The sequence below is a fragment of the Macadamia integrifolia genome, chromosome 3, assembly GCF_013358625.1.
Source record: "Macadamia integrifolia cultivar HAES 741 chromosome 3, SCU_Mint_v3, whole genome shotgun sequence".
Classification (NCBI taxonomy): domain Eukaryota; kingdom Viridiplantae; phylum Streptophyta; class Magnoliopsida; order Proteales; family Proteaceae; genus Macadamia; species Macadamia integrifolia.
In genome coordinates, this window is record NC_056559.1 from 3,330,064 (window position 1) to 3,385,840 (window position 55,777).

Genomic DNA, 55,777 nt, shown 5'->3' on the forward strand with positions numbered 1-55,777 from the left:
TTAATGAAAATTTTCAAGTTCAACTTATTTATAAATATGAAAAATCTGAAAATTTGATTTTTTTTTTCCTGTTCTTTCATTAAAATATATTTTAAACGCTTTTTTCTTTCAAAATTCTTTATTTATAAACAAAAAGGGTATTTTTCTTTAAAACTTTCTAAATTAGTATGATTTTGAGTTGAATTATCTATAAGTTTTTTAGTATGATTTTGATTGCCATTGAACTTTATTAAATATAAATATATAGTTTAGTTACCTACATAATAACCTATTGGGTATATTAAAAATAAGATAATGTTTAAATGAATGAAAGCAAAAACATTGAATCATGACAAATGCAAAATTTAAAAAATAAAGAGGTCAAATTGGAAACTCATTAACTAGCTAAGCACTTGTTAACACAACTATTAGAAAAAAAGGGGCTATAACTGATTATATTAATTCTCATTAAGTCTTATTTTATTATTCTTATTGTAAAGGAAGTGTAATTAATTATCTTTTAATAGAGATCGGCAGAGATTTAAAAAAAAAAATTAAAAGAGAGTGGCCAACTGCACATACGTGCAAGGCTTGAATAATCTATAAAAGGGGACTATAAAAACTACTCGCAACAATGATGGGCAAATAGTCCCGTGCAAGGATTTAATTCATGGTATCGACACCAATATCTATTTTTGGTGATATTGATATTGATATGTATTAGCCGTATCAGACCATAGTGAGTAGATATCAGATCAAAAGGAATTTTTTTTACCAAAACTGGATGTTAGTACTATATTAGTCCATCCATATCAATTATGTATCGTTATTAACATTGGCAATGATCAATATCAATATGAATTGACCGACTAATATGAACAAACTATATCAATACCGATACCTAAAATCATAGTCTAAAGAGAGATGATGATGATAATTTAATAACTCTTAAAAGTAATGGGAGGGCGGCAATGCTCCTTCCGGGTCTAAATTAAAGAGGATTTAGACTTTAGGCTTTATTGGCTTATCCATTATCTATCTGTCCTTTCTAATAATCTATGGCAATTAAGATACTTTATCTCAATTTGGTGGACCCTATTACTTTATAAAATGAGCTACGTCAGGTATTAACTATTAAAAGTCAAGCAAATATTTTAATTGCAAAATTTTTCAAATTAGTTGCTTTAATCAATTCTCTAGTTGCAATTTAATCCAATTTCTCTTTACCAAAAAAAATAAAAAAATTTAATCCAATTTCTCATTGTTATACAAAATTTTGAAGAGACCACTTCACCTATCATGAATCCAAGTATGGACAAAGAAAAGGATAGTAAAAGAGAAAGGAAATACATGACCAAAACTAATAATGAAGTAGAACATAATTAGATGGGGTCTGTTACTTGGATCCTAACCCTCCAATCTATCTTATTCAAGGTCATATTTCGGACAATGATTAATTTATGCATGTTTTTTTTTTACTTCTTCTCCTGTAGTCATTTTTGCGGATCCCTATCTCTCTGAGACCTTTTTATTTGGAACAGATCACTCCTTGTTGGTGCATCTGATGGCCTTTGTTGAATAAGGTCATACCATCTCAAACGACTTTTTTGAAACTTATCATGAATTGAAGCAACTCCCAATTCGCTCAAATATGTTCATTACTTACCTTATCCCTCAGAGTTTTCCGTATATCAATTTTTATGTTTTCATCTCATCTACACATAGCTTATCAATATGCTGCTTTTTAACTACCCAACATTCTGCCCTGCACACGTTGGCCATACAAAACTCCAAACGCATTTTTCCATTTCATCCATTCCAATTTAATTTTATATGCTACATCATCATTTATTATCAACTTCTTTATTTATGATAAATCCCAAATGTTTAAAATATTTATCATTAGTAGCAAGACCACCAATCAATATTTTTCAAAATAATTTTTAAATAGTGGGTTAATCTTACGCTTCCAAAGAACCCTCCAAGTCAACCTTCTCGACTGGTAAGCGTGAGATAATATTTCATCACTATATTTCGATGGTTTTTATGAGATAAGTTGAGATAAGATATTGGTCAGAAAACTGAGTTACTGACGGAGTGGTCAAATTTTGGCTATGGTGGCTGTGTGCATTATAATATAGGTCTGTAAGTGATCAGGAAAGTAACGTCCCTATCAAATGAAAACCATAACTATTCACTTCCCACTACGTAGGCCACACGGCTGCGAGTTCCAAAATTAAACTAAAAAGATTGGAGAGCCAAAGGTTTTATAGCTCCTTTCTGTGGGCTGCATTCAGGCATTGTAGGATTTCAAGCATCTGGAATTGTTGAATTGATGATTTTTTTTCCCCTTATAATATATAATAGAAGTGAGAATTTCAATGAGATAGACATTATTTTAGTCATGTCACAGAAAAATGTGACAATTTTGATCGTTGAATAGATATCTTGATTTCAATTAGTCATATGCTAATTTTCAAATTTTAATTTAATTAAATATATATATTTTCTCGTGTATTTATATGCATTAATCTAGTATTTTTTTTTTTTTTTTGTCATTTATATTTGTCCATGCAAACATGACAAACACCGAGTTTGGATACCTACTTGTATGATTGGGTAGCAAAATTAAAGGACATATTACCACTTTTTGTACCTATAGCATACCAATTAGGGTAGGTGATTTGTCATGCAAGGAACATTGGTGTCTTTCCTTCCACACAATTTGAGATTCATTTGATCAACCAAATTGTAAAAGTGAATTTTGTTGTAGATTCTACATAAAAAAAAAAAGTTTGTTGTAAATTGTTTGGCGTGCAATCTTAAAAGAATACATTCTCGTAATGTAGAATGTACTTCTAGCCTCAAATGAGATTACCGTTTGAAATGGGTTTATTCTTTTTTTTTTTTTTTTTTTTTTCTGGTTATTCTATCGTACTGAGTGTTGTTGGCCAATGGTCAACCTATTTGATTATTTTTATCCACATTTTAGTGCATGATATTGGAACTGGTGTTGATTGCCGCCAATGCCAATGATGATATCAAAACAGATCAATTATATTGGATCGTATCGGACTGTTTTGCCTCCAAAATGCCGTTGAGGTTTTTTTTTTTTCCCTTTCATTTTAACCCCCTTTGTTCCTATACAACCGACACAATATCAATTATGTATCGAATGAGTTAGATAGCACCCTTTACGATGGATCATATTCTCTAACATCCATGAACAAGAATACATACCAAACATCTTTTTTTTTTTTAATCTCAAATCATGTTGTCGAGGAAGCATAACACATTTGTTGTGCCAACGACTTACGGGTTTTTTTTTTTTTTTTCGAAGCTTGAATATTATCTGGGACCCAGGAAGACCCTAGAAATATATTACTAAAAAAAAAAAAAAAAAGATATAATCTGCCTTACCCCAACTCAAGGGAGAATTCACTCTCTCACTCACAAAATCCAAAAGAAAATGCTTATAAAGAAAAATTACATTATAAAGACGAGTAAACCAGCTTTGTCATTCCACAATTAAAACACAATCAATCAAGAATATTTATACATATATATATAGTATCTTGTAATAAGCATGAGAGCGACAACTTGGTCATCATCAACCTTTTGAAGGAGGTTGATCACGCAATCCCCTAGCGTATTGTTAATATCATCAATAATTACTTTCACCTTATCCCATGTTTCCATATTGTGGAGTTCAAGCATGCCTATCGTCAAGCTAATTTTGTAGTTGATGCTTTGGCTTCTTATGGATCCAGCTCCCACTGCTCTTTTATGTGGGATCCTACCCCCCCTCCCTTTCTTTCCCCGTGTTCACTTGCCTCTAGGATTTCTTTCCCTCGCATTATAACTAGTTCTTCTTCTTTTGGTTAAAAACAAGAAAAATAAAAAAATAAAAAAAATTAGCATGAGATGAGACCCAATGAACAGTTAAGAACACAATCAATCAAGAATATTTATACACATATATAGTATCTTGTAATCTGCATGAGATGAGACCGAATGAGTGTTATTGCTTGTGATAAGGGAAACTCTGAACCTAGAAAGGTACAGACAAGGATGCACTGTCAAGTACATTACAAGACGAACATTAATAGTACTATTTAACAATACCAACCGATCAATACTTTATATATATATATATATATATATTTGTCAGATTTTTAATGTCAACGCAAGATCAAACCATTACCTACTCACAATTTGATTCTAGATTTCAGAGAACCAAACAAATTGGGACTGTACATGGTGGGGTATATGTAGAAGATAGAAGATTAAATTCCGATTCCTATTTCCAAGACCCAGAGCTGAAAGTTGATATATCTGATCTGTAAGCCCATAGATTCTTTTGGGTTGTTGAAAGCAGTGGAGAATGGAGAGATGATCAGTGACTTCAGATCTTTCTTGGGTCTTAATTATAAGTCTTCTTTAATATCTCTGCATGAACTCATCCCAACCACAATCCCACAGAGAGAGAGAGAGACAGAGGAATGGAAGAACAAGTGACAATTGTTGCAGTGGAGGTCTGAACTTAGACGACTGCTTCTTTCCGAGGTACATGCTCCCATGCATTTCTGATTTATCCCCCCCAATGCTCCAACCTCTTTCCTAAAGAATGTAATTAAAATAGGAGGAAATATCACTCTCATCTCTTGAACTATTGTCGAAATATCAACTTGACCTCATACTTTTTAAAAAATATCACTAATCTCCTCCTAAATAAAAAGATTCTATCTAACATCTTCAACTGTTTGAAATGACTGTTAAGTCAGCCATAATGCCTAAACTACCTCCTAAACATGATATATTCATTATTGGACATAGTTCAGGGGAGGCCTCCTCTTGTGTTTTCTACTACTTGGCAACCACAGCCCAATCATACATGTAATACAGTAATGGGTTGGGAGTTTAGGCCTACATCGATTACTAATTAACCTACAACCTCCACTAAAATTAGAGAGTTTTCAACGATTAGTTTGAACATTTAAGATGAAAAATTTTGCATGGTATCAAAGCCAGTTTTCATCATATCCACATGACAAGTATAGGAGTGTTGAGAGAATCCTCCACCTGCTAGTTCGAACTTTTAGGATGAAACCATTGAAGAGATATTCCTCAATTTTAAAGGGATTCCGAAACTTTACCAGCCCTAAAATTTTACTAACTTCTCTCTTAGTAAAAAAATTAATCTCTTACTAACTTCTCTCTTAGTAAAAAAAAAAAATTGTTTTGTGTACTGTTGGGTACTACCTAACATAAAATTAATCTCTCTCTCTACCTAATTGGGACACTTGTAGGTTGAGGAATTAATTATAATTTCAAAAGGAAAACCAGGGTTTTGCCTCTTAAAGAAGATAGATGAGGCCTAAACCCAGCAAAGATCCTAGGGACAGGTATGATTCACAGAATTAGTCTCTTGAAGCCACCAACAACAGAAGATACAAGCTTTTGATTATAAATGTTCTTACTTTGCCCCACAAGATTACAGGATTAGAGGAGAAGTTTTTGTTTCAGTCTTCAATGTTATTTGTGTTCTTGTGAATAAACTAATGAAGTTGCACATGGGAGTTGGAATTAAAGAGTAGAGAGCATTAATCACTACCTAAGAACACTTCCTAACTTCTTTCAATTCCCACAAAGTCTCCCATTCCAACACTAGTTCTTACCTTTTCTTATTCTATCTTTTGTCTTTCTTTAATTTTTTAGTACTTAGTTTCCTTTAAGTACACTTAAAAGAGGCCAAGAAAGGTGGTGTTCTTGAAAGAAACCCTATACCTGACTATGATATCCACCGCATATGGGATAATATAATGGAATCCACCTCCCCCTATCCTATATATGACTATAAGCTTCAATTCTCAATTCAAAGCTTTGAAACCCATTAATGGCTGTGGTGGCATTTGCCTATAAATAATAGTAATTATAAGAATATGCTTGTTAGATGCTGTACCAATCATTAGTTCATGTAATCTTCCCAACAAAATGATTGATGTCACCAATAACCAAATTGGAATCCATTTTGATTGTTAAGCTCTCTCCAATCTGCAATATAATAGGATGTTCTTGTTAAAGAATATTATATATTAAGAGTCTTTTTTTTGTGTCCATTTTGGAGTTTGGACATTTGTTTGATCTTAGCTGTGTCACAGCTGCCCTCCCAAACCCTTAGTAGCGAGAGCCTCATGAACTAAATATGATTTTTGTACATCATTTAGTTAATCGGGTCTCCTAAGTCAAGCATGGACATGTTTATATTCAGCTAGTCAATTATAGCTTTCTATTCATGCTCATGTTATTTGGGTTAATATCAATTTGTAAACAGGTTAAATGGGCTTTTTGGGCTATAAACATAGTATTCGGGCTATAAACGATCTACTTAGACTATAAACAGTCAGTTACCATTGTTGGTCAGGCATCTTTCAAGCTATAATCAAACACTGAGAATGACCTAATATCAACCATTTTATGCGTTTTACGCTTGACACTGAACCATTTACTAACCGATTGGTCAGGTCTTGGGCTTTAACCGAGCTTTCGGTTAGACCTATCGGTGCGGGCTAGTTTTTTATTCTCAACTCACAAGTGTTGAATTATTCTTATCGGAGCATCCAAATCATTAATTAGTGTGATTAAGTGTACGGAAAAGGTTGTCGGAGAAACGATAGAAACTATGCTTCTCCAACCTACTAAGTTAGGTCGTCTGAAGACTCTGGACTGCACCCTTGAAACCCAACTACTAAGTGATGGACCAGGCCTACAAACATGGCCCACATCAACTCCAGCTCGGATAAGGACCCATTGTTGAGCTGGGCTATTCAAGCTTTGGATTGGGTCTGATATAATTGATTGGGCTATCAAACCGGTTTGTGTGGTAGGGGTGTCAATCTTTGGTTCGGTTGGGCTGGGCTGGGTTCGGCCAAACCAAAGCCAACCTGGCAAGAGAAGACTCGGTTTCAATCTGGTTCGGTTCTGATATTCTTCAGTTTCCTTTTATCGGTTCTTTATCAGTACGTAATTGGGCTTGGTCAGTCCGGTCTGCCATGTAAATATATAAACAATTATGGAAAAAACTTGCTTTTCTTTGGTTTTCGGTTTTTTTTATCAGTTATGTTTCTGGTTCACGGTTCCGATCATTCCATTTGGTCTGTCCGGTTTTACCAGATTCGAAAAGCCCAGCACAGAAATGAATGGATAAGGTTTCCATTTTTTATAGATTGAACCCGTTGGTCCAACAGCTTTGGGCTGAAATTTGACACCCCTGGGTTGAGGAGAGATGGGTTGTCATCATTTCTTTCCCTTAGTTGAAGTTTATCTGGCCTCCTAAGGATATACTTAAAGTCATGTTTTAAATGTAGTAACTACGTAAGCTATATTAGATCAGTGATTGATAACATACAACACCTGGTTACCTACTTAGACCAATGTTCTTTTCATTATGTTTCAAGGGAAGTCAACTTTGTTGCAGACTTTCTTATTACGGATAGGATAGTTTGACCCAATTTCATCTGATGTCTTTTTGTTAATTCTGTTATAGATGACAGGAGTGTAATCCTTACTTATCAATAGATTTATCATTAAAAAAAAAAATTATAGTTGATCATATACAACCATTAATTTACTCTTTTAATCTTTTTAGGTAATAACCATTAATTTATATAGGTATAACCTGTAGAGAAGCCCATCTAAGCCTATTAATAGGTTTGTCTTTGCTTGATTAGTGCAAGCTTTGCAAGTATGTGAAAAGGGTAGCTAAGGGTTGAGTAGTGGACATAACCTTATCCTCTAATAAGGGATGTAATGGATCTTTTACCCTTACCTTACAAGATAGAGTAAATATTTGACCTTGCCTTTAACCTATAGGTTGTGGGTACAATTTTACATTACCCAATGCATAAGGTGGATAAAACATCATTAGTGGTACTTCAACCTATGGTTGTCAATGGTATATGGGTTAGGGGACGTGTATATATATATATATATATATTTATATTTTAGTAGATGGTGACGAATGGATAGGATGTATGTGGATTGGGCCTTAGATATATGGTGTAGGCCTAACCTATACCCTTACCTTACCCTATATGGTATATGGCATGGTTTTTTCTTTATTTTTTTTCATTGCACGTAAACGGGAAGGTGGGTAAGGTCTTACCACCAACCCCCTCCCCCCGCCCGCGGCAAAAAAAAAGTGTGTAAGACCTACAATTGTGTGGTTTTCACATAATATCTAAAATATTTAAATTCTCATTTAACATGATACACAATAAAACATTAACCTACATACACAGCCCATTACATTAATTACCAAAGAAACATGAAAAAAAAAAAATGGCATAACAATACATTCGACCACATTATTTTCCTACTAAAAACATACTAAACAATTAAACCAGAAAACGTACTTGTAACCCTGAAATAATTCATAACCGAAATGGGCTATATCTAAGGGGTTGGGCTATTTGGGTGATAAATTAGGAGGGTACTCAGCCTTATCTCAATTAAATGGGTCGGTTACATGGATTCAACAAGAGCAGCAAAAGAAAAATGACATAAAAATTACCTAAAAGGGGTCGGTTACATGGATTTTTTTTTTTTTTTTTTTGGTACAAGGTTACATGGATTATAAGCCCCTAATTGGATCTATTCGAGGCCATATTTGGGATAAGACCTAAACTATGCATGACTTCCGTCACTACTTATCCTGTAGTCATTTTAGGCATGGCCCTTTGTCATTTAGCTTCTAGTTAAAAAAATCAGAATAAAAAAACATACATAACAATATATAGTACGAATTTTAAATATATATACATTCAGATAAATTATCTATAAAAATAAAAAACATTATGTCAAATTATCATATATGTAAATCATGGACAAACACAATAATAACATATAAAATACAAATTTATCAAAATGACATAGTTGAATTGAAATAAACACAATATAAGAGTTATCTATATGGGAGAAGAAAAAGGAGTATTTGTATATAGTAACTGACTAGATTGCCACTAAAAATTGGAGTGTCTTTATCTTCTGATCCATGCCCAGTTCTATATCAAGGCATGCCACTTCATCTTCATTTTTAACCTCCTCCTCGATTTCAAAACCAATTATATCACATATGTATCTGCTAAAAGTTCAATGAATTTATCAAACCTATTTATTTCCTTTGAATTAAGTTTTATAAGGGAATCTATTCTTACATAAACTAAACTATCTAGCATCTCAAGAGGGAACTTGTTTCTCTTACTTTGGAAACACTACAATTTATTTTGCATAATTAAGAACTACAAGGTTGACCTAAAATGTTAGTAATTTTTTTGAACCTAAGAAAGAGTAAAAAATCATGCATACTCCACCATGGACTTGGATCCTTTGCGGTGCAATAAGGTGTCTAGCGTGTATTCAATGCCTAGAAACGTCTTGAACTACGTACAATCACCTTGGACTATGTACATCGACATTTTTGGCCGTTGAATGTGCACGCATATCAATCAGAGCCTAATGTTATTACTCAAATTATGAAAATGAGAGTGCATAACAAAGAGAGCCTAAAGTTTTTGAAGTACATAGAAATTACATTGTGGGGGGAGGGTTATGGTTACGATCTCTATTCTCTACCTCACTTGAATATTCTCTCTGGTCTATATTCGAAGGCTCAAGCTTCGCGGCTCCTGAAGCTGGAGCCCGAGCCCGCAGAGTCATAAGGGAATAAGAAATGCCTCATCTTCTCCTACATCAGCTATATCTACACCAACCACCACTCTTTCCACCACCATTATCATCATCTCCGACACATCTTCACCGGAGAACAAGCTGCGCCAACAACCTCTGCAACTCATGTTCAATAACAACCGGAATATCTCAAACTTTAATGACGGCGGTGAAGAACGTTTGCCTCCTTAGCCCTCCTGCGGTGAATTCCACTAAAAGCATAAGGTGCATGGCAAACCCTCGAAGGGTGAAGATGGTAGCAAAACAGATAAGGAGGGAACTATCTGACATGCTCCTCACTGATAAAGTTCTCCAGAACGCCGTTCTCCCGGAGGTCGCCCTTGGTGCCGACCGTTATTTGTCCTCCCTCACCACCATCGCCGACGTAGAAGTCTCCACTGATTTGCAGGTATGCTTGTGGTTACCTATATTCTTGTGGTTCAGATTATGGGTTGACTCTGCAGCCCTAGAATTCCTCAAATTATTGATGGAGTATTTTTTTTCTCTTCGCAATTGTGAACAGAACTTCGTGTGGTTGGTTAATCGGTTCTTTTAATCCCTTATGTGCTTTCTGAAAAGGGTTTTCGCTGAGAAGGGGCTTTCTGAGGATCACACCTATTTCATTGTTTTCTCATTTACTTATCTTTACCCATAGTGATTTTGAATGCAGAACATTTTGTTTGCTGTTGTGCCAATTTATCGTTTCGTAGCTTCCTCGTTTGTTATTGAACCAAAAGTGATGCTCGTTCTGAATCGGTGATAGCAGGATGTAGTTGGAAACCTCATTAGATTTCATTAGCATGATTTAGTGTATAAAATGGTAGGAATAATTATGTTGCCAAGAAATAGATGGGTAAAAGACTGCCATATCATTTGCAAAACAAGCATCCATAACTTGTATTGCTTGGATGGGTTCAATTACATTGCACCCTTTTAAGAAGAAGATGTTGTTTTTTTTATTTTATGGCGCTAAATTTTCTTCCCACTTAAAATCTAAACAAGATTGAAATTTGAAATTTTCTCATCTGCTTTTCACAAGAAGGGCAGAAGTTCCACCTTCCTCTACACTTGTTTCTCAGTAGCAACGTTCCTTATCGTCTCTTTGCCTGAATCTTCATACTCATTTCTCATAGATTACCTTCCTTTGAATCTTGTGAAAAACTCTCGAGTATGTTGTTCACCACTTATAGGGATAATGCCCAAGATCTTCCTTTGACTGAATGGTCAACAATCTTACTCGTCGTTGTGGCTGCATCATCTTCCATCTCACAAATTTCGGGCAAAATCTTTTGTACTCTGTAACTAGCACTGGTTCCCTCAGGCTGCTTATCTTCATCTTGCCTTATGTCTATTATATTGACTTCAGAATCAGCTTACCTTCTGATTTTTGAAACAACAGCTGGTTCCCTCAGGGGGCTTTTTCTGTTTTTGAAATATGTTGTGCAGGAAACTAGCACTTAATTTATTTTTGTTTAGTTGGAGTAGTGATAAACTGCAGATGTGTTTCAGTTGTTGTGAAGAGACTGGTTATGATGAAGCAAATTATATATTTCATGGTGCTGAATGTTACTTTTTATTCTATTTTTTTTAGGTGGTTAAAGTATATGTATCCGTCTTTGGTGATGAAAGAGGTAGAGAGGTAGCCATTGCTGGACTAAAGTCAAAGGCCAAATATGTTCGTTGTGAGTTGGGAAGGCGTATGAAGTTACGGCTGACTCCTGAGATACGTTTTATTGAAGATGAGTCGTTGGAGCGAGGAAGCAGGGTAAACTTACAGTTTTCTTTTTTCTTCCTTATGCTTTCGTATTTTTATTCAGGGAATAGGCCTTTCATCTGTTCACTTTTGTCAACAAGGTTACGGAGACTAGTTATGGTCAGAGCACTTTTCTGTTTCCATTTTCCTGTCCATTAGTCAATTACTCTTAAATTTGAGGTGGCTATTGACTGGTCTATCTAGAATTTCATGAACTGTAATTGTGATCTACAAAACAGAATATGTTACATTTATGAACAGAGGTGGCTCCAATTTGGAGCCTCCGAAGGTTCCGATCAACAAAAGTGGTTTTGGCCCTCCAATGGTGCATGATCTTGTTCTGTAATATCTCATTTGAAGAAGCAGTTAAGGTTGTAGGCCGGTGACCAGTAGCTCTTATAGCTAGGAAAAGGTGGGTAGTTTTTTGCTGCAGGTCCTCAGCATTTTAAAGAAAGAGTATAGGTTCAGCTACAGGCCTACAGATTATCAATCTATGATGGGTTCTAGGCTTCAGAAGAAAGAAAAGCTTTAAGAGAAGCTGGAATGCGGTCGACCAAGGGTGAAAGCCTAAAGCCTAATGGAATGCTTTGAGTCAAGTAGGTTTGATGTAGATAAATCACTTGGGGTTATAAATTGCTGGGTTAGTTTCTTGTAATTTACTCCTGCATTAAGTGATATCAGAGCTATGACTGAAGAAGAACCCCAAATCACTCTTAAAGATGTATGGATAGCAGTCCAAGCCTTGACTACAAGATTGGACGGATTTGACCAACAGATAGTAGAACTAATCGAGTCTACTGCTGCTTACTCCAATACTCATACTACTGCTGCCTAATCTAATGATCAACCACGTTATTTTCATGGGGAATTTCTTGAATGGATGCGTGAATTGGGGATGGAATTTGACAACTACAACTTAACAGAGACACAAAAATGCCAATATGCATGTTCCCAGATGAGTGATTGTGTTCGAATGCAATGGAGAGTTCGTGAAAGGCAACTTTTAGCTTAAGGACGTAAATCTAGAACATGGGACGAGATGCTATATGACTTGGCAGGCATGTACCTATTTGAGCATGAACGAAGGAGGTACTTCCTTCCACCAGATGTCTAAAAGCCACCCACAATTGACAAGAGCATGAAGGAATCATCGGCCTTTATTGCAAAGGGGCAATAAGAGAAGACACCTCTGATCAGTGAACTAGAGTCAAAAGTTGAGGTTAGTGTTAAAAATTTTCTAGCCATTCCTATTGTTGAGGAAGAACTAGTCATTGATGTTCCCATCAACGAGACTCAGGTGGAAGAAGTCGAAAGCAACAAGGTTGCTACAATGAACAATGAGGTTGAGACTAAGGAACTTGATACTACAACAACTGTGATAATTGTGAACAGCCAAGAGGAAGATCCTAAGGGGTTCAAGAATGAAGTTTTGTCTGAACCATCAACGGAACCGACTGAGAACCACCAGGTAGATGAACCAAAAGAGCTTTATGTTGCATTGAAGTTAGAAGAGATCAAATGTGCATATGAAGATGACCCTATGGATACATCCAAAGATGTTGAAGTTGAGCGTGTGAAGTTCGTCATCCCATTAAAGTATCTTGAAGATCGACCTCCTCACATTCTAGATTACATCTTTATTATCAAAGAGCTACCTGGATTTTTCTATGGCTTGAAGAGGGACGTGCACATGATATAATCACCCTCACACTCCACAAAATTCAAAGACGATTTTTTTCTAAGAGAGGGCGAGTTGATGTAGATAATTCACTTGGGCTTATTTTATTGCAAATATGCCTTGGGTTGTGTTATGTATGTGTTGGGCCTTTGATCCCATGGGTTTTCTTTGAAATGAACCACTTTAATGGGCCTAAAATATAGGTAGAAGGTAGAAAAACGGGATTTATATTCAGTGCTTTTATTTAAGTTGTTTTAATTCAATAAAGGCCCATGGGGCCCATCGAGTGTAATGTCCTATATGGACTATTAGTTAGTTAATCATACTTCATGTTGGAGTTGGAAGTCTAGTCCTAGTTCTATTTGAAGTCCTAGTTGTAGTAGGAGTGTTTAGTCCTATTTGGAAACTAACTCCTAGTCAAGGTATGATTGTAATTCTGTCCTCTTTAAATAGAGGAGCCTATGCACTGATATTTCTGAGATTTGAATGAAGAAGATTTTCAATCAATTGCTTAGAGCAGCCGAGATAGCTGTGGGTGAGAAGCCCGGGCCGAGATAGCCACCTCCTCTCAATTGGAGCCCTACAGACTTGGCCGCATCTTTCTCTCTCCAGCTCTATAGCAGGTCTTTCTCTCTTCTATCGGGTTGGGTTTTGGGCTGGTTTTGCTCCCGTATAGGTATTATATTGTTAGGGGTTTATTTGATGGCCTTATTTCCTTGTTTCCTAGTCTTATTTATGGTTTTGTTTCTAAAGTATCTTTGATTATAATTCCACCCATGGAGGTTGTTAATTTTTGGATTTTTTTTTTTTTGGGTCTTGTGTGGTTATTAAGTTCTGTGGGTCATAAGTTCTTGGGGTTATAACCTGCTGGGGGTAGTTTATTTCTTGTAATCTACTATTGCATTAAGGTCAGGTCTAGTTGTTTGGCAAATAGAGATGTTTAGCTTGACTGCAATTTGGGAGATAAAAGTAGTCCCTAATCAGTCAGTTTGGAAAGTTTATTTTCTCTGTATGTTAAGAAGAAGAATAGACGGTTTGGAAGGTAACATAAATTTCTATGGTCCTAGCTAAAGGGGATTGCCTGAGCCAAAAATGGATGCAGTTGGTTGATTGTAATCATCTTCTAGAGTTTTCTACCTGAAGTCCATTCTTTTGGCTAGAACTCTTTTCCTGTTTAGCTTGATTTGATGTTAAAACTATCATTCATTCACCATTTTTTTTTATTCGAAAATAAAAAGCTTAAATTAGTTAGAGGAAGTTTACAAGCTGACATTTGTCCATCATTGCCTTCTAGGCATGTAGTTTAACCTCCCCTAATTCATTCACCATTTTAATGGGCCCAAGATCAAGTAAATCCAATCTAATGTATAATAGTTATAACCAAAATTTCAGTTAGAGGTAATGGCTTGTCTTTCCCAAAGTTCTAAATTAGATTCTTAGTCTAGAAATATGTGGGCAGCTTTGTTCATTGCCTTTAATTTTTAGTTCAAGTAGGACTAGAAGTTAGGATTCTCTTATCTATAGATAAATGTGAAACATTTTCTCAAGAAAAAAAATATAAGTTTCTTCTGGACCCTCTGCATTGCGATCTTGATTTTTGTGAATACAGTAAACACACACACACACACACACACACACATATATATATATATATATATATATGCCAGAAAATATTCTATTTGAATTATTGAGTAAAGAGTGTTTTGAAAGATTTTTTCAGTGATCATGCTGTATTCTAGCTAAGTAAACCCTATATTGCTGGTCACAGGGCATCACCTTGCTTAACGATCCTATAGTGCCTTTTCGTTCCAGCTGATTTTGATTCTATTATGATGATGTCTATCTGAAATATCATTTTAATTCCAGTGAAGGTCCAAGTAAACATGTACATCTTCTGTGATTTTATTTTTAAATCTTTGTTTAGTAATATCAATCTTCGTTTTGTGATAGAATCCTTATGCTTAGATGATACATCCAGACCTTCACAAACCTTATTTCTAACTAAACAACTCTATTTCACTCTGTATCTCTCTTGCTATGTGTAACTCTACTTTTTTTGGGTTATTTTACAGCATCTTTTAGGATCCTAATATCGAAATCATCAACCATAACACCAGTTTTGCATAACCCCAGGCTTTTGCAAACCATAACCTTACCTTTTGAGGTCCATAACCTGCAACATCCAATGCTTTCAAACTTGATCTGCTTCTGGGGCACATGAGTATCTTCATTAGTCAGGCAACTCAGGCCATCATTGCTGAAAAAGAGGAAATCCGGAGAAGTTTAAATTGCACTGCTGGGCTCTGGAAGCATTCCCTCGTTTAAGAGTATCTGCACCTACTGGCTCTGAAAGGACTGTCTCGTTGGACCTTGGACTGCATGGTTCATCTGGTCTTTGCAAAAGTTTATTTTGTCATTCCATACAGCAGCTGCTGAGTGATTCCAGCTGGCTTTCTAAGATTCATATTATATTGGACCTTTCCATTGCTCTAAGATTTTTCTGGAAGCTAGAATAATTTACGCTGAAAAGAAATGTTGTTCATCAAATATTTTTTATTGGATACACTCATACACTCATACACCTTTACTTTGGTATATATTAGATACTGTTTGGCCTTTTGTAGCATCAGCAGGGTAGCCTGTGATAATGGATCAATATCCTTTTTTGAGTGATGATCTGCAACTGTATGTGTGATTTGCGGCCTGCTGGAACACTTAGCTGTTCATTATAATATCTGCAGGTGATTGCAATATTGGATAGGTTAAAGGATGAGAAAAAGGCTGTAGAAGTTCAGGATGAAGGACAATCAGAATCATCTTATCCTTCTGAAGATGACAGGGACTGGGATGCGGATGACCCCGATGAAGGCATTGTCTACATCAAATAGATGGTCTCCTGGGTGGTTGATACCATGCTTGTGTGTACAAACCTTGCAACTGAGTTATCCACTGTTTAACAGGTTAGTTTTGTCATAAACTTATCTTGAAGAAATTTGCCTCAGTCAGTGTTTGTAAAATCAAACCAGATGCCAAATGCTTATATTTAGCTGCTGTACCATTCTGATCTGGCTGTCCAATAGATGACTTCATCATGATGTCAAAAATAAGTTGGAAAATTGTAAACATGGAACTAGTTTTAAAAATGGAAAATAGTAGAAGTAAGCTAAAGGAGGGGGAGAACTCAAGCATCAGAAAGGTGGAATTTTGGTAGCAAATCTTCTCTGTTAGTTTATTATTGTTCCCAATGCACTGGCTTGTATTATTTGTGCAGGATGGAGCTTTCAGGATTATGCTTTGATGGAATACTATCAGGTTAATGGAGTTTCCAACGGCAATACTGTATTTAGATTACAAAAACTTGAGCCAACCTTGTATCTTGAATTTACCACATTTTTATTTAATTCTCTGTACCTCTCCTACAAGAAGTGGCCCGCAATGTTTCAGCATTTTTCTCAATCATCTGTGTCTGTGTTCTTATGTGATTGTTCATCGCCGAGTCCAATCGAGCGCGATGAATTTTCGCCAGGATGAATCTGTAATGAGAGGGTGGATGAGCATGACACACAAGTCCTTGCTGTCTCACTTCCCAAGCTGCAACACTTAATGATGAAAACTTACTTGGAGATCATCAAATTTGAGATCAAGAGTCAAATCATCAAATTTGAGATCAAGAGTCGAGACAACTTCCAGGCTAATTGTAGGGTTCCCCTTGGGGGTTGCCCTAATTCCACGGGGGTTGGCCAGTTCATATGGAGGGCGAACTCACCAATGACAATCCTGCATTTGGTATTTCTTTTGGTTGGTCTCAACTCTCAAGTTTCCCATTGGTGGCATCGAATTATATTTAAGGCGGTAATTGATCAAATGTATGTTCAACATAGCAGGTGCCAAATTTTGGACTGAACCCTCTCTTTATAGCTGGTGGTCTCTTGAGGCTCCGTTTGATTGTAAGGGAAATGTAGATATTTCCTTTGGAAGGAGAAATATATTTTACGTGAAAAGCAAATATTTCTTTCCATTTCCCTTCTAACTAAATGGAGCCTGAAGATTTGTGATTGGTTTTTATACGATAAACGAACAACAATAACACCAAAGTCTTATCCCAACTCAATGGGGTTGGGCCGGTTAGCTATATGGATTCAAGTAAGAACAAAGAAGAAAGAAATGTAAAAATGAAAAGAAATAAAAAACAAAAACAATAACAAATTAGAACATAGCTAGATGGGGTCCATTACATAGATTGTAGTCCTCAAATCTGTTCTATTCGAAGCTATACTTGGAACAAGGCTTAAACTGAGCATGTCTTTTCTCATAACATCTCCTATGGTGTTACGAAAAAGAAAAACCATCTCCTATGGTCATTTTGGTTTGCCCCTAAATCTTTTTAGGTATTTCTATTTGGATCATATCACTCATTATCAAAGGCATCCGTTGAACATAGCCATATCACTTCAAATGACTTTCTCGAAGTTTGTCATTGTTTGGGATAGTTCCCAAATCCACTTTAATACGTTCATTTCTTATTTTATCAGTTCTTTTTTCTTACAGTAACATTTTTACATCCTCATCTATGCTACACAATGCTTATCAGTATGTTATTTTTTAATTGCCCAACATTTTGTCCCTTACATCATAGCCCGACTAGTTGAGCGTAACCAAAGGCGGGGGCTAAAGATCGATAATCCTTACAGTAAAAGTGGAAAGAAAGGCAATAACTATACGCAAGCGCTTATCATTTTTAAAAGCAATGCTATAACCTAGTGAACTAGATATAATGTACTCTTAAGTGAAAGGAATCCTCTGCCCACTTTTCTTTCCCCACCCTTGAAGAGGAGTGGGCCTCATCCTTATTGACGGTACCATCGCATAATAAGACAACACCCCCATACTACAAAATGATTTGGCCTCATTCTTTTTTAGTTCAGCATAGTTCAGTAAAATTTTTGTCTCATTGCATGTTTTCAACTAAATTCCCTTTTTCATTTAAAAAAAAAGTTATTATCGTATAGAATTTTCCTTTGAGTTTTATAAGGACTCGTCAATCATACAAAGTTTTGGACACACATCTCCACTATGTCCACCCTACTTACATTCTATTAAGATTTAAAAGTCTTTTGAATAGGGGAAAAAAAGAAATTCTAAACAAGATCTTTATAGAAGTCCCTACCTAATCCAACCAAAGATTTAATATCGTATATATCAAAAAAAATTTTTTTTTTTTTTTTATTTTAGGATATAATATGGGGCCAAGTTCTTTCAGAAAAAGACTTACGCCCAACTACTTGCCTAGGTTTGGGACCCTTCGTCACTTCAGAGCATAAATGGTTTATAGAAAAAAATTTGGCCCAAAAATAAAGAGGTTTAGTTTTGGACCGGTTTGCCGCCTACGGGTCTAGTAATGGACGACTAGGGTTAACATGATATTCTTCAGATTGACTAAAATATCCCCGACAAATGTGAATATCCGACCCTTTTCTCTGCGTATTTATTTCTCGATTGAGAGACCTTCCCATACCATTTTCGGCCTATAGACTGAGAGAGCCTTCCTTGCTTCTCAGATCCAGAGTGAGGTGAGGTGAGCGATGGGGCGAGTAATCCGCGCGCAGAGGAAGGGAGCAGGGTCCGTCTTCAAGTCCCACACACACCATCGCAAGGGCCCTGCTCGCTTCCGCAGCCTCGACTTCGGGGAGCGAAATGGGTATCTGAAGGGGGTTGTGACGGACATCATCCACGATCCAGGCCGAGGCGCTCCACTTGCGAAAGTCACCTTTCGCCATCCCTTTAGGTATAAGCATCAAAAGGAGTTGTTTGTTGCCGCCGAGGGTATGTACACTGGTCAGTTCGTTTACTGTGGCAAGAAGGCCACTTTAATGGTTGGGAACGTCTTGCCCGTCCGAGCCATTCCCGAAGGTGCTGTAGTTTGCAACGTTGAGCACCACGTTGGGGATCGAGGTGTTATTGCTAGGTGTTCTGGTGATTACGCCATCGTTATCAGCCATAACCCTGATAACGATACCACCAGGTCTCTTTTTGTCTCTTTATTTCTCCTCTTTTCTGGCTTAGAAGTTGGATATTATAGATCTTGATTCGTTGAACTCACACTGTCATTTTTTAAGATTATAGCGTCAATCAGCATACTATGTCTGCAGTCATCTGGGTTTCACTCTTGTGGGTTTCGGCATCACTTTCTTGTAAATTCTCATAGGACTTCCTTACATTCATATACTTTTAGAGCTGTCTTCAAAGAAACAATTAGTAGAATACATGCATTAATTTTCCTCCCATAGTCTCTTTCAAAAGTAAGTTCCTAAATGGCTTTCCTGTCCCTTTTTAAATGGTAACTAACAAGATGTTCATTGAAGATATCAATCACACTGGACATGTATCTCATGACTTCCCCTTCTTCATGAATCTCCTATTTTCTGATTTTTCTGAATACTCTAAGGCTCCATGTGTTTAGATGGGCGAAATTTTTTGGAAACTTGACTATCATTTATAAGATTTATTTAGTATTTGTTTGCCATGTGTTCTCTATTTAACTGTATGTTACATGAATTATATATCCTTGTCATTTTTGGGTTGGTGTGCTCCATAGGTGATGATTGAACAATAGGCCAAGATACGGCCACTTTTTTTTCCCAGGAAAATAATATCCAGTAATTTAAATTGGAATTCATTTTCAGAATTTCTTTAGTGTCATTTTTTGCTTCTTAGGCCTATACAATTTCCTTCCGCTTGTAGTTAAACCCTGTAGATGTTTTCCATTGGAACAATGGATCCATTTCTTTGAGGCTACATCTGTTTCAGCAGGAAATTTTCCAAAAACTTGACTTTCTCTTCTAAATGTATTATTTTTTTTTTTGGATGAATATAAAATGTATTATTTATTTCTTTACCATTTTTTTTTTTGGAGGGGGGGTACATGATATATATATATATACAGGCATGTTAATTGAGTTCTGGAAATAACTAAAGAGGCATAATTATGGGAGAGTGTTATTGAAACTCACCTAAAACAAGAAACTATTTTACGGAGAACCAATTTGGTTTTATGCCAGGAAGATCCACAACATAAGCTATTTACTTAGGAGACTCATGGAAAGATTTAGAGATTGCAAAAAGGATCTCCATATGGTCTTGACTGAACTAGAAAAATCTTATGAAAGAGTTTCTAAAGAGTTAATCTAGCAAGTACAAACAAGAAAAGTGCTTTAAGTAAATATGTTGACATAATTAAAAATTGTATGATGTGTGGTGACTAGTGTAAGAACTATGGGGGTGCCAAGGTAGTGAATTCCCAATAGCAATTGGGTTACATCAAGGATCAACTTTAAGCCCTTATTTGTTTGCGCTTATCACAGATAATTTAACTTGAGAAATTCAAGATGATGTTCCGTGGTGTATGCTTTTTCTTGTTGATATTGTTTTGGTTGATGAAACAAAAGTAGAGACTAGCTCCAAGTTGGTCAATCTTGGAATTAAAAAGTTTTAAGATAAGTAGAATGTAGATACAGTATATGGATGAGGTGGTGAAAATTGATGAGAGGGAGGTTCCACAAAATGATTATTTTAAGTATCTGGGCTCTATTGTAAATAAAGAAGGTAATATAGAGAATGTTGTTTCACGAAGAATTGAAATAGGATGGATGAAATGGAGATGTGTGTGTGTCCGGAGTATTGTTTGATTGATGTATGCCATTAAAATTAGCGTAATCATACGACATGTTATGATGTATGGTGCAAATGTTGGGTAGTTAAGAAACATCATGTAGATAAACTTAGTGTAGCAGAGATGAGAATGTTGGGATGGATGAGTGATAAAACTAGAAGGATACGGTGAGGAATGATCATATTAAAGCTGATTTGGGAGTAGCTTTGATACATGATAAGCTATGAGAAAGTCGTTTAAAATGGCATAACTATGTTCAATAGAAGTCTTGGATGCTCCAGTATAGATGAGTGATTTGATTCAAATTGAATGAACTAAAAGATCCAGGGTAGTCCTAAAATGACCGTAGGAGAAGTTGTGAGGAAAGACATGCATAGCTTAGGCTTTGTATCTAGTTTGATAGGAGGGCAAAGATCCTTGTAGCCGACCCCATTTAGTTGGAATAAGGTTGAGTTGTTTGTTTGTTTATTGTTGAGTGAGTGTTGGAATGATTCATCCAAAGCATACATAATCACACATGTAACAATGGGAATAAAATACTTCTTAACCGTAGACAAACTGATGTTGATGATAACAAACTCAAGCTTTGTACAATGTCACAACCTAAAAGTACATGGAGAAACTTAAAGAATCGGTGGCGTTGAGTCGTGTTATCGATCACTCTCCTTAAGATTGTAGATGCCCTTTATGTGCAAACTGGAATCTTACAAATCTACCTTCAAAATTTAATAACCTTGTAGGCCCCTCCACTAGTCATTACACTGCTTACCCGGCGACCCCACGACACTTGAAGTTTTGCTCAATTGGACTCAAAAATAAAAAGAGAAAAGAAGTTGAGATTAAACTCTTAATTGTTAGAGGAATGTGTTTGACTTTCTCTCTATATATAGGAGAGGAAAAGACACTACCAATGGTTGTCTCAAATAAAGACGTGCCCAAATTTTTTCTAGTAAGACATGTTTGTTGACCATTCAAACAAGTCTTTCAATAGTTACACATATGGGCCATTTAGGTGTCTATTGAGAAAGAGACAACCCTTTAATGCACATTTTACAAAATAAAATGATATTTTAAATCAACTATTTTATAATATTAAAATTTCAACAATTCCCCATATAATTCAAAATATTCAAAACAACTGAAAAACCTAATTGAGCACATTAGAAATAGTAGGGCACATCGTTGCAAATGTCTTTTGGACTTGAATCTACATTAGATTTGATAAATAAAATCAAGTAAAATGTTAATATCTACTTGGAAATAGAATCATGGGGTTGGTAATAGAAGTTTAAGTTATACAAGTGTTTGGTACATTACCTTAGTTCAAAGGTGGCATGTATAAACATGTGCTAGTGGGGTGATTTATTGAGTTGGTAATATAAATTTGGGTTACAGGTTCCACTATTATTTTAATAGTTTATAGCTTTGTAAGAAGGCTAGATCGGGAGCCATTAGAAAAAGGATCTAAATGACAAATATATGGGGGTGACAAAAGTTGAATCGATAGAAGTGGTAACACAAAAGGAGAAGAGCATGATCAGTAGAGGAATAAGACATATCTTCGTTACATATATCTTGTGAAGCTAAGAAGGATAACACTATTGAATCAATATAGTCAAGATAAAACTGCGACATACTTATATAGCCTTTGATCACTACTATGGTATATATCTAGAGGAAGGAGCCCTAAAGGCTTGTGACGGACATTTAATCCATGTGATAGAAAGTTTCTAGAATTGAGTTCAAAGGCTAAAAACATAGTCATCGAATGACTTGATTACTACTACTATTTTTTTGCTCATTCTGGTTAGATGAGAAACTAGTACTCACCATGATGAATGGAGGATTATATTCCAAAATGTGGGGGTGTGTTAACTATGGTTGACCTAAGTGAATGTAGGAGGTGAGGCGGCCTACCGATGAGAATTTTATAGGCTAATTCTCTAAACATCTATGATTTTGACATGGGGACAAAGCAAAAATATCCACTTAATCGAAGGAGTCACTAAAGACTCGAGTGGTAGGATGTAGCCAATACTTCACCTGTACTTTGTATCGTGGCTTATTAGACCTAATGTAGATTCAAGTCCAAAAGACATCTCCGACGATGTGTCCTATTTCTATTGTGCTCAATTGGGTTGTTTTCAATATTTTTAATCATATGGGGATTGTTGAAATTTTATATGTTTTAAAATATTATTTTATTTTGTAAAAGTTTGTTAAAGGGTTGTGTCTTTTCCCAATAGACATTTAAATGACCCATAGTTTCAACTATTGAAAGACTTATTTGAATGGTCAACAAACATGTGTTGTTGGAAAAAACTAGTGTTTGAGCATGTCTTCTGTAGACAACCCTTGGTGGTGTCTTTTACTCTCTTATAATAGAGATGATGTTAGCCAGTTTCTCTAACAATTAAAAATTAGTCTCAACTTCAATTTTCTCTTAGCTTTTTCTACTATTATTTTGTATCCAATTGAGTAAAACTCGAGTGTCACGACGTGGCCTTGTAAGTGAGTGCAATGATTATTGGAGGGGCTTGTGTGTCTATTTTTATCTTAGAGGCTGATTCACAAATTCTTAGTTTGCACCATCGGGGGTGTCTACAATCTTAAGGAGAGTGACCGGTGGCACGACTCAGTCCCATCGTTTCTTTAAGTTTTTCCATTTATTTTTAGGCCGTGATGTTGTATATGGTGCTTGAGTTTGTCATAATCAACATTGGTTTATCTACGGCACAAATAAGTATTCTATTCCCCTTGTTACATGCATACTTTAGATGAATGGTTCCAACAATTTTTAAGACTGTAGAGATGCTTTGTACAATTCTGAATTCCGAATGGCAAACCCAATAAAAATTATTCAGCAATGATAAGAGAGTGCATCTCTCTTAAATCTTGGTATATGTGTTCTTGATGTTGAATTGATAGAAAGTTGATCATGTAGAAGAAAAGATCACTAATAGGAGTATAGCAGTGGCATTTATTTTTGTTTGTGGTTCTGTTGTTGATGCATGTGGCCGAATTACCCTCTTTTGCAATCAGTTTAGCTACAACACCTGCTGCTCTAGCTAATTGTCCATCATTTCCAAGTGTGATATGGCCGTGCGGCCGTGCCTAAGGGCATATCGGTTGAAGTAGATTCTTCTTTTTTATCAATCAAAACCCTTCCCATTCTGGCAATCTTATTCAATATAGACCAATTATCCAGTTATTCCCTTGATCTTCTGGGTTATCTTTCGAGTGTACAATTAATTTTTTCGGTAAGGAGTCAAATGCTAGAAAATTCGTTTCTAATAGATATTGCTATTAATGAGTTTGATACCATGGTTCCAATTATTCCTCTGATTGGATCATTGGCTGGTTCTGTTGTTGATGCCTGTAACATTGCCAATGGAGTTTCTGTTACAAAAGTTGAGAAGAAAACCATTTATGAATCACCATATTGTCCAGCAGTGGAATTTGATAGTGAAAACAAGAATTCTGTGCATGAAGGGTTTAATGCTGGCATTGCAGCCAAGCAGAAGACACCTGTTGGTTCAGATTGTGGGTCCGTAGAGTTTAGTGGCAAGGATGCGCAGCTGCCCTCTGGTTCTGGTAATGGTATGGCTTCAGACAATGAGATTCAAGTTGAGAAGCCTGATGACATGGACTTGGAGAACGAAATAGGTATAAATTACTTAATGAAATGATATGATATTGAAACTAGGCTTAGCCTTTGTGATATGGGTTGATGGGATAGGGTAAGGGAAGAAGGAAGAAGAGCATGTCACGGTTGACCTTTTTGTCTCTTCTCTTCTTCATTACGTCAGTTGTCAAGCACACCTCTGTGAGAGATGGTGTTGATCACATCTTTCATGACGAGATGTGATGAGTATGTGCATTTTGATGGTGGCACTTTTGGGCTATTGCGCTTTCTCATGCAAGGTTCTAATGGGGACAAAGCGATAGAACTATTTTAAAGCCCCATTTGTTACTGATTTCTTTTCAAAAGCATTGTGCTGTATTTAAAAATGAATTCTTAAAATATATATCCAACAGTGAAGAAAACAATCTATCTAATTGTTGGGGTTGGTGTCCTACATGGGTAGTAGTTGTATCATGGACCAAGATTCCACCAGAAATTTAAGATGGTATCATTTTCAAAAAAATAAAAAATAAAAAATTCTATCTCAACTACTAGTGTTAATTCTTATCTGTTAAAATTTGGAACAGTCAGAGCCTTAACAGAAAAAGTTTACTGGAAAATCTACTCTTATTTATAAAGCTTGTATTTTTTTGCCATATTTATTTTTGCATGGTTTTACATGACCAGACAGTATTTTTGTGGATGACTGGGAGATGAAATGAATCCAGCCATATGATCTGATGGTGTTCTTGTGTGGAAATTTTATCATTGCAAGTGTATGTGCATCCTGTACGGTAAAAATTGGCTCTAAGTTCAACAAAAAGATCTGCCATTTAAGTTGTGTGTGCATGGTTTACCTATCCTTCATAACTTTATGCCACGGTGCTTAGTGAACAATATTCATGTGTTAGAGATTGCTAGTGGTTTTTCTAATGTGATTGGAAAATTGTGTTGTTCCTCTTCACATAATTCCCTCAATACATCCACTAAAATAACTAGAGTAAAATGGTTGTTTGATTGTCTGGGTTTGCATGTTTGTTTATTGACAGGATCAAGCTTCCTTCTGGTGCCAAAAAGATTGTGCCAAGTGGGTGCAGAGCAATGATTGGGCAAGTTGCAGGTGGGGGTAGGACTGAGAAACCCATGCTCAAGGCAGGTAATGCATACCACAAATACAGGGTGAAGAGGAACTGCTGGCCAAAGGTTCGTGGTGTTGCCATGAATCCGGTGGAGCATCCTCATGGAGGAGGAAACCACCAACATATTGGGCATGCTAGCACGGTCCGCCGTGATGCACCTCCTGGCCAGAAGGTTGGTCTCATTGCTGCAAGGAGGACTGGTCGTCTTCGTGGACAAGCTGCTGCCACTGCTGCTAAAGCTGATAAGACGACTTAGTGAGTTACTTGTGTTCTTTCAATATATTCTAGGAACCTCTTCTGGATACATGCATTCCCATCTCTCCCCTGCAATAGATACTTGGAAGTTTTGCAGTGAGAGTTTTGCTAAGCTTCAGATAGTTATTTTTAATTTTTATTGGAACACCATTTATGATGATGCTTAAGTAACACTTAAATTTTTTTTTTAATATTGATAATGTTGTTGGAATGATTGATTTTGCTATTATCTAACCTATAGTGCATTATAAAGGTATGCAAGTCTGAGGTTAGTTTAGAGTCGTAGAAATCAAGTTTGGTTTTACCTTGAATCTGGTCATGGTCATTGCTCCGGTTGGCAAATGATTTCTTGGATCTCACTACTAATAGGAATTGAGAGCTTCAGTTCTTGGGTATCACTCACTTCTAATGCTAAATGTAAGGCCATGCCCTAGGTTCTTCAAGATGTGGTTTCCCTTGTGCTAAACCATTGTCACTCGATTGTGAGTTACCCGAACAATCACAATCAGATTTTGTTTGTTCTGATGTCTTCAGCATATTTTTGTTTTTTGGATGAGAAAGTGGTCTCATGTATAGATAACCTTGCTTGGTTGATGGTAGAGCCTGAGGACAATGGGATAACACACCACTTAGAAGTTCTACCATTATGATTGGGGAAAGGCTGCATCTGGGATAAGTAGAGAATGATGATGAGAATTTGATTGGTTGAAACAAAGCTTAGAATGTCTTTTTTTTTTTTCTAAATATGAAGAATTTGATTTGGGTTCAGTACTAGCTTATTTTGAGCTCCCCTTGGGGAACTTTGGGGTGAGGGCCGTGAGGCTCCCAAACCCTTTTGAACCAATTCACTAGTGAGAATTGCGATTCTGGGGATTTAAAAATTGGATCGGCTGGATTAGGCCAATTTTTGTAGGTAAACTTGGGTTACGGGAAAGAATGAAGGAAAAAGAAAGAGGTCCTTGACAGAGGGATGTACTAGGTCTGTTTTGGATGGTCCTAATCGATCCCCGTCAATTTAAGTCCTGAAACGTTATGGACGATTTAGGTAATTGGCCTTGTAGGTCATGGCTTGATCACATTTTTATACAGTCGACTGGTTAATAGTCCATAATTGGGTTATAATTAGGCTGTGAACAGGCTAATCTGTTATCTAGGCTATAATCGGGCTATCTGGGCTTAGTTGGTTAAGGTGTTGCTTGTTGAAGCAACTACCGCCTTGTCATATTGATGTTTCCATGTGTGCTTCCATTGGTCCATGCCTTGGTGTAGGGGCCGTGCTCTTAGTTAGAAAACGTCCTATTGATGTTTTCATGTGTGCTTCCATTAGGCATGCTTTTAGTTAGAAAACGTTCTGTTGATGTTTTTATGTGTGCTTCCATTAGGCCATGCCTTTGTGTAGGGGTTGTGTTCGTGGTTAGAAAACGTGCTCTTAATAAAAAAGGTCTTGCATAGTGCAACTACAGTTGTACACCAAGCTTGGCACTGAGACAAACAACTTTGTCTTTTATTTTGTTTGAAAGCTTGTATTTTAGAGGATAAGATTACTCTCCATAGAGCCCATGGACCATAGAGTGATCTCACAGCTGGAGTTATCTCGAGATAACTAGAGGAAATGTGGCTCTTTTTCCTCTAGGAGGTAAAATGAGCAGTCCACCCCCCATATGAAATGAAAAATAACATTTATTTGGATGTTTTTTTGTGCTCCCATTGTCGCATGCGAATGCATATGAATCACTTTCCTTCACAAGCAATGCTTTCCCATTTTAGATAATAAAAAGAAGGCAATAATATGGCACTGGTCGCATGTCTAGACATAGAGGGCGCGATCAAGGACTGTTCAGTTTTTCATGAAAAAAATTAAATGATTACCCACTTTTGGGTTTCTCTTTATAAAATTATCCATCAAAAGTTCCAGTTAACAAAATTACTCAAAATTAGGTTTTCATTTACAAAATTACCCACTTAAAGTTTAAGTTAACAAAAATACCCAAAATTGAGTTTGGATTTACAAAACTACCCACTCAAAGTTTTAGTAATAAAAAAATACATGCTTATATGTGGAAGATGAAGAATCACTATTTTGGGTAGTTTTGTAAATCCAAACTTGATTTTGGGTATTTTTGTTAATTGAAATTTTATATAAGTAGTTTTGTAAACTTAAACTTAATTTTGAGTATTTTTGTTAATCAAAGTTTTTTGTGGGTAATTTTCTCAAAAATTTATTATAAGTGGAGAGAGACGAGTCTATCTACCATCGCTGGAAACAAAAGAGAAGCTTTGATCCATGTCTCCTACATCCCAACACTGAATACTCCTGCGTGCTTGTCCCCATGCCTCTATCCGTCATTCAAACCTCCGTATATTTCACAGAGGCCATCGCGGCGGATAAGACGAATCATCTCTCTCTCTCTCTCTCTCTCTCCTAAATTAGATTTAGACTTTAGAGAGGTTTTTGGTTGATATATATGCAAATAATTACAACCTTAATCATCATAATCATTTGATTGCTTTCCCCACCTCTCTCTCTCTGGACAACAGAATGCAAAAAGCTTTGAGCGTCGTGTCAATCAAACCACCGACTTGGCTCTTGTGCAGAGAAAAAGCCAGACAAAACGGCTGAATAGTGATTACGTCACATCTTTCTTTTGAGTTTTTTGAAAAATAATTTTTCCCTTCTTTAAATACTGTATTAAATAATTTTAAGAAAAAATCCATCCGTATTCAGTTGCAAAACTATTGCTCCACTTACGTGGAATCAAAAGTCTCATTAATGTTTGACGTCCTTATGCATAGTGTTTTCATTGACCCTTGTGCAGGTTTACACGATCAAGAGCGGTCTCTTGTCCAGTTTAATTTTTGAGAATAAATAAAGTTGTTTACAAATTTCTTAAAATAAAATTTATTCCAAACATATAAGATTATATGTCATGCTTCTTTACTTAGACATGATACAAATATTTAAAATTTTTCACCCTCCTAAATATTTAGCCCACTTTCTCTTGAATCCACATAGACAAAATGTAAAATTGGTGCGAACAATTCATCACATAAAAGCGTTGTTGACAAGACTTAAAACACTTATTGCTTTCAATTGCTTCTGGTGAAAACTACCTCTCTTTTTTTAATTACCTTCCTTTTTTTAATTGGAGGGTAGAGTACCAAGATATAGGGGTTGACCAACAAAAGTGGTTTTGAATTCAAAACCAAGCCAACAAGGGAAGGTTTGGTTTGGATTTGGTTTCTTTTGGATTTCTCTTATTGGGTTGCTATGGTTTGGTATTGGGTGTGGTTTGATTAGATTCAATTTATCATGTATATATACATAAATATGTATAAAAGAACATGTGTTTTTTGAGTTGGTATCAAGTTTTTATCAGTTTTAAATCGGTTATGGTTCAATTTCGATCAATTTGGTGGTTTGATTCTCAACTGGAACTATAATACCCCAAATTGAAGTTGGCCCTTTAAACCTTTAGTTAGATTTGGGTCTACCTTTTGACACCTCCAAAGAATAAGACAAAGTGCAGTTGAAAGAAGATTAGATTTTCTTAATTTTTTAAACCCCCTCTGTTTTTTTATGCCTTCTTAGTTTCACTACTTATTACTAAACTATTATTTCAAGATTTTGATCTTTTTCCATGAGAGTTGCTGTGACGATATATATATATATATATTGCATAAATGATGATATTAACAATTTCAATTGATAACTTAATAATAAATTTAGTATTTTCCCAACTTAATGTGATTAGGACACATAGACACATAAATATGATATATATTTTTTGGGGATAAGGAACCTGAAAGGTAGCATAGCCTTGCTCTTAGATAGAGGGGACGAAATGGTAACCCTATCCCTCATGAATGGTATATATCGCATCCTTGTTGATGCTTTTGTACACATTCCCATTGCCTTATGCTGACATATGACCAATTTGCCTTTCATGGTACCTTCTAATCCTTCTGCCATAATTTTTCTAATGAGTTTTTTGTCCAAGAATATGTCCTACTCCAACACCCTTTGGATCTATCTCTCTCCTTCAATGGGGGTAGAAATGAAAGGAGAGAGACATGATATGATGATGATGATATAATTTTTAATAAATTCTTCTTCACAAATTAGTAATAATAATAATAATAATATATTCTTTAATTTTATTTTGGTAAGTAATACCATTACGCAATATGCATCATAGAATAAATAAAAGAAGGGGATTAAAATATTAAAAGTGCGAGATGCCACAGTCACTGTTTTAAGGATCATGGGACCCACTCCGAAGTGATCCACTATTACCACTTCTAAAAAGAAAGAAAATAAGGCACCAATGGGAAGCAGAGTAGGACCCAACCCACCCATCGCTTTCACGACAATCGTTAATTATATTTAACAAAAAAAAAAAAAAAAAGACAATAGTTAATTGTAGACTCTCTGGTCAACATATCCACACCATTTGCAAAGTTTACCTGAATGTGTGCCACGTGGATATTAAGCTGGAAGATAAAGTTAATTAATACTCCACTCCCAATTTAGAGATAAATAGGTGACTTTGAGTTGAGTTTTGATTCCCAACACATCGGGAGTTGGTATCCCTGATTCCATGACTTAACCTACATCGTAGAAAAATAAAAAAAGTATTTTAATCGCACGGTTTTCATTGTTTTAATCACATCCCGATGCATCCCACATCTCCATTGCAATTAATTAATGGGAAAATTACTTGATTACCCACTTATGGGTTTTTCTTTACAAAATTATCCACCAAAAGTTTCAGTTTACAAAAATACTCAAAATTAAGTTTTCCTCTACAAAATTACCCACTTAAAGTTTAAGTTAACAGAAATACCCAAAATTGAGTTTGGTTTTACAAAACTACCCACATAAAGTTTCAGTAATAAAAAAATACATGATTATATGTGAAAGATGAAGACTCACTATTTTGGGTAGGTTTGTAAACCTAAACCTGATATTGGGTATTTTTGTTAATTGAAATTTTGGGTGAGTACTTTTGTAAATCCAAATCCAATTTTGGGTATTTTTGTTAATCAAAACTATTTGTGGGTAATTTTGTAAAGGAAAACCCAAAAGTGGGTAATGATGTAATTTTTCCTTAATTCATCCATCAACCACGAAATGAATCGGTTTCAAATTTTACATTATTGTATCCCGAACCATGGTTTGAGGTATTAGTGTCGGGTTGTTCGATACTGGCTATCAATCCCGATATCGTGCTAATACTATATAGATGAAGCGGTACGATCTAGGGGTAAACAGTAAATTAATAAATCAGGGTCAAACTTGTATGATACCAGCACTAAACCATCGTTTTGAACCGAATCGAACCGTAAATCAAATCGGATCAATCAATAACGATACGAAAGTGGATATTACGGTGAAACAATGCCGGGTTTCTCAAAACCCTAACCCAACCCTAATTCCTCAAATTCAACCCATGTTCAAGCTCAACCCTATCAGATTTATGTTCATGCCCAACCTTGTCTGGTTCATACCAACCCAATCCAGCCCTAATTGATCTTGTCAAGGTTGGATCGGGTTGAGTTGGGCACTTGGGCTAGGTTGGATTGGGTTGATTCTAACTTTTACAATGGTTGGATTAATCTTGATTGACTTTTTTTTTTCATTCAAATTTTATGTATTAAAAAATAATAAAAAAAATAAAATATCATAGAAGCCCTAAATTCTAATATTAAAATTTGAAGTTACATTTCAAGTTGAGTGAGTTTGTATTGAGTTGAGCCTCAATCCTAATCCGATCCAATCCTGACCCAAAATTGGGATTTTTCAACTTTAACCCGCGCTCAGTATCGAAAACTTGATTCAAACCTATTTGGATTTAATGCTGGTAAGGGTAGGTTCGGATTATCGGACCAAACTTTTACTCGATTTATTCTACCAATATCCAAATGTCGTCAATGGCTCAGAGTTTCCGGCGTCCGACACGTATCATTTTTAAGTGTTAAGCATGCATCTCCCATTTTTTGTCGTCATCAGTAGGCGTGACGAACGGTCAAATTTCATACGCAAAAGCGAGCGAACGAAAAAAAGAGGAGAGAGAAAGAGAGGGATGAGAGAGAAAGAGCTGCCATTACTGAGTTTGAGTGAACAGAAAGAAGATCGGAGCAGAGCCTAGTAAAACACGTGCTAATGTGCGCTCCCTTGACATTCCCTCCTTCTCTCTCATACACAGAGAGCTTTACCACTTACCTGAGCTGAGAGGTTCTCAAGTTCCAGTACTGGTTTCGTGTTTTCTGCGTCTTCTGTGTCTTTCTCCTCTTTCTTTCTTTCTTTCTTTCTTTCTCGAGGAGTCTAAAGCTGGAAGCGTATTCACCGTAAACAGAAAGAGTGTGTAGGTTAAGAGAGTGTGCATAGCCAATGGCATTCGTTCCCGTGTTGAACAAGAGAAATTAAAATGCTAAGGTTTTGAAAACAGAAGAAGGACGAATCTGTCTCTCATTGGAAGGATTCGATTTCGAAGGAATCGATAGATAGATAAACTCAATAATTCTTTCATTGAAAGGTCGGTTTCTTTCCTCTCTGGAGAGCCTGCAATTGTGGAAAAGATGAAAAGGAGAAGAAGAGGCACAGGCACAGGCACTGGCACTCCATAGTCCGACCACTCATGCTTCGGTCGGCGTGCTTTGATTAAAACTTGCTTTTCTTCTTCTGGTGGGGACTCTGGATTCTGGAAAGGAAAAATTTCAGTAACTTTTCAGGTTTTGTTCCTCGGTTTTGGATTTTTAGCTTTTGGTGATTCACTTTTGTCGGTTTGGAAGTTTTCTGCCTTTCCTTGGGGTAAAATGAGAATCTGTGGCCCGGGTTTGTAAAATAGTGAAGAAGATGAGATTTTGTGACGTGATTATCATTTGTCCTGTGGTTTTTTGGAGGGAAGGTCAAATTTTAAGTCGTCTTCGTTAGGTCTTTGGTTGTAGTGAGAATAAGGTTTCTGCAACTGGAGTTTTGGCTGGGGATGGGTAAGTCGAAGATGTTTTCTCATCTGTTATTCTAATTTCGCAAAAGCTAGAGGATTTTAAGAATGGTGTCTGTAAATGAGAAGATCAAAACAGTTGGGTTGGTTAATGGACCAACGACTCTGCTTCAAGAGATGAAGATGTTGAAGGAGTTTCAAGATCAGTCTGGTTAGTTTTCTTTGGTCGCTGTCTTTGCAACCTTTTGAAATGAAATGAAGTGTCTGTTTTTCGTCCGAAAAGAAGAAATATTTTCTATCCTTTTCTCTGTTTTGGTTTTCTTAAATTATTGATGAAAGGTTCACATTTGGTTGGTTTAAGGGGTTCGGAAGAACATAAACTCTGAGCTTTGGCACGCTTGTGCTGGACCACTTGTTTCCTTGCCGCAGGTCGGCAGCCTCGTTTACTACTTTCCCCAAGGACACAGCGAACAGGTTTGCTTCTACTTTTACCATCTTCCTCTGCTTGAATAGCTTATAGCAAGTGTAAAACTCTCTCTCTCTCTCTCTTAACTGGTTGGTAATCTAGAGTGAACTATTGTAAGCGGTACTCAAGTACATGGAATGGATGTTGGATTCTCATCTGCTGGTTGACGGCTGAGTACACTGAGACTATCCCTAACTGATTTTACTCAAATTTGACTGATGCTAATCAGGCTTATCTTAATATACTTTCATCTTGAAGATTTCAGTAAGATATGTAGGAGATGATCATGTGGCATTTCTCACAAAATAACAATCAACCTCAACATGCTTGGTCCTGATGAAAAACTGGATTTCTAGAAATATAAATTGTGGCTTGATTGTCACAATACATCTTTATTGGGTTAGGAACTAAGAACCCTAATTCTTGTAGGAGAGACTTCAACCACATTAACTCTATTGCAATATAAGCAAGAGTCAAGAGTCAGTTAGGTTTTGTTTATTTTGTTATCTTTGTTGACGATCACTCTCATATGATGTGGTTATATTAGTTAAAGGATCGTTCTGATTTTTTATCTACTTTTAAACAGTTTTATTCTAAAATTAAGACTAAGTTTGGTGTGCCAATTAAAGTTTTTCAAACAAATAATGCCTTATAATATACCTAATGTGAAATATATGACTTTTGCTCTGCCCATGGTATGTTACATCAAAGGTTGCTCTTATACTCGACAGAATGATGTTGCTGGAAGAAAAAACAGGCTCTTGCTAGAGACAAACACTCTTAACAGAGCTCATTTAGAAGATCAGCTTGAGTTTTTCAACAAGTAGATCCATCTGTTTAATGCCTTCAATTAGATGGTCTGTTAATGGATATTAAATGATGGAAAGACTGGAAACAACAGATGATAGGGGGCGCATTGCTGTTTCTATTGAAGAGTAAACAAAGAAGAGGATCAAAGATGGCCCATATGAAGTTGAACAGAGGATCGAAAGAAGTGATTGGAGAAAATGATAGGTGGAGATGACTATGCTTGGAACAAGACTAGAAAAACATACTTGGAGGTTATTCCCCATTGAAGAGATTCAAGAAGAAGAATTAGTCAGACTCAATATGGTCTGTTTTAGGATATTTATCTCAAACCTTTATCATTGAATTGATATGTAGATCTAATTTGGAAAGAGGATGTCTTCTTATACGGGGTATGCATATGGATAAACAGTAATTGAGTCATTGAGGAAATGTTCAACTAAGGAATTGAGTTCCTTACTCCCTTTCTCCCTATATTAGGGAGCTGTTTTCTGCATTGACAACAAGTGGAAGAATTCTGTTGGACCATTGGTCAGAATCTACTTGACAATGACAAGAACATACATGCCAGTGTTCAACAAGGATGTCACGTGCTTGACTTGAAAAGCCTGAAATTTCAGTCTGTGGGGGTGCCTTTGTCTCTATATAATATGCTTTTCTTTGCAATTAATATCTTATTCTCAATCTTTTTAACACTTGGATGTATCTAGAAAATGACAAACAAGCATTTCGTTGTTGTAAAAGTTGAAGTAGGATTGTCTAATTTCATAATCCCACTGGGTACAGTAAAACATAAGCCAGTAAAACATAAGGGGTGGTGGGTGCAGTTGAAGACAATATATTATCTTGTCTTCTGTTCATGAAATATGTTATCTTGTGTACACTGTTCTTTGCACTTTTAAGTTTTCAAAATACATTTAATTCATTAATAATATTTGATAACATCCTGGTTTCATCTTTCTTCGTCCCATTAACTTGAGTTTTTCATTTTTTTTTCCTCAACAGGTGGCAGTATCAACTCAAAGAACGGTTAGCTCACATATCCCAAACTACCCAAATCTTCAATCCCAGTTGTTGTGCCAAATTCAAGATGTCACGCTACATGTATGTTTATGCCACATGTTCCCCCTTTTCTTTTACTGAACTTTATTTATTTTTTGTTTTCATTTATTGGCCTTATCATATGTTTCTGAAGATATCTGATTATGGCCCTGCTTTAAATTGTCTGATTTCTAGGCAGACAAAGACACTGATGAGATATATGCACAATTGAGTCTTCAGCCATTGGACTCTGTAAGTCAACTCACTTTTGAATTAGAATGGAAAATTTTCTTTTCTGAGAAGCTGCATTTTTTATTGTTTACATCTCAATGAATCATGAAAATGCTCCTCAAATGTGAGGGCATATAAATGGTTGAATTTTTGAATGCTACTCTATTTTATCAGGAAAAAGATATTTTCCCTTTTCCTGATTTCGGAATAAAGCCAAGTAAGCATCCAACTGAATTCTTCTGCAAGACTCTGACTGCCAGTGATACAAGCACACATGGTGGCTTCTCAGTTCCCCGTAGAGCAGCAGAAAAGCTCTTCCCGCCATTGGTGAGGGTTTTACTATTATGATAAGAAATTGTTATAAATCTGTTGAGCTTGAGTTGGATCAAACTAATTATCGTCTTATTTTTACCTATTGCAGGACTATTCCGTGCAACCTCCAATTCAGGAGCTTGTAGTTCGAGATTTGCATGATAATACATGGACATTTCGTCACATATATCGTGGTAAGGATATTTGGGGGTATTCATTTATAGTAATTCTGGTGCTGCTTATTTGTGTAAGATGTTAACCGTGCTTCAGAAGGCAAAGTGCATAGCTTCCTTTGTCTTCCGTCACTACGCCAGAACTGTTTACCCGTCAATTCACGTTCCAAATTTGTGGTCATTTTTTTATTCAACCTTTTGACGCTTTCTGCTTCTGTTATTTTTCCTTTTAATAATGTAGGGAAGCCGAAGCGACATCTTCTTACAACTGGTTGGAGTTTGTTTGTGGGTGCTAAAAGGCTTAGAGCAGGTGATGCTGTTCTATTTATAAGGTAAGTTGTTGGATGGTTTCTGCGAAAAAAACCAGTGTCTAGTTTCTGTATTCTATGGGATAGATGGATCCCGGCTTTGAAGTCGGAACTTTTATTGCAACACCTTTTGATGCTTTGGTGTGTATTCTGAGCACTTGATTTCATGGGTTGCTAGTCATCGTTTATAGCTTTTGCAGTTGAATTTTTATGTTTCTAGTTTCAAAAGAACCAAAATGCACAAACCAACTGTGATGGCTTGTTTCACTAGGCCATGTTTAGCATTTAGAAACGATTTCTTGCACCGCACAGTTGTGTTTGTTGTCTCTATGCATGTCACCGAGTGTTATTTTTTATTTATTATTTATTCTTGCATTTAACCCTTGTATTAGAGAAGAAATTGTATAGAAAATTTGCTCCTAAATTAGCCTATGAATCTTAGAAACAAAATAAGCAGAATAATGAGTAATAAATTTGCAATCTATAAATATTTATTTATTTTTAGTTCAAAAGTATGAAATATTGAATATCATTACTTGTGAAATTTATTATGAATTACTAATGGTTTTTGGAATATGAAAAGATAGGTATTGACAAGGAGTTGTTAGAAGGTATATTTCAAGTAGATAATCTTTGACTACAAAAAATAAAAAAATTCTTATTTAAAAAAGCAATGCACATTATGAGTGGTAGTTATGATATAATTTATAGTATATAGTGAAAATTACTGTGATATGCATGGTGGCCGAGGTATTTCTAGAGTGGAAGATTGGAATTTCTTGTTTTCCAACCCCCTTTCATGGCTGTCCTAACTTATATTTAGGTGCTGTAAAGCGGAAAGCTAAAACAAGATTCTTGGACTGACAAGAATACAGGAATTGAGACATTCAAGAGAATCTTGGGACTTGAAGCGAACTCAACTGACTAAGCTTTATGTAAATTCAGGACACTTTTTTTGGGATTGGTAAGCCCCGGGGAGGGTTGAACTCATGACCTCTTAATTGAGTGGTGTTGATTCTTGCCAACTCAGCTACCCCTTGGTAGGTCAATCAACATATTTCTTGGCCTACCCATATGTGATACATGAGTTTTTTTTTTGGGGGGGGGGGTTGTGGGGTGGAGGACTATGAGAGAAAATGAAGATCGTAAAACTGTTCACTTAGTATTGACATATAGCATTGCAATCCTTAATCTGCATCCATGACTTAGATTTGGAAAATGAAAAAATTGTCCTTTCAGTGAATGTTCTATATTTGGAACTTGATGCACAGTTTGTTTGTGATTTTTCATGTCAGTAAGCCTCACTATTTTGACATGGATATATTTTGAGGATGTAATGATAAAAGCATACTTCTTGTTGAAAAAGGGATGAGAAGTCACAGTTATTGCTGGGTGTGAGGCGTGCAAACCATCAGCAAAGTGCAATGCCGTCATCAGTAATTTCAGCTGATAGCATGCACATTGGGGTCCTTGCAGCTGCAGCCCATGCTGCTGCTAATCGAAGCCCCTTCACTGTTTTCTACAACCCAAGGTATGCCCGATGTTTCTTCTTTCTGTATATACCTTATGATAGATCTGAGATCCTTATCAAAAGAAAACATTTATGCTCCTTGTATTCTTGGATCATATTTTTTTTTTCATGTTTTGCATAGGGCATGCCCTTCAGAGTTTGTGATTCCTTTGGTCAAGTACCAAAAAGCTGTATATGGTAGCCAGGTTTCAGTTGGTAGGAGATTTGGAATGATGTTTGAGACAGAAGATTCGGGTAAGCGCAGGTAAACTTCTTAGCCACCAATTTTAGAAGATTTCTATTGATTGTTAGTTTTTTTCCAAATGGGCTCGTATCAAATCATAAAACAGCTGCCAATTGCCTTCATATAGAAATGTTAATACGGTTCTGAGGGTGGTGCCGTCTCTTGTTTCCGGTCAATGTTGAGATTTTAATTCTTTGATGCTGGCTGCATACCTATTTCTTTTTATCCATTGTTACGTGAATTTAACATTTTCTCTCCCTTACTCAGATACATGGGCACAGTTGTGGGTATCAGTGACTTGGACCCCTTGGGGTGGCCTGGTTCAAAATGGAGAAATCTTCAGGTAATTAAGGCTAGTTCTATTCTATTCAATTGAAGTTCAGGTTTGAGATCAGTAAATCGGAAAAAACATCTTGGGTTGTATTGGTTGCTTGACTGGTGCATTCTTGTCCTATGTTCAGGTCGAATGGGATGAAACTGGATGTGGAGAAATGCAGAACAGGGTTAGTCTGTGGGAGATAGAGACCCCTGAAAGTCTTTTCATTTTTCCATCGCTGACTTCTGGCCTCAAACGACCTTTACATCCTGGATATGTGGGTAAGTCCATCATTATATTCTGTTTGGGTGCTGATGGGATTCTAAGATAGCTGAGTTTCGGTGGCATCAGGGGCAGAGATGGAATGGGGAAATCTCATGAAAAAATCATTTGCACGGGTACCGGAAAATGTAACTGATAATCCATGTTCCACGACGGGTTCAGAACAGCTGATGAAGATGCTTCTCAGATCCCAAAGCATTAGTCCAGTTGGCTCCTTGTCCTCTTCCTTGACAGCTAGGGTGACTAAAGCAACTCCAGTACCTGGGGTAGAATTGCTGAAACAGACTTCAGTCCAACAGAAACCTCAACTTCATTCAGACAGCACTATGGTGCAAAATCAGAATCCTCGTCAGCAATGCCCCGATCTGCAATCCACCATAGATGCAAATTCGGCAATACAAGCATATATAAGTAAAAATGAGCAACCTGTAAATAAATTTGAAAAGCAATTGCAAACCCAAACACATTTTGAGAAACTGGAAACAGAACCTATGGTTGCAACAGACCAGCTGAGCCAATTGTCTTCATTGGGGAACTGCTGTGAAGACAAAATGAGTGGGGGCTTCATGAATCCTCCAAATGTTGTAAATGGACCATTATTCTCGAATCAGGGGAGTTTGCAGTTGCACACAGGTCTATGCTTTGGTCAGCAGCAGGGGCCAAATACTGGCATCCCACTTCAAATCAATGCGCTGCAGTTGGATGCAGACAATCAGAGTGGCTTACTTCCCTACCCTAGTAACCTCTCAGCTCAGTACTTGGATGCTGATGATTGGATGTTGCAATCTTGTAATTTTCAGTCACTTGATGGGAATCCGAAATCAGGACCCTTAACAGGGTTTGATAAGCAAGATACTTCATTAGTCTACCCAGAAGTAGTTAACCCAAGCTTGGCTCCATTGAGTCGAGAGATGTGGAACCCTCAATTGAATTACCTAAGGTTTCTACCTCAAGAAGTTCAACTCACTCCATGTCAGCAACAAGATTTAACCGCCCTTCATAGTGTATCCAATTCGTGTGGATTAAGATATCCTTCTGAAGAAAGTAACAACCAGAGTGAAATATACAGTGGTCTTCATTTGGATGTAAGCAATGGTGAAAGCACTATGGTTGATCCTTCTTGTGTGACCAGCACAGTCTTGGAGGGGTTTGGTACCTTGAGTGATGCTGCTTTCCAGAATCCTTCTGACTGCTTGCTTGGTAACTTAGCTACAAGCCAAGATGTTCAGTCTCAGATAACCTCAGCAAGCTTGGCAGACTCTCAAGGCTTCTCTTTCCAAGAGTTCCCAGACAACTCAGGAGGAACATCTTCAAGCAATGTGGATTTTGACGAGAGTAATCTCTTGCAGAAAGGCTCATGGCAACAAGTATCTCAACCCCTGCGAACATATACAAAGGTACAAATTCAAACCATCTCTGGAGGACATTCATTGGGTGTGAGTACTTCAAGGGGAATATTTAGTCAGGTTTCACCATGTTGGGGCTTGATTAAGACTTGTGCCAAAACTGTGTCAATCATACAGAATGCTTAGATAGTGTTTGATGAACTTAGAGGAGACAAAGCATGACCCATTTGGTGGGGAATAACATTCATCATGATTTGGTATGCTGATTTCACCCAAAAAAAAAAAAAAAACAAAAAACAAAATTGGTATGCTGATAAAAGTATGAATAAATGAATTTTTATAAAGTTTTACTTCACCATGAAAAACCAACTCATGTAAGGTCATTATTACTCCCCCCTAAAAAAGTTTGTTCAAGGTCGAAAATACCTTCCCCTGTTAACTGGCACCCATCCAACGCCAATGATGGCCATCGGTGAAGAAATTCATCCTTCACTATGACTTGAGGTAAACTCTGTCCAATAATTTTTTAACAAAAGGTACCATTCTTGTAACAACTTCCATTAGCATCGCAGGATGGCTTTTCAGTCTTCGCAATAGTATTTTCATCATATTTTCTTCCCCTTTGTTTAGTGGAGGATTATAATGTACTTGAAGGTTAAGGATAATATGATAATTGTTGTATGTAGTGTTCTCCAATATTGTTGGGATCAATTGCCATGTATGATTTACCAAAAAAAAATTTGCCATGCGTGTCTGCCACCTGTGCAGCACGGTTACCTGTTTAATGAATTCTGATTTCTTCTCCAAAAAGTTAATTTTCATTGATGCCCTTTGGCATTTGAATCAATTTTGATTTTACAGGTCCAGAAACTAGGTTCTGTTGGGAGGTCTATTGATGTTACAAGGTTTAATAATTATGAGGAACTACGTAATGCGATTGCATGTATGTTTGGACTGGAGGGGCTGCTTGATGATCCAAGAGGTTCAGGGTGGAAACTTGTTTATGTTGACTATGAGAATGATGTTCTTCTAGTAGGCGATGATCCATGGGAGTAAGTCAGAATCTCTTTCTTCTATAATGTATAGGTACATTTGTTTATAGACAGCTGCTGAAATGGGGAAGCAGCTTGAAGATAAAATAACAATGGGCATACATGTATTCTTGCTTTCAGTTTTGGTCTGCCATAACCCTAGCCAATAGAACAATTCATATTATATAACAATTCTAATATGTGCAGGGAATTTGTGACTTGTGTTCGCTGCATCAGAATTCTATCGCCATCTGAAGTTCAGCAGATGAGTGAAGAGGGGATGCAGATTATCAGCAACACTTTAGTTGAGGGGACAAAGGATCCTATATCAAATGCTGGCTATGCATGGAATGGCTCTGCCTGATTCTTGTACGAACACCTGGAAGCCTTCAGATATATGGTGGAAGTCAAATCCTCTCCTATGGTTTGCCTTCATCCGATCAGGTCAATTGTTCATATCCAGTACATTAGGAGTTGGATGTGTTGAAATGAAGGTGTTGGAGGAGATAGTATGCTCTTGTCACCTTATGGCTTGAGCCAGCCACATTAGTGGTAGTGAATCCCCTCCCCCTCCTCCTCCTCCCCCTTTTCTTTTTCTCCTTTTGCCTCTTCTTTGGGAACAGCATTGAGCAAGCTTCCCAACTGATGGCTTATGATATGGGATTATGGGGACTGCTGAATTCTATTGTAGCACAGGTCTCGTCTTTTTTTATTGGAGTTGGAATATAATGAATGTATGAAAGCTGCTACTTTGTTTCAGCAGTAAAGGGAAAAAGAAAAAGATAACCAGTTCAGTGGCCTATTTAGTGTCTTCTTTATTATGTTAGCAAGTCATATAGCGGAAAGCGAAAAAAGCCTCTTTTTTTGTAGTCATTTATTGAATAAGAAAAGAACCATTCCTGCCTTCTCGTTGCATTAATCAGTATATATTTTTCAAGAGAGAACAACTTCCTTAGCTGATCTTCCAATCGGGCGATTAGGCTAGTATTGCGACTTGCTGTGCAGAGGACAGGACCTTAATAGGGGAGATATTTTAACTCAATGTTATAGTGCAACTAAATCTAAGAAATGAAGCACTTAAAATCACAAGATCATGAATTTCTGCAATGAGAATGCTATTACCAAATGCATTGGAAGTAGCAATATGGCTTGAATTCCAGTCATAAAATGACTCTTACTTGGAACACAATAGAGAGATCCTACCATCCATTGTTGCCATGCTTATTAAGGTGCTTGAGGAGATCATCTTCCTGGAAAATTTTAAATGCAGAAGAGCATAATTACAATTGCAAGTCTGCAAAAATTATAATCAGATCAGACTTTTATCATCCACAATGATAGGAATAAATACTTGGATCAGACTTTGACAAAATAAGTACAATTCAACTACAAACATTGCAGATTTGTTCTCAGCCAAACTGAGATAAACAGAAAGATACCTAACCACCTTAATAAGAAACGGATTCAAGTTGAATTTCATGACAAATAAATTGAGGAACCTACAGGGAGAAGAAGCATGTAAAAACACCATTAAAGGATGAAATGGTCGGACAGAACCCATGAGCAGATCAACCTAGAAGAATATTAACCCATTAATTAGCAAGAAGAATTTTGTTTGAATGAAAAAAGCATAAGAAAACATGTAAACCTTATCAACTATTTCCAAAAATTAAACTGAATCAGTTTATAAAATAAAAATACATTAAAATCTTACTGATTCTGATTATGCCCAATTCTCAAAACTTTTTTTTGAATTGGCCTTGAATGTATGTAGAACTTCATTTTTCTCATCAATTTTTTTTTCTTTTTCTTTTTTACTCAATCAAATAGCAGAAAATCAATAAAAATTACCTCTTATACTGTAGTAGGATAGCAAGACTTTTGATTCGAAAAGAGCCGATCCCTTATCCGATTCCAAGTTTTTATTGTGACTTGCCACTGAAATATGAAGACCAACAATCAACCCCTGATCCCAGGTCAGCCGAGAGGAGAGCCATCCAACAAGCGTCTTACGAACGGAACAAATGGGAGAATCAAAGGTAGAAATATCTGGACAAACTCGAAGGCCATCTAATTGAATCGCTTTGAGACTGTAAGTATTAAGAAAACAAGCAGATCAGTAGCCATGGATGCTCAGATGTCAGCACAAAGAAGAGAAATGGAGAAAAAAAAACCCTCATTCGAGGTCTGAGGAGCGTGAACGATAGTTTACTTGATCATGCCCCTGATGACAAAAAAAGTATTTCTACTTGGCAATGGTACAAGCGTCATTTTAGGCAAATACGTGGAGGCATTTTGGTATTTCACTTAGTTAAATTGGTGAAATTAGTCTCACTTCAATCTCAATTACCTTTTTCCTTAGGTCTGAAGGTCTGAGGTCTGAGGTCTGAGGTCTCCGAGGGTTTTTTGGCTTCTCTCTCTCTCTCTTTCTCTCTAGCTCTCAAAGCTCCCATGGCGCCGCCTCCAGGGCCTTACTCTGGCACCAGCACTCTCGCTCTGGTATTCCTTCACTTTCATCTCTCCCCCCTCCCCCATCCCTCTGGTGGGAAGTCTGTTTCGCTGCGGTTGGATTTGTCAAATTTCTTCTCTTTCTCTGTCTTATTGTTTTTGTTGCAGGTGGCTCGTGCTTCGGCCTTCACTTTCGGTCTTGTCTACGGAAGCGTCAAACTGAAGTATCTCAAGGTTCTTCCATCGTTCCTTGCTCAATCTTTTCAAAGTGGATCTGTTTAACCCATTCGTTATCTAATCTAATGTTATATCCTGAATCTCTTTGAGGACCTTGATTTCGATCACTGAAATTCCGATTCATCGGATAATTATTGGAAATGTAGGGAATGATTTTATGTTAGAGGGTTCATGGTGGATTTGATTTGATGAAAAATATTTATCTTCCTTATATATTATCACTGCATATATGTATGGTTTTTGATCTTATATCATATTATTGTCGTAATGCTTCGACTGCTACTTGGGACGGAAGTGGCAGCTGATACATACTCTGCACATACATTACTTTTTTGTTGGTAATTAGGTTGGTAGTGCCTAATAGTCTAAGTAATGTGTTTTTGTGAAATAGCCCTCGCTCAGGAACAGATATTAGCCAAACTTGTTTACTAGTGGACGTAAACACAGTTAGGACTTAGGATGCATCCTTGTTGGAATTCCCTGTTCAATGACTTGTAGGCGATGGAAGAAAGACTAGAGTCATTGATTATAAAGGGAATCCTCCCCAGATCTTGGATTTAATTTGCTTTTCTATGTCACGGGGACAACTCCATTTGTGAGAACATCCTCCATTGAGTCTCTGTACCTATCCTGTTTACTTGCCTTGTTTTCTTTCTTGATTGTTGGATCCCTTGTAAAATTGGGGGAAAGATCTACCTTTTACTGCAAATTTGTGCCATTTTTGGGTGCTGTATAATAATGTTCAGTAAGCCCTTTCTCACCTTTGTGCTCAAAATAGTCGATTCAGAAAACCTCCGTCTGTTTCTACTGAAAACCTTATGCTGATGAAATCTGTTTGCTTTGTCATTTAAGATGTGCTCTTTGGTACGAATGATTAGAGGAATTAGATCTCTGGCATCGGAAAAGGAAGAAGCAATTTTTTACAGAAGGCTGTGATGTTATGACCTGTGTATAGATAGGATTTAATCCTTCTGGGCCAGTTAGCTACATATGGAAATAATAAACGGGGAAGCTGACAGCTTTGCAGATACTCTTAATATCTGTCAAATGGTTTCCGTGAGGCAGTGGTCATCCATTTGGGATGATGTTGCTCATAATACAATTTCTTTCTTTCAATTTGCAATTTCAGTAGAGCATTCTCGCATGTCATGCGTTAACTGTGACATTCATTCCTGTTTAACCTTCAATAGAACGACGCAAAGCTTCTTATTTTTCAGTTCCCAGTGATTTAGTTTGTTAACTGGGAGATTCACAAGATGGGCTTTCATATGATATCATTTATCAGGCTGTGGCTGCTTTTTGGGTGTATCATGCTAGGCAGATATTATTTCTTTATCTACCCTGGTAATCAAAGTTTAATTGACCTCCAAAACAGCTTGAGATGCTGAACCTGTTTTCTAGTTGATATCTGATATTAGAGAACCTTCTTTATTCATGTTTTTCTGGTTTTGGTATTTGCTTAATCTCTCGTCTTTATTATTTAATTCATTTTTATTAATCAATATTGTACTACTGTAGGATAGATAATTGCCCATTATTTACCAATATATTTTCTTTCTCTCAGGCTAAGGCAAAGTCACAAATGAAGGCTGTGGCTAAGGGGCATCATTGAAGTACAGAAGGATCCCCATTATTGATTTCCAATAATGCATAATGATAGACCCTGTAGTTTTTGTAGACCATGATACTCCATTGAAAATTCTGCAGTTGTTTAGGTTGGTTGTCCTGCCTAAGGATTATGATTGAACTCACATCTTCTAGTGATTGATGAGTGCTGACAGAGAGGCTGTTGAGAGGGATGTTCATAAACCCTTAATTCTAAAATAATTTTTCATCTACTGTTGGGTTGCTTGTTGAATGGGTATATAGTATGTCAACAGGATTGCAGGATGTTGACAAGATTTTCAGGATGTGGTGGTGGATGGAAGCTTGGATAGCCCAACACTGGAGGAATTAAGTTGGTACTGGACTTTTCTCCAGTAATGATTCAGAATTCAAGTTCTTTGTGCAAGGGCCATTACCCCAAGCTTATAATTAAGAGAAGGAAATAAGCTTGCAGAGATGTGTTGTCCACCCATGGTCAATTTTAACAATTTAATGTATAGCTAATTACTTGGCTGGATCATATTACAAATTTGGTGGCTTTATCTCAACCAAAAGACTAACCTTCTACAAGTTTTCCCATGTTTTTTGAATGGTCCTTGCTTTAAAAATAGTTTCACAAAAGAATTGAGCTTTTTAAAAGAGAAAAAATTTACAGTCTCGTGTTGAGATGCTAATTAACATTGTCCACCATGACTGTGCCACATGGATAAATGATGACATGGCTATTTCAACCCTTGCCGTGAGGACATGGTATGAATTACCCATGAGTCAAATTTTATGGTCAAATTCAATCAAATATTTCTCATGTATATATGCATGTTAGGGCATATAGGCTTACGCTTATATTATATTTTTAATATTTTTTTGCCTTCTCCCGTAATCCTAGGGTATTTTAGAACTTTATTTTGCTACTTGACAAGGTGGATGACTGGATGAGCTAAAATTTGGCATGTGAGTAGATAACCGTGGGGCCAAACTATTTGCAAAATCTGAGTTCCAAATTTTTTATGGTATGCAAAGAAGTCAGATTATCATGGAAGAATCTCTTCACCCACCACCTTTATTGGTAGTTGGATGGGACACTTAGGGACACTTAAGGACACTTTCGAACTTCCTGCAATATGGGGAGATTAGAGGGTTTAAAAAAAAAAAAAAATTCAAAATCCAGTTACCATTATTTGTTTTACAAAATTCAGCAAAGGGGAATCTTATTGTAACCATGGTTGGTGATTTTTTTTTTTTTTTTCAATTAAGGTAAAAATCTTACCATTTCACAAAAAATGTGGCATTGAATATTGTTTTAAATTGTTACCAAAAAAAAAAAATTGTTTTAAATAACTTTTATCTTTTTGAACACTATATTTTATTGTTGTTTTAAAGAACTTTAGGGAATAAGACAATTGGCAATTAGAGGAATATTTTACCTTCTTAGATTATCATTTTGGTGACTATAAGTTGCATCTATTTATCATCTCTTCTAAAGTACACCTATAAGACCATATGGTCACTCAATCTGATGCTTCGAGCCGCAAGTGAATGCAAAGTAATATGCACGATTTATGGAGACATTGTAGCTTGGAAAAGAGTACATGGGATTCTCAATTGGCCAACTTTTCAACGAATTGTGAAGATATTGAGGCCTTGAGAGGGGTGTTTTGTCGCTAAATTTAAGACTAAATTTTCCTTTACCATGTAAAAGGACTTCTGCTGATAATGTGATCTTGTCATTGGATTCTTATGTATTATCATTAACTCTCATCCTTAACTGACAAGATTGAAACTACCTCTCTCAATGCCAATTCATGTATATCAATGGCCATCACCATGGGTAAAAAGAAACTCACTTCCTAAATTTAAGTGTTCTTGTATTATGAAAATTGCAATATAATGTTAAACTAGTGATATTAATGAGAAGAAAAAATGACCTATATCCCATTAGCACATAGCACCCTCTCACATTTTCTCTCCTCGTTTACACTGTATCTTCCATACATATCATATTCTCACCATCTTCTGCCCTCCAATTAGTTAGGTGTGGGGATTTCATTGCGCGTCCCTATCCCTTAAGAAAAAGAGGAAGAGCCTCAAGTAATAGGAAATTATAATAGAGGTAACTATCAATTGTACCAAGATTACCAAATTGCCCTTGTTTGGTAGCTTTTTGTGAGATGCGGCCTTCCACCATGGTAAAATAGAGTAAATATGAAATCTCCGGGTTATATGGTTAGACCAGCCCGATCCACTTCGTTAGTTGCTAGGGTTTGATGGTTGACGAATTAAATATGTGATTTTGGATATAAGTTATAACACAGTTGCAATGCCGGTTCCTTCAACTATTTTGGAAGACACAAACCCTAACGGTTTGTTTCATATGGTAATAATTAGGAATTTTAGCCGGTCGGTCCAGGATGATTTCCGGTTGGTCTAATAGCAATGTAACCCTAAAGTAGAGATGATTTACATGTGCCGCACGTGTTTACTCGTGCGTGTGTTGGCTGGTTATCTTTTTGTCAAGTCTTCCACTTTCATCACGCTATAACGCCAAGTGCGAAGCTACAAAGTCCCACTCTGTGATCAGTTGCATTAAATCCTTCTTCTAACGACTAACATCTGAGACGGCGAGTGATCAATCGATCCATCCTTCGATCTTTGTAAGAAGAAAGACGAGCTCTGCTACTAATCTCAGTTCCGATTGTGGGTTGTGTGTGTTTAAACTGGAAAGAAAGATAGGGAACGATCATCGAAAGAGGAAGAAAGATTCGGATTCATCGGATCAACCAGAGAAGCAGAAGCAGAAGCAGAAGCAGAAGCAGCCGCAGCAGCACAGAAAGAAGATCCAAATGTCGAATTCCAATCAAGTGAGGGCGTCTCACATCCTCATCAAGCACCAGGGTTCAAGAAGGAAAGCTTCTTGGAAGGATCCAGAAGGTAGAGTCATCATGAACACCACAAGGGACAGTGCCGTCTCTCAGCTTAAGGCCCTCCGTGAGGAGATCGTCACCGGAAAAGCCAAGTTCGATGACATCGCCTCTCGCTACTCCGATTGCTCCTCCGCTAAACGTGGCGGCGACTTAGGTCTGGTCCTCTTTTATTTTTCTTTATCCGTTCTTACTTCCTTTCGCCTCCTTTCTGTTTATACTTTTGTTTTATGGATTCTGGATTCTTTCCCCGGTTTACTTGTTGGCTACCAGAGAGTTAGGGTTTCCTCTCAGTGCTTATGTCGCACTGGGGAAATACGATCTCTGGTGACGGATGCCTATAGTTTCCATGTGTTGAACTGAACGGCTTAGTTTTAGGAATTGTCTTGCTTTTTCTCTAATTTGGGATGTTGTGCGTGAATTAGTCTTAACTAAATCTTTTGCACTGAGTATGGAGATAGTAGGACTTACGAGGATAGATTGCCTGGAAATGATTCTTTTGACTTCAATTTTGGGAATTTTGTGGTCTGATATATATCATCTATAGTTCAGTGGATAATTTGCCCTTTATCCTCTTCTCTGGTGTCACTGATGTACTATACGACACCACTGTCTTGTGTTTGGATTTTGGGAGTTCTTACTCCTATCAATTATGGATGCTTCTTAACAGTTCCAGCTGATGATTAACATAATCTGTTCGATTGGATTCCCACTACCACAGGGAGCCTTGAATTCATTTCATAGTCGACCGTTTTAGTGGAGATCTGAATCCCATTTGGTCATGAGAGTTAGGTCATAAAGATGATAGTCAATTGAGTTGGTTCATCTATTTGCAGCAAAGGCCATTGATGAAACCACTGCAAAGGAGTAGTCTACTGAAATTTACAATAAGATGAAAAATTGGAATATTGGGATATATGGATTAGATTGGTATTGCCTACCCCAAGTTTTATGGACAAGCATTACAATGAGTTTTCTGTATGTGATTGTATGTCTTATATCTGCTTCCTAAGAATTTCCATGCAATGTTATGAATTTCAACCACCCACTTGGGCAATGGATGCATAATCTATGGCTTGAAGTGAACTGTTCTTTGATTTTCTGGACGGATCAGTTGAGTTGGTGGGACCCTGTTTGTGCTTTATGAAGATGACGTCTGTGGTCCTGAAAAGGTTCTAAAAGACATCTTAATTGTCCATTTCTTTCTTGTTGGTAGTGTGATCGAAGGAAAAACGCATCCAGTAAGGTCATTTTTAGCAAGTGCACAACTTTTTTTCATGGTTGTTAGATGAAATTTATTAAGAGAGGGGAAAAGACAAGAATTCAAGAAAAGGCAGAGCTTGTCATGGACTTGCAGATCCTAGGAAGCACAAGACAAAATTTCAATGTAAGAATGAAGTATTTATACTAGGAAATGATGTGGTATGTAGTATAATAAGTATAGTGCCCCTAGATTCTTATTGTATTCCTATTACATGCTAGTCATAACTTATAATAAAAAGAAACGACATGCCTACCTGATATACTCTATGGGCTAATGACGACAAATTCTAACGAGAGTACTGTATTCTCCATGGATCTCGTTACCACCTAGTGGTAATAGCTTGAACCCATCACCCATCTCAGAACTCCTAGTGGAGTGCGAAGAAAAGAATAGGAAGATATCTGTAATGGAGTCTTAGTTTTGCAGGGGAGAAAGAAAATCACATAATCACGCCACACCATGGTGAGAAAACCCAATCAACTATGTAGTTTCAAGCCTGTCCATCAGTTAGAAGCAATACCTGTATTTAAAGAAACTAATACTCCTAACAGGAATGGAAAAACCTAAACTGACTCAAACTCTATCTCCTATTCCTATGTAACCTGTTCAAAACAAAATTTAAGAACATGATAATGTAAAAGAAGTAAAAGACTACAAACTAAACCATTACCAGCCTTTATTATACCAAAAGCCCAGGTAGCCGGTTCCGTATGAGTTTGGGTTTCCAAACCCAGTCTTCCTAGTCCAACCAGTTGAGTGCTACTGCATCAATTTCTCCTCCTTTGAAAAGAACTCGACTCCGTTGAGTTTGGATAAGGACCAAGGAGATCATCTGAGTTAACTCCTTGGAGGAGAGAAGATTCCGCTGTCCTCTGAAGCTTGATTGCTGGAAGGTCCTTACCTGGAAGGCTTCTCAAGTCCACTATGTTTGAAGGAATAAGTGTTCTCATAACCACAATGTTGAGCCTTCTTATTAAACAATCACGATCGTCCTATGATGCTGTGACACACCTTTAAGGGTAGAACATCACATTGCATGGTGTTAATCAACCCACCAATAGAGTATGTGAGAAAACAGTGATCATTGATGTTGAGATTAGTATTGTTCACCCACACAACTTTGTAGGAGTTAAGTCGCAGCTTTTTCTTTAAATCGAGCTTGGGAACAACGTCTTCAGAGATGGCATTGATACAATTACCACTGATGATTACCATGGTGCACGTTGTATTGTTGCATATCTCACTCTAGTCTAGAAAATACTATTTTGAAGCCAATCATCCTCGTCAAAAACTGTGTGTGTAGCAAAAAGCAGACAAATACCGTTTACAATTTTGCGGCTCTCCATCGCAATCATTGTCATTGACTTCACTAGGCTCACGATCACGTTCTGAGTCTTTTGACTCCAAAAGTACTAAGTTGTTCCTTTGTTTCTCTTCCAAAACAATAGCCATATAAATTCTTCCTTATCAGCGAAAGTGACCAAATGATTAGGACATTGAGCAGAAAAATACTAGTAAACACTGTACCTCAGCCTGTGGCTTCATAGGAGATCTGTCAGAACCACAATGAAGCAGATAGTAAGGGCGGTTTGGCCTCGAAGATTTTATAAACGAATCTCTAATTTGTGGCTTGTTTAATGACTTTCCCTAGGGAGAAGACTATTGCTAACTAAAACTATCACCTTTAGAGAAAATATATGTAACTGTCTTTCGTGTATACTGTATACTGCCACTCCTGACCTTTTTCTAATGGTATGTCACTTGTACAATGTCCTCCATCATAGGAAATTGATTGGATGCTAGTGCAGCACTAATCTGAGGGTGCAAACTATTGCAAAACTGTGCCACCAATACCTTCTCATCCCACTCAAAATCAAATACCTCCTCATCCCACTCAAAATCAAATCGAGTGGCTACATATAAAACATGGCTATATACTCCTCTATTGTCATGTTGTCCTGTTTCCACTGTGCAAACCTGATGTGCATGCGATGCTTGTAGTCGATAGGCTGGAATCTCTGGTTCATAGCTTCACTCATCTCAGCTCAAGTATTGACTAAACCAAATGCCTTGATTCTGATTCTGTTATTGGTGTTTGATCCACCACACTCGAGTCATACCCTTCAGCTTAGCCTCTGCAAATAGAATCTTGCATAGATGTCATCATAGTATGCATGGATTGACAGTTGTGTTGAAGGTCCATAAAAGCTTTGCATAGATGCCATCATAGTATGTATGGAATTGACAATTTTGTAGAGGGTATCAACACTATCTGTGAGGTTGGCAATCTCCATCGTGCTCTCATCTTTATAGGAATTAAGTTGGTGGTGAATTGGCCACCATGGTTAGGATGTGATCAAAATCTCCAAATTGATCAGGAGGTTTGGAAACCCTATTTGGAATCATTATGGACCAACACGAAGAGTAGAAAGCTCAAATCAAAATGTAGTGGCATAACAGTAAACAAATCAAAGTTTACAATAGAGTGGACCCAACTGTAAATAAACTGGAATTTATGAATGGCTGGTATTACTGTAATTTATTGGAAGTTCAATTATAAAACACAAGGGGATTGTAAGTATAAGTGGGAAGGGTAAATTTGGTAGCAACGGGAAAAAAGGAGAAATTAGAATAAGAAGGGAGGGGTAGTTAGGAAACCAAGAAAAAAATTGTAGGGAGAGATACTGTCTTATGCCTTACGACAGGGTGACGAAACTACCAAGAGGGGGTTTGGCTTCAAAGAGGAGTTCTTCACGAGAAGGCCGATTGACTTAGGATTGTTGGTGGTGGATTGCAGCTATCAGATCAACCATGAAGATCAACAGTTAAGCCATTAGGGGCCTGCAACAAAGGAATTCAAAGGCCTGAATCTAGGTCTGGTGGTGGAATGGGTTCAGATTCCACTCCTGGTTTCGGCAAGAAATCTTTCCAACTTAAGTGTTGAATGGAGACGTGAACCTACTAGGGTTTAGAGTCAGCTAGAGAAAGTAGCCTAAGCCTATGATTTCAAGACGAATCAATTGATAATACAGAAGGGAATAAAAGAACAAAACATGATAATATAGAAAGAAATAAAAGAACACAAACTAAACCACTACCAGCCTTTATTAGACCAAACTGGGTTGGGTTGGTTCCATCTTGATTTGGGTTTCCAAATCTGATTGTGCTGGTCCAACTAGTCAAGTGCTACTGCATCAACTCCAGATGATGACTCCAGCTTATGTCCTAAGAGGAACTCTTGGTATCTGATCTGACAATTTAGGCAAACTGGATAACTGAATTTTGCAGTCCCTAACAACTTCTAGGATCCGGCTTCTGTTTTTTTTTTTTTTTTTTTTTTTTTTGAATAAGGAGGATTCTATTGATAATATAATTAAAGGCTGACTATATAATGCAAATCTTGAAAAGAGGTTATAGTCATAAGATTGGTGGCCTTGATGATGAGAACCTTAAGCAGATCTTTTTGAACTCACTTCCAGACCCTCTTGGTGCTGATACTCTCTAGTTTCTCCGCAACCAGAACATCACCTTGGCATCCTGCAGTATTGGATCTCTGTATAGCTTTGCTCTTACAGCTCTTGACAAACTCTGTAATGTCAAGAAAATCTGGAAAGAATTACAATCAAAATCTGACAAGGTCTCTTCTGCTTGTGATAATTCTTGGATGAAGATCAAGTGTAAAGGTTCTGATCACTCTTGTGATTGTCCTACAAAGAAGCCTTTCCATCATAAGAAGTTCTTTCACTCCTCCCGGAAGCACAAGAAAAGGTTTCCTTTTAAGCCCTCTCGGTTTAAACGATTTAAACCTCACTGGAAACTCCTCCGGAAAAAACAGTTTCGAGGGAAAAACAAGAATACTTCTTGCTTCATCTGTGGAAAAGATGGACATTTTGCTAAGAATTGTCCTAATAGTCGCAAGAAGGAAAAGGTGCTCCATATGCTTGCTTCCCTCCATCATGATGATCTACAAAATGCTGACCTTGAGTCTCTGTACTCTCTGGATGCAGAACCCACTGACCTCTCCTTATTTGCTACTGACTACCTTGATGATATTAATTCAACTTCCCTCACAGACTCAGACCCAGAGTCTTCTTTTTCCGAGTCCGAGGATTCTGATCCCCTCTACCAGGTTATCCCTTTCCTTCCCCCAAGTCACACACCTCTTCCCTGTCAGTCTATCACCCTACCTCATGCTGCAGTAACCCTAATCCCTGAACCTTATGCTAAACCAGTTCGTCTCATAGCCTTCCTTGATACAGGTGCTGCAACAACCATCCTGTCTCCCAAAGTCCTTCCAAATTATTTCTGGAAACCACAAGAACCTCCTCTCCCCTTTTTAGCAGCCAATGGTGAAACTTTCTATATCACCCTTGTTACTAAACACCCTATGAAAATCCAACTTCTTCCAACCCTTTCATTCACCCATGTTATGTTAGGTTCCCACTGTCCTGGTAAAGACCTCATTATAGGTTTTGATGTCCTGAGTCATCTTCCCCTTAAATGGACACCCCATGGTCTTGTGTATAAACAACAACTTCTCCCCTGGTCCCCTTTTTCTAACATATTTCTTGCAGGAACAGATACAGGTCCTACTCTGTTTGATGAATTTAAAGGAAAACTTCTGCAAACTTCCTGTGCAGATTCTCACACTGAGTTCCTGACCAAATGTATTCATCCCCTCTGGCAGAATTCCAAGTTCTTCATCTCCTTACCTTTTAAGAAGAATGAAGATGTCAATCCAACAAAAGCCAGCCATCCTGGTATGACTCCAGAACATTTGACACTTGCAGTACAAGAACTTCAACAACTCCAAGCTCAAGGATTGTTAGAACCAACTGTGTCTCCATGGGAATGTCAGGCGTTCTATGTGAACAAAAGAACAGAACAGATCCGTGGTAAGATGAGGATGGTGATAAATTATCGGCCTCTGAATTTCTTTCTGGCTGATGATAAGTTCCCCTTACCAACTCGCCCGGCACTATTACTTCAATTAGCCTCTGCAACTCTCTTCTCCAAGTTTGATCTTAAAGCAGGGTTTTGGCAACTTGGGATTGTCCCTGAAGATAGGCCGAAGACAGCTTTTTGTGTCCCTGGTTATCATTTATAGTGGACAGTTATGCTGTTTGGATTAAAGACGGCTCCATCAATATTTCAGCGTGCCATGATGCAGATATTTGCTCCCATTCAAGATCGTGCCCTGATTTATATTGATGACATTCTTCTGTTTTCATCTACACAGGCTGAACATCTTTGTCTCCTTCAGCACTTCCATCAGATTGTTCAAGACTATGGAATTATGCTCTCCCCAAAGAAAATGCAAATTGGTGTTCCTACCATTTATTTTCTTGGCGTCACTATTACCAAAGGAAAATATGAACTTCAACCTCATATTGCTACATCTCTCCAGCAATTTCCTGAAGGTCCCCTGACAAAAACTCAGGTCCAGCAATTCCTTGGTATAGTCAATTACATGACAGAGTTTCTTCCTCAACAAATTACACATACATCTGTGCTTCATCAGCTCTTGAGAAAGAAAGCTCCTCCTTGGTCTTCTGAACACTCAGCAGCTATTCAAGCCCTGAAACAATTATCTACAAGACTTCCCTGTTTACAGATTCCTTCTGATGGACGTCGTGTTCTCCAAACTGATGCTAGTGACACTCACTGGGGTGCAGTTTTACTTGAAGAAACCCCTAATTCCAACAGAACCATCTGTGGTTACAAGAGTGGCTCGTTTAAACCATCTGAAGCTCATTACCATTCCACGTTCAAGGAAATTCTAGCAGTCAGACGAGGTATTGAAAAATTCCAGTTTCATCTCATTGGACACAGGTTCCTCATTGAGCTGGATATGTCAAGCTTCCCTCGAATGCTTGAATTCCGACAACGAACACTTCCCAATGATCAACTCCTACGATGGGCTCAATGGTTCTCAAAGTGGTCTTTTGACATCAAACACATAAAAGGAAAAGAAAATGTTTTGGCAGACTTCCTTTCTCGCCCTACTTCTACCTTTTCTGTAATCCCAATCCTTTACCCATTAACACCAGGTGCCTCTACTTCCTCCCAGCCTCAGCCTCAACCCAGCCATAACCTTTGCTGTGCTATACCTCCTCACCTTCCCCCTGAAATCCTCCATACCTTAACCTATAAAGCCGTTCTTACCTATAGCAAACATACAGCAATTCAACTATTAGAAATTGCCCTTCGACAAGAAGGTCTATTTCTTGCTGGTTCTACCTTTCACCCAGAGTTTCCCTACCTCACAGTTTTTACCTTTAACTCCTTTTATGATTTACAAGAATTACCACCTATTTTCAAGTGTATTTTCTGGCACTTATGTACAGCCTACACCATAGCACTATGCTTCCCTCTACAAGCCATCCAATCCATGTGTTTGCGATGGTGGTCTCCTCTCAATCCACATCGACCAAACCTGACTATCTTCCAGTTTCTCCAGCTCTTTGCTC

At 37.1% G+C, this 55,777-nt stretch overlaps 5 protein-coding genes and 1 long non-coding RNA gene across 7 annotated transcripts in view; 5 read left to right on the forward strand and 1 right to left on the reverse strand.

Moving 5' to 3' along the window:
- The first annotated feature begins 9,577 nt into the window (after window positions 1–9,577).
- Window positions 9,578–16,592, forward strand: LOC122073075 (probable ribosome-binding factor A, chloroplastic). The gene is made up of 4 exons (XM_042637589.1): window positions 9,578–10,114; window positions 11,297–11,470; window positions 15,878–16,096; window positions 16,408–16,592. Exons 1-3 carry the CDS (start codon window positions 9,710–9,712, stop codon window positions 16,022–16,024), a joined length of 726 nt encoding a protein of 241 aa, XP_042493523.1. The 5' UTR covers window positions 9,578–9,709; the 3' UTR covers window positions 16,025–16,096; window positions 16,408–16,592.
- A 2,041-nt stretch (window positions 16,593–18,633) lies between these two features.
- LOC122074475 (60S ribosomal protein L8) lies at window positions 18,634–26,038 on the forward strand. The gene is made up of 2 exons (XM_042639315.1): window positions 18,634–19,158; window positions 25,480–26,038. Exons 1-2 carry the CDS (start codon window positions 18,719–18,721, stop codon window positions 25,823–25,825), a joined length of 786 nt encoding a protein of 261 aa, XP_042495249.1. The 5' UTR covers window positions 18,634–18,718; the 3' UTR covers window positions 25,826–26,038.
- A 2,186-nt stretch (window positions 26,039–28,224) lies between these two features.
- On the forward strand, window positions 28,225–45,358 carry LOC122073585. 2 transcript variants are annotated; one of them, XM_042638181.1, is made up of 4 exons: window positions 28,225–28,242; window positions 43,248–43,334; window positions 43,452–43,517; window positions 45,085–45,358. In XM_042638181.1, exons 2-4 carry the CDS (start codon window positions 43,287–43,289, stop codon window positions 45,130–45,132), a joined length of 162 nt encoding a protein of 53 aa, XP_042494115.1. In that variant the 5' UTR covers window positions 28,225–28,242; window positions 43,248–43,286; the 3' UTR covers window positions 45,133–45,358. The 2 variants fall into 2 exon arrangements, with proteins under 2 accessions (XP_042494115.1, XP_042494114.1); XM_042638180.1 differs by lacking the exon at window positions 28,225–28,242 and having other exon boundaries at window positions 43,171–43,334.
- Window positions 31,932–41,635, forward strand: LOC122073584 (auxin response factor 5). Its single transcript, XM_042638179.1, has 14 exons — window positions 31,932–32,979; window positions 33,130–33,242; window positions 35,047–35,145; window positions 35,278–35,334; window positions 35,488–35,640; window positions 35,735–35,819; window positions 36,040–36,130; window positions 37,473–37,637; window positions 37,759–37,881; window positions 38,128–38,203; window positions 38,322–38,457; window positions 38,528–39,855; window positions 40,666–40,856; window positions 41,043–41,635. The coding sequence occupies exons 1-14, from the start codon at window positions 32,877–32,879 to the stop codon at window positions 41,197–41,199; spliced, it is 2,877 nt and encodes a 958-aa protein (XP_042494113.1). The 5' UTR covers window positions 31,932–32,876; the 3' UTR covers window positions 41,200–41,635.
- On the reverse strand, window positions 39,706–43,031 carry LOC122073586. The gene is made up of 3 exons (XR_006138833.1): window positions 42,687–43,031; window positions 42,014–42,085; window positions 39,706–39,837 (listed from the first exon to the last, which is right to left on the reverse strand). It is a non-coding gene; the product is annotated as an uncharacterized LOC122073586 (long non-coding RNA).
- A 2,295-nt stretch (window positions 45,359–47,653) lies between the features above and the next one.
- LOC122074581 (peptidyl-prolyl cis-trans isomerase Pin1) overlaps window positions 47,654–55,777 on the forward strand; it is a 9,863-nt gene continuing 1,739 nt past the window's right edge. Inside the window, exon 1 of the mRNA XM_042639468.1 lies at window positions 47,654–48,200. Within this exon, the coding sequence (XP_042495402.1) occupies window positions 47,966–48,200 (235 nt within the window). The 5' untranslated portion in view covers window positions 47,654–47,965. The remainder of the gene's footprint in view (window positions 48,201–55,777) is intronic.

Excerpts from the sequence above, each read along its gene's own strand:
- LOC122074475 (XM_042639315.1), top strand. The coding sequence starts at position 18,719 with ATGGGGCGAGTAATCCGCGCGCAGAGGAAGGGAGCAGGGTCCGTCTTC. Across the intron at positions 19,159-25,479 it reads CCTGATAACGATACCACCAG|GATCAAGCTTCCTTCTGGTG; the intron begins GTCTCTTTTTGT and ends GTTTATTGACAG.
- LOC122073584 (XM_042638179.1), top strand. The coding sequence starts at position 32,877 with ATGGTGTCTGTAAATGAGAAGATCAAAACAGTTGGGTTGGTTAATGGA. Across the intron at positions 35,146-35,277 it reads TTCAAGATGTCACGCTACAT|GCAGACAAAGACACTGATGA; the intron begins GTATGTTTATGC and ends TCTGATTTCTAG. Across the intron at positions 35,335-35,487 it reads GTCTTCAGCCATTGGACTCT|GAAAAAGATATTTTCCCTTT; the intron begins GTAAGTCAACTC and ends CTATTTTATCAG.
- LOC122073585 (XM_042638181.1), top strand. The coding sequence starts at position 43,287 with ATGGCGCCGCCTCCAGGGCCTTACTCTGGCACCAGCACTCTCGCTCTG. Across the intron at positions 43,335-43,451 it reads GCACCAGCACTCTCGCTCTG|GTGGCTCGTGCTTCGGCCTT; the intron begins GTATTCCTTCAC and ends TTTTTGTTGCAG. Across the intron at positions 43,518-45,084 it reads TCAAACTGAAGTATCTCAAG|GCTAAGGCAAAGTCACAAAT; the intron begins GTTCTTCCATCG and ends TCTTTCTCTCAG.
- LOC122073075 (XM_042637589.1), top strand. The coding sequence starts at position 9,710 with ATGCCTCATCTTCTCCTACATCAGCTATATCTACACCAACCACCACTC. Across the intron at positions 10,115-11,296 it reads AAGTCTCCACTGATTTGCAG|GTGGTTAAAGTATATGTATC; the intron begins GTATGCTTGTGG and ends TATTTTTTTTAG. Across the intron at positions 11,471-15,877 it reads CGTTGGAGCGAGGAAGCAGG|GTGATTGCAATATTGGATAG; the intron begins GTAAACTTACAG and ends TAATATCTGCAG.